The sequence below is a fragment of the Microcaecilia unicolor genome, chromosome 11, assembly GCF_901765095.1.
Source record: "Microcaecilia unicolor chromosome 11, aMicUni1.1, whole genome shotgun sequence".
Lineage (NCBI taxonomy): Eukaryota > Metazoa > Chordata > Amphibia > Gymnophiona > Siphonopidae > Microcaecilia > Microcaecilia unicolor.
Window position 1 is genome coordinate 104,608,681 of NC_044041.1, and position 60,948 is coordinate 104,669,628.

At 45.3% G+C, this 60,948-nt stretch overlaps 1 protein-coding gene across 1 annotated transcript; it reads left to right on the forward strand.

Moving 5' to 3' along the window:
• Positions 1-21,565: 21,565 nt before the first annotated feature.
• Positions 21,566-55,088, forward strand: LOC115480863 (angiopoietin-related protein 4-like). Its single transcript, XM_030219821.1, has 7 exons — positions 21,566-22,198; positions 29,219-29,329; positions 32,905-33,004; positions 49,743-49,856; positions 49,944-50,039; positions 53,782-54,057; positions 54,551-55,088. The coding sequence occupies exons 1-7, from the start codon at positions 21,743-21,745 to the stop codon at positions 54,730-54,732; spliced, it is 1,335 nt and encodes a 444-aa protein (XP_030075681.1). The 5' UTR covers positions 21,566-21,742; the 3' UTR covers positions 54,733-55,088.
• Positions 55,089-60,948: the final 5,860 nt, after the last annotated feature.

Sequence of the window (60,948 nt, forward strand, 5' to 3'; positions counted from 1 at the left end):
GTGGAAAAGCAGTGGGCAAAACTGAAAGGAGGTATTGTAAGAGTAACAAATCTCCTTGTTAGCAAGGGAAAAAGAGGACACTATGGTGCTCATGTTCAAAGCAGATGGACATCTCAAAATGGACAAAAAAAAAACCCACATATCCATCTGCCAAAAATGTCCAAATTGCAATTTTCAAAAGGCAGAATTTGGACATTTTACACTGCAGTTCATCCAAATAGCAAGGGGATGTGTTGGAAGTGTGTTTTGGATGGAACTAAGGCAGGCCCAAAATTAGAACATCTTTTAGTGATAATGGAACAGGAAGGAATGTCCAAGGCAAAAAAGAAAGACATTTCTATCTGAACCTGTTTCAATCACGTTCAGGGTACAAAAAGGTGCCCTGACTGAGCAGCTGACCACTGAAGGGATGAAGGCATGACCCCTCCTTACTCTCCCAGTGGTTACTGACTCCCTCCCACCCCCACCCCCCCTAAGAAGTGAAAGTGACAGGGGATATACCAGGCTCTATGACAACTTCAGCTATTATGGCCATTCCTAATACAGCAGCAAGCAAGTGTAAGGAATATCCTAGTGGTCAGTGCAGTGGACTTAGAACAACGGGACCCAGGTGTAACTCCCACTTTAACTCTTTTATCTCTGTACAAATATATGAGCCTTCCTGGAACACAGAAATACGTACTGTACCTGAATTTATAGGCCTCGGAACAAGGAAAGCCACAGATGCCATAGCACCCCAAAACATTTCTCACCGCTGCACAGTGGCGTAGCCACAGGTGGGCTTGGGTGGGCCAGGGCCCACCCATTTATGGCTCAGGCCCACCCAACAGTAGCACATGTTTAGTGGTAACTGGTGGGAATCCCAAGCTCCACCAACTGAAGATTTCCCCCTGATGGTAACGAAAACACTACTCTCCACAACGCCGGTACCTGCTCATGCTCAGTTTTCAGTGCATTCCTGCTGCCAAGATGGAAAGAAGCGTTTTCCCACCAGCTGAGATTTTTTTGTTTGGGGGGGGGGAGAGCACTTGGTGCCCACCCAATTCTTGCCTAGGCCCACCCAAAATCTGTTGTCTGGCTACACCCCTGCCGCTGCAACAATTGAGCTGTCTTCTTCCCCCAGCTTCAACAATCAGCACAGTTGGGCATCCCCTTCTTGTGGTTTGGAAGCGCCTCCCCTCCCAAGCCCCCACGGTCCAGTAGCTCCCTGCCCCGGTCCTACCTTTAAATAAGCGCCTGTCTTCTCTACCGGTGGCCAGCAGCATTAGCAATGTATTTCCGGCTGTCTACACTATCCTGGAGGAGCTTTCACTTTGCCACGTCACGCACCATCTGATGTAATTTCCTGTTTCCACAGGGATGAACACGGTAAAGTAAAAGCTCCTCTAGGATGGTGCAGGCAGCCTTAAATACATGACTGTGGGGGCTGGGGGGGGGGGGTTGAGAAAGGGGCGTCTGCCAGATCGGGGGTAGAGTGAAGCTGCCAGACCCTGAGGGGGGGTTTAGAGAGGGGGAGATGTTGGATCACAGGGTTGGAGGTGGGATTGAGAAAGAGAACAGCTGCTGGATTGGAGGGGGTGAGAGAGAGGGAAGCTGTTGGATGGGGGGTGTTTGAGATACGGGGAGGTGCTGAATCACAGAGCCTGGGGTGTTTGAGAGAGGGGGAGTGGCTGCATCGCAGGGGCTAGGGGGGTTTAGAAAGAGGAGGAGCTGATGCATTGCAGGTGCTGGGGGGTTGAGAGAGAGGAGAGCTGCCAGACTGGAAGGGGTCATAGAGAGGTAAGCTACCAGATCGGTGTGGGGGTGAGAGAGGGAGAAGCTGCTGGACCTGGGTGGTTGAAAGAGGGGGAGCTACTGAATCATAAGGGCAGGGGGGGGTTGAGAGAGAAGAGTTGCAGAATTGGGGGGGTGCGTGAGAGATGAGAAAAATGCTGGACTTCAGGGGGCTGTTAAAAGAGAGCCCAGCTGCCAGACTGCGGGCCAAGGAGAGGGTTTGAGAGAGGGTGAGCAGCTGGAGAAGGGGGGCTGAGAGAGAAGGGGCAATGCCTGGCCCAGGGGGAAGGAGGGAGGGAAGGAAGGAAGGAAGGAAGGGAGAAGGAGAGATGTTGCACCTGGAGGTGGAGATAGAGGAGAGGGAGGAAGAAAGAGATGTTGGATCTGGGGCAGATAGCAGGAAGAGAGAAGAGTAGATGTTACATCCAAAGGTAGAGGAGAGGGAGGGAGAGGAGAGGAGATGTTGGACCTGGGGTAGAAGGCAGGGGGATCGAGGAAGGAGAGAATGAGAGATATTGGTTTTGGAAGTAGGGAAGAGATGTTGGACCTAGCTGCAGAGGGAGGGAGGGAAGAGTGAGGAGAGATGTTGGACTGGAGGCAGAGGGCAGGGAGAAGGGATGGAAGATGCTGAAACCTGAGGTGAATATAGGGAGACTGATTCACCTCCCCCATCCATATCCAACATCTCCCTTCAAAGATTCATGAAGGTCAAATGTGGTGAGGGGGTGTTCTATAGGTACATGAAGACATAGGGAGGTGGATGGAAGATGTTAAATGTGGAGAGTAAATGGGGAGAAGTTAGACATGAGGAGAGATGGGAAGAGTGCAGATGCTGGATATGGGGAGAGATAAGGAGAGTGCAAATGGACATATGGGAGGTGGGTATTGGGAGACAGGAGATTCTGAACATTGGATGATATAGGGAGATGGAAGATACTGAAATGGGGAGGGGGCATATGAAGATGGAGGGGAAATGCTAGACACGGGGGACATAGGGAGATTTTGAAAACAGGGGCACATAGATAGATGGAGGGGAGATGTTGGACACTGGGAAGCATATGGAGGGGGAGATAGAGTAGATGGGAGATGCTGGTACTTAGTTTTGGTTTTGGATTTAGCTTACACCTTTCTCAGTAGTAGCTCGAGGTGAGATACATTCAGATATATTAGGTACAATTACAATTTATGCACAGTATAAAAAAGTAAACTACTTTTTTTTCTAAGTGATGATAGGATTTTACAAAGAAATGTTGATATCAGCAAAAGAAGTTCATTTAAATATTTTTGTGGACTCTGAAGTGCTGGGCAAAAGAATTATTTTAAAAATCCTTTGCTAATAGGCTTGTCTATTTAAAGAAAGCTTGGGAGGAAGGCTGGAGAGGAAAGAGCACTGGTGGTATTATCTTAGGGCCGGATCTAGGGTGGAGCTGAGGATGCGTTAGGGGTGGAGCTTGGTCCCCCCCCAAACAAAAGTTGTTCCACTGCCCCTGAGACACCTGCAAGCATGATGGCTATTGCAGTGGTGGACCTTTAGGTACAGTAAGCTTTCATCTGTTTCTGGAGGGCTCACAATAACATATAAAGGAATTAAGGTGGGATTAGTACTTGGGTCCCATTGTTTAAAGTCCACTGCACTGACCACTAGGCTGCCCCTCTGCTCTGCAGGGACGTTTGTGTGGCCATTTTGTGCAAATGATGGCAGACAGATGTTTTTGTGCCTGCCTTTTTGGCGTTCATATTTTGGACATTTTTCAGCTCAAGAATGTCCTTCTCAAGCATTTGTGAACAGGAAATCCCGATATTTTTCCTTTTCAAAAATGACTGTGAGATGGATATTCTTTTTGGACATTATAAGCAGGATGTTCCAATTCTGACTTGGACATTCTTTCGAAAATGCCCCTCTTGGTCACCTTTCACTCAAACAGTTTCTAACCCAATCAGTCATTTTAGGGCCCATACCAAGGGCACTCAGTTTATTAGTCGTCTATGCTGAACAGTGTCTAAGGCTTTGCTAAAATCTAAGTACAATGCATTTATCGCTCTCTTTCATTCAACTGTCTGCTCACCCAGTCAAAGAAATTAAACAGATTCATCTGACAAGACCTACCTCTAGTGACACCATGCTGCCTCAGGTTTTGCAATCCTAGCCATACTTCAGTTGAAAGAGAAGTACTTAAGTGCTGCCATACTGGGACAGACCAGAGGTCTATCAAGCCCAGTATCCTGTTTCCAACAGTGGCCAATCCAGGACACAAATACTTGACAAGACCACAAAAAAGTACAATACATTTTATGCTGCTTATTCTAGAAATAACCAGTGGATTTTCCCCAAATCCATCTTAATAATGGCTTATGGACTTTTCTTTTAGGAAGCTACCCAAGCCTTTTTTAAACCCTTCTAAGCTAACTGCTTTCACCACATTCTCTGGCAATGAATTCCAGAGTTTAATTTTACATTGAGTAAAGAAATATTTTCTCTGATTCATTTTAAATTTACTACTTTGTAGCTTCATTGCGTGCCCCCTAGTCCTAGTATTTTTTGGAAAGAGTAAACAAACGATTCACATCTACCCGTTCCACCTCTATCATATCTCCCCTCAGCCATCTTTTCTCCAAGCTGAAGAGCCCAAGCCTTTCCTCATAGGGAAGTTGTCCCATCCCCTTTATCATTTTCGTCACCCTTCTCTGTAGGGCCGTGCCTGGGGTCTCTGGCGCCCCCCTGCAGACTATCAGTTGGCGCGCCCCCCCCCAGACCTGCCTGGCTCCAAGGCGCGTGGAAGAGCTGGGCGGTGCCAAAGAGCTGAGCGCTGCTCCCCCAAGCTGCCGACTGGGGCGCGATGGAGGAAATGGCTGGGTTTGGTCTGCAGAGGAGGCTTTGAGCATACTTCTCATTCAGCCTGAGCCTCCTCCGCTCCATCCCCGATTCCCCGGCGCTTTAAATTTACTTCTCTCCACCTCCGGCTCTGACGTCTGCGTAGTGTCAGTGAAAGCGCTGCCTGTCTGACATCTCTCCACCAGCCTTCCCTTCGCTCATTCGTTCCCTCTGTGTCCCGCCTTCTTATGACACAGAGGGAACGAACGAGCAAAGGGAAGACTGGTGGAGAGATGTCAGACAGGCAGCGCTTTCACTGACACTGCGCAGACGTCGGAGGTGGAGCAAGATAAATTTAAAGCGCCGGGGAATCGTGGATGGAGCGGAGGAGTAAGGTTTTTTTTCTAATACAACTCGACAGCACGGCGCCCTTGAAGGCAGGCGCCCCCCTGCGGTGCTTACCGCGCTTACCGTGTTGGCACAGCCCTGCTTCTCTGTACCTTTTCTAATTCCACTATATCTTTTTTTGAGAATAGAAAAAAGACCTACCAATGTCCCTACCTTCATCTCAACTGTTCTGTAAGTTAAAAGAAGCGGCTAGCTACTTTTCTGTGAGATCTAAACTCCTGTTCTGATTGCCTGTGTGCATTCATTCTTTACAGAAAGGGTGGTGGACGTGTGGAACAGCTTTCCGTTGGAAGTGGTGGAGATGAGGAGATGAGGACTGTATTTGAATTCAAGAAAGCATGTGACAAGCACAGAGGATCTTTGAGGGAGAGGAAGGGATAGCAGAGATTAGGAGTTGATATGGATGGCTAGACTGGATAAACCATATGGGTCCGATATTCAGCCCTTGGTGGTATGTGGCATCTGAGCCACTCACAGCCGCAGGCTGACCCGACCCTGGCATGTACAACTCCCAGCATTGAATATCCAACTATCAGCAGTCACTTGAAAGTTAACCGGGCACCAGCTTCCCTTTAGCTGAGTGAGAGTCCTCCAACTGCATTGCTTCCAGTGGGGGGCACTGCTTCAATATTGTGTTTTCAATCAATAGGGTCATGCAGGTTCCCTAGAGTCCTGCAGCAGTGGCATACCAAGGCGGTGGGGACGGTCCACCCCAGGTGCACGCCACTGGGGGGGTGCCGCGCGTCTGTCAGCAACGCTCGTTCCCTGCTCCCTCTGCCCCGGAACGGGTTACTTCCTGTTCTGGGGCAGAGGGAGCAGGGAACGAGCAAAGCCGACAGGCGCGCGGCACCCCCCCCCCCCCAGAAGGTAAAGATGCTCCCAGAGGGGGGTGTCATTTGGCCAGGGGGGAGGTCGTGTCCGTCGTTTCGCCGCTGGGGGGGGGGTGCTGCGCATCTGTCAGCAACGCTCGTTCCCTGCTCCCTCTGTCCCGGAACAGGAAGTAACCCGGGGGTGTGTTCGTCATTTTGCCGGGGGGGGGGGGGGGTCGCACTGCACCCGGAGGGGGGCGCATCGGCGATCCACCCCGGGTGTCAGCCACCCTAAGAACGCCACTGTCCTGCAGAGCTTCCTGTCCCTCACTATTGAAAATATAATAGTGAAGCTGCACCACCACCACCACCCCCACCCCCTACTACTACTACTACTACTATTTAGCATTTCTATAGCGCTACAAGGCGTACGCAGCGCTGCACAAACATAGAAGAAAGACAGTCCCTGCTCAAAGAGCTTAGAATCTAATAGACAAAAAATAAAGTAATCAAATCAATTAGTGTGTACGGGAAGGAAGAGAGGAGGGTAGGTGGAGGCGAGTGGTTACAAGTGGTTACGAGTCAAAAGCAATGTTAAAGAGGTGGGCTTTCAATCTAGATTTAAAGGTGGCCAAGGATGAGGCAAGACGTAGGGGCTCAGGAAGTTTATTCCAGGCGTAGGGTGCAACGAGACAGAAGGCGCGAAGTCTGGAGTTGGCAGTAGTGGAGAAGGGAACAGATAAGAAGGATTTATCCATGGAGCGGAGTGCACGGGAAGGGGTGTAGGGAAGGACAAGTGTGGAGAGATACTGGGGAGCAGCAGAGTGAGTACATTTATAGGTTAGTAGAAGAAGTTTGAACAGGATGTGAAAACGGATAGGGAGCCAATGAAGCGACTCAGCCAGTTGGTAAGTAGGCATTCCACCTATGTTCCTCCCCTGTGCCAAGTCACTTAGTGGGGTTTAATCTGCCCAGTTAAACCCTTTTGAATATCAGGCGGTCTGTCTTTATTTACCATCAGTTTCTATGGGGTTGATATTCAAACTGATTTGACTGGATAATGCCTCTGGATACCGAAGGGGGTTCTCAAGAAAAGCTAAAATCAATGTGAATTGAAAGTAGGACTTTATGATTTTTAGCAACAGTATAGATAATTTTGTTTACCTGAATGCCTAAACATTTTTGATTTGTATTAAAATGCTTATCAGGGCTGTTGTTGTTATTATGGAAACAGTTTGTTGTGTTCATGAATACAATAAACATAAATTAAAAAAATTATCTGTGCTCAGAGAAATGGGTACTAAGCATTTTTCTCCACAGACACAAAATAGGAGAAATCCTTTAAGCCCCATAGACTGTAAGCTCTTCTGAGAAGGGACACTGCAAACCCATACAATCATCTTGTACAGATGTTTCTCCAAAAGTCATAAACAAGGCCATCCTTGTAGAGAGAGGCAAATCAGGGCAACTGCCTTGGACTCTGTGCTGCTACTTTTAACCCTGCCCCTGAATTCAGTTTCTATTCTGGAGTTACTGTATGTGGCACATCCAGGGTTACCAAGTAATCCCATTCCAAAAGGGAGATTTTAGGTTAGTCCTAGATGTCTGACCGTCCAATCCTGATGCATTACGGGATCTGCTGCCCTGATTTCAGTGGTTAGAATCAGGGATTATGAATACCACACACTGCTTTGAGATATAAATTCAAAACCAAGACTGGCCAAAAAGTCTCCATCCTGAAATTGACTCACTTGATAGCTCTGTGAAAATATCTCCAGTACAACATCTAGAAAGGCTTTGCCTTGTTCACTCTCTAGAAGGGGGTAATGATCCCTCTCCCTCCCCTTCCCCTTTCAATGTTGGGCATGGACTCCATCCAGCAGAATCGCCCCGGTCCCTGCACCCCTCGAAGCTTAACCTCAATAATAAATCATCTTTTGGAATCATGTAGCTATTTGGCTTTCATTTCACAATCACACCTTCTGTTTTTTTGTTTTATTTTTTTTCTGTCTAGTTGGAATTAGGCCCATCTGGAACTGGTTACAGCTCGGATACTGCTGAACTTTTGCACAGTAACCTCGAAGGTCAAAGCGGGAAGGAGCGATATTTATAGAGAAAGCAGGCCTGGGGCTCTTTGGCATAAGTGCACCTGAGTTCCTCATCCTCAGCCAGATGGCTGGCAAGCACAGTTGGGACAGACAGATCCACTGCAAATTGACAGCAGCTGAGCAGCAAAGGCAACAGCTACCTAAACAGGCTTTTCCTAAGGAAGCAGAACAGAGTTAAAGCAAATTAAACCATACTGATTCCATGCTCTACAACAAGTATATCTTTCTTTCATTCCTGTGGAAAAATCAGTACTTTGATGCTTGTAAAAGAACTTTCTGTTTAGCTGTACTGAAAGTTTGTGGTGAGAATAGCTTTTTGTAAGGAAGGAATAAAATTTTAAAGGCTCACAGCTAACTACTTAAAAGTCACTGACAACTGTGAGCATCAGGAAAAAAAAGAACAAAACTCAGAATATCATTACTTCTCTGTCTCGATCCATGGTACAACCACATCTCACGTACTATGTGTAGTTCTGGTTGTCCCATCTTAAAAAAGACGTTGAGGGGCATAATCGAACGCGAACGCCTATCTCCATGAGCGTCTATGTCCAAAAACAGGTACGTGAAGAGGCGGGATAGACCGTATTTTCGAAAAAATGGACGTTTTTCAGCTGGGCGTTTGTTTTTTTTTAGCGATAATGGAAACTAAAAACGCCCAGCTCAAAAACATCCGATAACCACGCCCCAGTTCCGCCTTCACCACGCCTCCAACACGCCCCCATCAACTTTACCTGTTTCCGTGACGGATTGCAGTTGGAACGCCCAAAATCGGCTTTCGATTATACCGATTTGGGCGCCCACGGGAGAAAGACGCCCATCTCCCGATTTGGGTCGCAATATAGGCGTTTTTCTCTTTCGATTATAAGCAGGATAGTGGACCTAGAATAGGTTTAAGAGAGGCAACAAAATGATAAAAGGTACAAAATCACTGCTCTATGAAGAAAAGGGTCTCCAGGACCAATTATTAGCAAGCATAACCTGAACTGACCAAACCTGGCTTGCCTGATTTTAAGCTGAGTCCAGTAACATATGAGGTTTTAGAGAGCATGATAGCTTTACTGCAGCTTTGAGGTGTCTGTGCTACTGCTGCCCAATCCCCTCTCCCTCTGAGTGTTGCTGCCTCTGCTTCACCCCATAAGTAGCATATGCTATTTATTTAGATTTTGCTCACACACCTTTTTCAGTAGTAGCTCAAGGTGAGTTACATTCAGGTACTCTGGATATTTCTCTGTCCCAGGAGGGCTCACAATCTAAGTTTGTATCTGAGGCAATGGAGGGTTAAGTGACTTGCCCAAGATCACAAGGAGCAGCAGTGGGATTTGAGCCAGCCACCTCTGGATTGCAAGACCAGTGCTCTAACCACTAGGCCACTCCTCGTGTCCTCACGATTTCTCTGCCCTCACTCATTAGGAGTATCTTAATGGTTAGAGCAGTGGGCTGACAACCAGGAAAGACGGTTCAAGTCCCACTGCAGTTCCTTGTGACCTTGGGCGAGTCACCTCTATTGCCTCAAGTACAAACTTAGAGGTCCTTTTACTAAGCTGCATTAGGCACTAACATGCTCAGGCATCCTGTGGTAAGTACCAACTCAGCGCATGGTAATCCACACACTAAATTATTTTTTTTTGGAGAGGGCGTGCCTGTGCTAATCAGAGCATATAGCGCAGGATTACCACGCGAGCCCTTACTACCTACAAAATGGGTGGTGGTAAATGTTCATGCGGCCATATTTTTTTTATGGCTGCATGCTAAAGTGGGAACAGAACCAGGCTCTTCAGTGAACAAACCGGAGACGTTCAAAGTTGGAAGTATATTTTAATGACTAGAGATTCAACAAGGTACCCTGTTTCGGCACGGCAAGTGCCTTCCTCAGGAGTCTGTATAAACATGAAGCAGCATGTATAAGACATATATAACAATTTTTTAATAAACAGATAAGAGAAATACAAAAGACATATGAAAACATATGCAATACATATAAAAGAATTTTTAATAACATTAGCATATGGCCATGTACAGAAGAAATGGAAGATCGGCCATTTTATGGTTGCGGCGAAAATGGCCTTAGCGCATAGGAGAAACACTTTATTGCCACAGTTTAGTAAAAGGGACCCTAAAATAGAAAACCCTCCAGCGACAGCAAAATACCTACCATACCTAAATGTACCTCACTTTGATTTACTGAAAAAAGTGTGAGCTAAATGTAAAGGAAACAAAAATAACACTAATAGGACAGGTAATGGATGGATTAATGAGACAAAGCCAACATGGATTTTGTGAAGAGAAATCTTGCCTCACAAATCTGTTACATTTTTTATGAAGGGTTGAACAAACGTGGGTAAAGGTGAGCCAGTCGATATTGTGCATCTGGATTTTCAATACTTAGGTAAACATTTCAATACTTTTACTCATTACTGAATGCATGATAAGACTGAGCACTTTTACTTGTAACAGAGTATTGTCTACACCAGTGGATAAAGGTGAGCTAGTCAATATTGTGTATCTGGATTTTCAAAAGGCGTTTGACAAAGTACCTCATGAAAGACGCCATAGGAAATTGGAAAGTCATGGGTTAGGAGGTAGTGTTCTATTGTGGATTAAAAACTGGTGAAAAGATAGAAAACAGAGAGTAGGGTTAAATGGTCAATGGAGAAGGGTAGATAGTGGGGTTCCCCAGGAGTCTGTTCTGGGACCGCTGCTTTTTAACAAATTTATAATTGATCGAGAAGTGGGAATAACTAGTGAGGTAATTACATTTGTTGACAACACAAAGTTATGCAAAGTTGTTAAATTGCAAGAGGATTGTGAAAAATTACAAGAGGACCTTACGAGACTGAGAGAGGTGTCTAAATGGCAAATGACGATTAATGTGAGCAAGTGTAAAGTGATGCATGTGAGAAAGAGGAACCCGAATTATAGCTAAGTCATGCAAGGTTCCACGTTAGGAGTCACCGACCAGGAAAGGGATCTAGGCATCGTTGTTGATGATATGTTGAAACCCTCTGTTTAGTATGCTGTGGCGGCTAAGAAAGCAAACAGAATGTTAGGTATTATTAGGAAAGGAATGGAAAACAAAAATGAGGATGTTATATAACGCCTTTGTATTGCTCCATGGTGTGACTGCGCCTCGAATATTGTGTTCAATTCTAGTTGCCGCATCTCAAAAAAGATATAGTGGAATTAGAAAAGGTACAGAGAAGGGCAACGAAAATGATAAAGGGGATGGGACGACCTCCCTATGAGGAAAGGCTGAAGCCGCCAAAGCTCTTCAGCTTGGAGAAAAGACGGCTAAGGGGAGATGTGATAGAGGTCTCTAAAATAATGAGTGGAGTGGAGTGGAATGGGTAGACGTGAATCACTTGTTTACTCTTTCCAAAAATACTAGGACTAGAGAGCACGCAAATTTAAAACGAATTGGAGAAACTTTTTCTTTACTCAACATGTAATTAAACTCTGGAATTTGTTGCCAGAGAATGTGGTAGAGGCGGTTAACTTAGCGGGGTTTAAAAAAGGATTGGATGGTTTCCTAAAGGAAAAGTCCATAGACCATTATTAAAATGGACTTGGGGAAAATCCACTGCTTATTTCTAGGATAAGCAGCATAAAATATATTGTGCCTTTTTGGGATCTTGCCAGGTACTTGTGACCTGGATTGGACGCTGTTGGAAACAGGATGCAGGGCTTTATGGACCTTCGGTCTGTCCAGTGGTGTGCTGGTAAATGTTTAACAACAGGCTCTCTCTCCGGTCCACCTCTGTGCCCCCCCCCCCCCGTCCACCTCTGCGCCCCTCCCATCCACCTCTGCGCCTCCCCCCATCCACCTCTGTGCTCACCCCCCAAGTTGCAGAGCTGGCTACAGCCGGGGAGACAGCCTGGGGGGAGCAATGCATTGCTCTCTCCAGGAAAAATAATTTAAATGCTCCCAGGTTCCAATCTAATTCATGTTTAATGTGGGATAAAATGCCATAAATACTTATAAATATAAACTTTTAACGTTGAGCACCTGATTCTCAAAGTGGACATATTCCATTTCTATCTTTGTTGTCTGGTGACTTTGTTTTTCTGATCATGCTGACCCAGTATCTGATTCTGATGCTATCTGTCCTCTTAACTCCATTTCCAGGGCTTCCTTTCCATTTACTTCTTTACTTTCCTCTTTTCTTCTTCATTTCTTGCCCTACATCCATAAGTAAAAGCTGGGTCCTCCGCAGACTTGACTGTCCGGTGGATCCAGCTTCTGCCTATTTTCTCCATCCATGTGCAGTTTTTCTCCTCTCTTCCTTTTCCCTCATCTCATCTCCTTCTTTCCCTCCATCCATGTCCAGCATTTCTTCTCTCTCCCCCCTCCATCCATGTCCAGCATTTTCCTCTCTCCCCTCCATTCATGTTCATCTCACTTCCTCTCTCTTCCCTCCCCTCCATCCATGTCCAGCATTTCTTCTCTTGCCCTTCCCCTCCATCCATGTGCATCTCCTTCCTCTGTCTTCCCTCCCCTCCATGTCCAGAATTTCTTCTCTCCCCTCCATCCATGTGCATCTCCTTCCCTCCCCTCCTTCCATGTCCAGAATTTCTCCTGCCCTCCCCTCCATCCATGTCCTGAAACTCTTCTCTCTCCCCTGCCCTCCCTTCCATGTCCAGCAACCCTCCTCTATCCCCTGCCCTCCCCTCCATCCACCCATGTCCAGCAGCTCTCCTCTCCCTTCCCCTCTAACCACCCATGTCCAGAAACTCTTCTCTCCCCTGCCCTTCCCTCCCTCCATCCACCCACCCATGTCCAGCAATTCTGCACTCCCCTGCCTTCCATCCATCTATCCATCCATATCCAGCAATTCTCCTCTCTCCCTGCCCCCTCCATCCATCCTAACCCTAACCCTCTCCTCTCTCCCCTACCCTCCATGTCCAGTGATTCTCCTTTGCCCCTATCCGCTCCCATCCATGTCCAGCGATTCTCCTCTCTCCCCTCAGCTCAATAGGCAAAAACAAACAATAAAAAAGTTTTATATTTAATGTTGTTGGTGGGCTACTGGGCTTCCCACCAATATTAAATATTCACTCTTTTTTCTTTTTAAGTTGGCAGTGCAGAGCCCACCCCCACCCAGGACAGAAGTCTATTCTGTGTGGGTGTGGGCTGTGCACTGCCCAAGTTAAAAAGAAAAAAGGTTTTTATTTAATATTGGTGGGCTTCTCTTCTGGGTGGGAATGGGCTCTGCACTGCCCAGGTTAAAGAAAAAATGTTATTAATTTAATATTAGTGGGTTTCTGGGTGAGGTGGGCTCTGCAGTGCCCAAATTTAAAAAAAAGTTTTATATTTAATGCTAGTGTGCTTCTGGGTGGGGTTGGGAATGGGGGATTGGGAAGGGCAGGATAGATGCCAAAGCTTGCATGTTACCATATTTTTCCATAAGCATTACAAAACTACTCTATGGGGTCTAACTGTTTATTTTTTATGTTTCAACAATTTTTTATTGATGACAAATATGTTCATATACAGAAACCAAAGAATCCTATTAGCAAAGCATACAAAGTAACACTAGCATGACATAACCATCATCAACCTGTTGTTTTTAACTATTACCCCACTCCCTCCCCCCCAAACTCCCCCTTCTCCCCCCTGTTTATTTTTATTGAAGAGAATATTTTGTTGTTGTTGTTGTTGCCTGGATGTGTGTAGAAAAATATTTTGTTTTGAATTTATGAATTGGAATATGCCGGCCTTTAGAAATGTGTATCTTCCCTACCTCTATTCAACATCTGGTATCTTTAGTTTCTATTTCTCTATTATTGCTGTACATTTACAGTTTGACTGCTCAGGTTTTCTGATTGTTTTTTTTTTTGCATAATCTCTATATATCTCTCTTTGAATCCTTCCTCCCGCAGGTTAATAATGAGTGATTCAAAGTAATTTGAAAATATGGGACATCCATGGCCATATTTGACATCAGTGTTTAAGCTGAAAAGTATAGATGGAAATACTGTCATCCTTGTATGATTATTATGCACACCAAAATACATGGAATATCGAGCATTTGCTAATTCACCATCAAATTTGAAAAAAACATGTACACAGAGTGCATCCTAACCAAGTGGGAACATATGAAAAATGAACATTGAATGTGAGAAAGTGGAAGCAAGAAATAAAGAATGATTCGGTAAACCGAATGAAGCAGCAAAAACTGGAACAGTTTTTGCTAATGCAAACCTCATCACACAAACAACAATGGATCATCTTGTCTTAAATTGTGCTGTCCAGGGAACACAGCCTGCATTTGTTGAACTGGTTACTGGTCTTCAGCCAAACAGAACAGTGATGAGTCGGCCGGGTCATGTTGAAGCAGAAATTCTGTGCTTCTGCAGCGGAGATGAAGCTGAAGCTGCTTGCGATTCTTCATGAACAGACATATGTTTCTACCATAACAGACTGCTGGTCATCCCATGGAAAATCTTACATTGGAGTAACTGTCCACCGAATTGGTAAAGAGTCTTTAGAGAGACGGTCTGCTTTTCTGACCTTAAGAAGATTGAAGGGTTCATACACGTTTGACATTCTGGCATTAGTTTTAGAAGACATTCATATAGAGTTTGCCATTAGACAGAAAATTGTTAGAACGACAACAGACAATGGCTCCAACTTCGTGAGAGCCTTCTCTGTATTTGGACAGTCTAACGATGATAATGAAGATGATGATGCAAGTGATGAATTAGATGGCAAAGAAGTTGGGGCATTGGATGTCTAGTGGAAATAATGTCTACGAGCTTCTTTGTTATCAGCGATGTGCCTGCCATACATTAAACGTGGTGTCGAAAAAACAAGATGGCGTCCGGAAGGGAACGCTAGCCAGACGGCTCGTTACCCGTTTCCCCTCAATCCTTTGAAAAAAAATTCTTTTTTACCTTGTTTGCGATGCCGAAACGGAGGGGCAGGCAGCGGGTGATTCCCTCCACAGCTGCCGTGATTTCGGGACCGATGGACCGTTTCGCGCTGCCGGTGAGAATGCCGGGGCAAGATTCCTCGCTGCAGGAGGGAGCAATGGGAGGTTCTTTGCTCCCTCAGCTTGAGGCCGACATCACCTTTAGCCCCGAGCAGCGGAGTCCTCCGATGATGCCGGCAAGGGGTCTACAGCAGGGGCAGGAAGCACCCAGTGTCTCTGACCTGGAAGTGCATTCAGCTGAGGGAACTTGCAGGTAACGAGTTGATTTGGAGCATCTACCTGGTCTGTAGGGGCCAGATCTCTTACTGGTTGGTGGGGGATCAAATACTTATTTCCCTCTGCAGAATGCAAATAAATTCATATACTTTCCACAATGTGATTTTCCGGATTTAATTTGTGATGTGCTATCTCTCACTGTTACCAATAACCTACCCTTCAATTATGGGCTGCTCATGTCTTTGTCAGTGGGCAAACTTACAAAATCAGCAAGGGATCAAATACTTATTTCCACCACTGTATCTATTGTTCCCAATCCAGAGCTTCAAAAATGTTTGTGGGAGTCCAAATAGAAAAGGCGCTATGGAACCGTAAGTCAGCCACAAGCCAAATAATAGAACAGATCCCAAGATGGAGGTCACACAGCAAATATTATATTATTAAGAGAAACCTGCCTGCTTTTTTGTGGTGTGTAGATGCTGTTACTCTGCTTTGCTGTGCACTTTTTATTTAGGCAATAAGGGAGAGTTCACCGCTCTAGCCCCTTGTTAATGTGTCAATAATCCCCTGATGCAGCCTCTTTACCAAAACATAGCATGTCGGGCCTATTTCAATAAAGGTTTCTCTGGACTCCTGGTCTGCTCTGGTTTCTGTATCAAATTTAATAAATATACAAACAAACATAAATATTTATAGTTGCAGTACTTTTTCTTCAGGCTTTTGGTTCCTTTGATGTATGATATTATTTTAATACCATGTACATTTAATTTGCTGTATGTTTTATTGTAAGAGTGATATAGTAATTTTTGTATAGTTTGTTGAGCAAAGAAATAACTTTTACTGTTTTGTCCTTTTATATTTTATGTGACTTGTTCGCCGCTTAGACTTTTAAAGATATAGGGGGTTATAAATAAAGTTTTTTTATTATTATTACTATTATCAGTGCTTTTTTTGTAGGAAAAAAGGTACTGGTACTCATTATGGGTGGGGCCACCACCTATGGCTCCGTCCCTATGATAGCCACACCCATGTTAGCCACACCCCTTATACCAAACATGGTGCATATAAACAGGCATCATTGAAAATATTATACCAGTATAGGAGAAAAAAATAACTTGATTTTTTTCATTATAAATAATTTCTGTAAGATGTTACAGCGCCAGTATACCCAGTGTAAAATAAGATAGCGGATGTAAATTCTCAAATTGGACATATTCCAAACACTAAAATGAAATAAAATGATTTTTTCTACCTTTGTTGTCTGGTGACTTTGTTTTTCGGATCATGTCGGTCCCAGTCTCTGATTATGCTGCTCTCTATCTGTTCCCTTAACTCCGTTTCCAGGGATTCCTTTCCATTTATTTCTTTACTTTCCTCCTTTCTTCTTCATTTTTTGCTCTACATCTATAGGTAAAAGCTGGGTCCTCCACAGACTTGACTGGAGGAGGTATAGAGTGGATGCAGTTTTTGCCTATTTTTTCCATCCATGTGCAGTTTTTCTTCTCTTCTCCCTTTCCCTCATCTCTGTCAGTATGCATCTCCTTCCTATTCTTCCCTCCCCTCCATCCATATGCATCTCCTTTCCTTCCTCTCTCTTCCACCCATGTCCAGCATTTCTCCTCTCTCCTCCCCTCCATCCATGTTCATCTCACTTCCTCTCTCTTCCCTCCCCTCCATCCATGTGTAGCATTTCAACTCTCTCCCCTCCATCTGTGTCCAGAATTTCTCATCTCCCCTAAATGGACTTGCGGCAAAATTAAAACCAGTGCATGTCTATTTATGACCTGAGCCCTTAAAGCCACCTATTGACTTAGTGGTAAGGGCTCACACGTTACCTGCGCTGTAACCGTCCAGCGTGTGTTAACTGCTGATTACCGCCGGGAATGCCCCCGCAGTAGAAAATAGAAAATTATTTTCTACCGTGGGTTTTTGGCGCGTGCCAAACTTGGAATTACTGCCAGGCGCACACGCTAGCTGGGTGGTAGTGCCGATTTGATGCACACTGCACCTGCGTAGGCCCTCATGCACCTTTGTAGAAAGTCCCTGTAGCTTCCCAATATGCCTTATAGGTGGAAAGTATCATCCAAAAATCTTGCTGCTCTCGGTGCAGAACATTGTGCTGATATGTCCAGCAGGCTTACCCCAGTTAGCACACAAGTTCTGCGTGCTTCAAATTTGCATACGGTTAGCTTACTACATCAGCACTATGTTCACGTCAGAAATTGTGTGCTCCATCATCAGCACACAGCTCTAATGTGCAGCCTTCTGCATCAGCTCTTAGGTCCCTTAGGCAGAGAAATATCTACTGTACCTGAATACATAACTCATCTTGAGATTTGGAAAAGGCAATTCATATCCTTAAAATCCCTCTTCCTCTTTGCAAGAAGATCAGACCCAGGAATTTCTGCACAGGCAGGTAAGTTACTAACTTTTGTCATGAGGTATTTTGCCCAGTATTATTATTATTAGGATTTATTTACCGCCTTTTTGAAGGAATTCTGTAGCAGAAAATAATGCACTTCAATACACTGCATTGCGCTACAAATAATTCGCTGTGTACATCTAGTAGTGCTATAGAAATGATAAGTAGTAGTAGTAGGAGAAGGAGTAGTAGTGTTTATACTGCCAAGGAATCTAAAAATAGTCACACTGCTTCTTTTTGCTGTCCATTTTTTTTTTTTTTGCAGAGTTCTGACAACTTCTTTTGGAACCTGTATCCAGAGCAAAACCACCACTGAAGTAATGACTTATGTTTGCCCTAATGGAATCAGCAGAGGCAGCCCAATCATTAGGCCACCGGATGCCTCAGGTGGCACTCTTCGGGGAGCGGGGTTGGTGGTGTTTACTGGTTTCGTCAGTCACGTTCCAAACCCGGCAGCGGCAGAGATTCCCATACGCTGCCCTGTCACCAGCATCCGCCTCTTCCTTTTACAGTGGCCGCCTCTCTGATGTAACTTCCTGTTTTGTTAGAGGCTAAGGCAGCTGCAGTAAAGGGAAGAGGCGGGTGCCGGCAGCAGGGCAGCGTATGGGAATCGCTGCCAAATTTGGAATGTAGCGAAACAGGTAAATGCATCTCGGCCTGCGGGGGGGGGGGGGGGGGGGGGCATCTTGCCTTGGGCTGACACTAGGAATCAGAATTAATTTTGGTAATGTTCAGAAGGAGAGAGGCCAAACACAGGGGTCCTTTTACTAAGCCACAGCAAAAAGTGGCCTGCAGTAGGGTGGGCGCATATTTTTGGCGCAAGCCGGTCCAGTTTTTACCGTGTTTGGGAAAAAGGGCTTTGTTTCAATGGGCCAGGAAAAGGGCCTGCAGTAAAATTGAAACCAGCTTGTGCCTATTTATGGCCTGAGTCCTTAACGCCACCCATTGATCTAGCGGTAAGGGCGCACACATTACACACACGGTGACCGGTTGGCATGTGCCAACTGCTGATTAACGCCAGAAACGTTTAAATAAAAATGTTTTAAAAATCTTCCCGGTGGTATGGGCACGCGCCAAATCTGAAATTACCGCCAGGGGGCGCACTAGCCTGGCAGTAGTCTCATTTTGGCGCATGCTGCATGCGCGTACAGACTGCTGTACTTTGTAAAAGGGTCCCACAGTGTGTTACCAGACTAACAATAAAATTAGTTGAAGGAAAGTCAGTACAATAGCCAACTAGGGCCAAGTTGTTATCATAGACAGCGCAATGAGGTGGTCCATGGCCTGACCAATATTTTGCACAACACAGCATCAGTGACCAGAAAGCTTTGGGTTTGGCGCCTCCAACCAAAATGGTGTTCCTCTGCCCCTGAGTTGTTTTATGAGATTAACACATTTACAAAGCTCTCTAGACTGATAAAAGGATTATGTGTACAACAGAAACATTGAATTTGATGGCAGATAAAGACGTAAAGTCTATCTAATCTTCCCAGATTGGTTCCTAATACAACCTCACAAATGCATATGGAGAGACTGCCCCCTCCCCTCACCAAGCGAAAGATTTCTCTTGTGTTGCAACTATGGCTTCTCTGTGCTCCTCCCAGACTTCCCTAGGAGGTCCATGAATCCACTACCCTTTTGATAAATATTTTCTCACTTGCTGACACCCACAAAAACATTTAAAGGAGCCTTTGTAGTCAAATGCCCCCTCCTCTTTATCCCCCTTCTCCCTCTGCCTAGTATCACTCCCCATCTGACTTTTCATCCCTGTTCCCCTGCCCCCACACAATTTATTTATTTAGATTTTGCTCACACCTTTTTCAGTACTAGCTCAAGGTGAGTTACATTCAGGTACACTGGATATTTCTCTGTCCCAGGAGGGCTCACAGTCTAAGTTTGTACCTGAGGCAATGGAGGGTTAAGTCAAGTGAGCAAGTGATTAAGTTAACATTCACCTATCTCTCCCCTTACCCATTTCTTCCATTGGTCACTTTATCTGTATGGCTGACTACTCCTCTCTCTCTCTCAAGTATTTTCCCCTGCCCCTTCTCTCCCTTTCATGACCATATTTCCCTCCCTGAATCCTTTTCCTCCTCCCTCACCTCTCATGGACTCCCTAACCCCAGTCTTTGCCCCTACAGTCTGACCCCAGGACCTGTGCACAATCTGTTTTGCAAGATGTTGATTTCCACATGTGGAGGAGTGGCCTAGTGGTTAGGGTGGTGGACTTTGGTCCTAAGGAACTGAGTTTGATTCTCGGCACAGGCAGCTCCTTGTGACTCTGGGCAAGACACTTAACCCTCCATTGCCCACTGCATTGAGCCTGCCATGAGTGGGAAAGTGTGGGGTACAAATGTAACAAAAAAAAATAGTTCATCAAGTTCACCAATCTTTGCCAACAAGGGAAAGCCATCTAAGGTCATTATAGATATTAAGAGAGAGAGAGAGTCAGTCTATATATAACACACCTAGGCTTAGACAGGGTTCCTCTGGAGGAACCTCTCCTCTTCCCCCTTTCTCTATTTCTGTGGATGGCACTCTCATTCTCCCTATCTCATCAGCTCGTAACCTTGGGGTCATCTTCGACTCCTCTCTCTCCTTCTCTGCTCACATTCAGCAGATTGCCAAAACCTGTCGTTTCTTTCTCTATAACATCAGCAAAATCCTTCTCTTCCTCTATTGTAACCTGCTTCTCACCGGTCTCCCACTTAGCCATCTCTTCAATCAGTCCAAAACTCTGCTGCACGACTCATTTTCCGCCAGAGTTGCCATGCTCACATTAGCCCTCTCTTCAAGTCACTTCACTGGCTCTCTATCCATTTCCGCATTCAATTCAAACTTCTCTTACTGACATACAAATGCATTCACTCTACCGCTCCCCAGTACCTCTCCACTCTTGTCTCTCCCTACTCCCCCCCCCCCCCCCCCTCAGGTACTCTGTTCTGTGGATAAATCTCTCTTATCTGTCCCCTTTTCCTCTACTGCTAATTCTAGGCTCCGTTCATTTTATCTCGCTGCACCTCACGCCTGGAATAGACTTCCCAAGCTTGTACGTCTAGCCCCGTCTTTGGCTGTTTTCAAATCCAGACTAAAAGCCCACCTCTTTAACGTTGTTTTTGACTCCTAACCACTACTCACTTGCCCTGTCCCTTTATCCCCATCTCTCTTTAATTCCCTTACCTCTTAGTTGTTCTGTGTGTTTGTCATATTTAGATTGTGAGCTCTTTGAGCAGGGACTGTCTTTTTTCATGTATGGTGTACAGCGCTGCATATGCCTTGTAGCGCTAAAGAAGTGATAAGTAGTAGTAGTAAGAAAAGATCATTCCCGAGTCTATGTCCTCTGGTCTTTTTATTATGACCTCTCTTGCTGTAGAGAACATCCTTTCGGGGGGGGGGGGGGGGGTGACACATCCCAGCTTATACTGTAACAGGACTTCCTTGTGCACTAACTCCAACTGAGCTAATTTTCACATAGCTTTTCTGACTCCGCATGCAATTGTTCCTTAAATCACCCTTATTTCTATCCTATCTATATTTAACGTCCCTTACACTGTTTTACAGTGTATTGTGTTGGCATTTCAGTAGCATACTATTGCATAGTGTACTGTTATTTGAATGTTTTGTTTTTGTTATAATTGTGTATTGCTTATGTCCGGCTTATTCTTGCTGAACACTAGGTTGAGAGAATTTCTTTAAAAAAAAGCGATAAATTAATTCTAATAAATAAAATATCCCACCACCCCACCTCTCCTCTCCCCTACTGGAGTCCTTAAGTCCCAAGTTTTAGTCTACTCGCTAGGGAAGGGAACAGCTCCAGGCGTATGAAGTCATTCTGGCCAGCTGCATTTGCAACTGCAGAAGCATGGAAGGGAAGCCAGAGCTTGTGTTCTGACTGGAAATAGCTTCCTCGTTTTACTGTAAAGGACGAAACTGGCAACGACTCAGCCCCCCCCCCTCCCCCCACCTGAATCCCATTGAGTACAGTCACTATGTAAAGGCAGGGGCGGGGGCAGAGGGCACGTGCGATTGCCTGATACGCTATATAAAAGGAGCTTCGGCAGCAGCACTACTAGGTCGTCGGACTCGGTCGGTGCTTGTTGCAGGGAAGCTTGTTGGGAGTCTGAAGAATAGTGAGTGAGATTTCCTAGCCAAGCTCCCGGGAACGATCAAAACTTTTCACTGAAGCTCCTCCGAGCAATCGGACCTCCTGAGAGCGATCAGAGCTTGCAGAGGAGAGCTGCTCGAGCTTTTTTTTGCAAGGAAAGATGCAATGGTCCTATGTGGTAGTGGTGCTGTGCAGTTCCCTGCTGGCCGGGCAGGTGGGCGCCTTCCTGTCGGAGAGGAGAAACGGGGGCGCCAGCCCTCTAGGCAAAGAGAAAAAAGTGCAGTTTGCTTCGTGGGACGAAGTGAATGTAATCGCCCACGGGCTGCTGCAGCTCGGTCACGGGCTGAAGGAGCACGTGGACAAGACAAAGGGGCAGTTGCGGGAGATCGCGGGGCAGCTGGGCCGGCACAACGCATCCCTGGGCGAGCTGCAGCAGGAGGACCGGGAACTGCGGGGCAAAGTGGAGGGCAGCCACGATCGGCTCCATAACCTGTCGCAGGAACTGCAGGAGGCGGCCCGGGGCAGGGAGAGCCTGGAACGGCGGCTGCAGAGCATCGAGGGTCGGATCGGGAAAGCTTTGCACCCTCCTCCTGCCGAGGAGTGGGGCAGGATGCAGGTAAGGCGGGTAGCGGGGCAGATCTCACAGCCAGCTATGTGGGTGCTGCGCATGTTCAGCAGGGACCCCCCTCCCCTCCCTCCCCTCCAGTTAAGCAGGTTCCTTTTTTTTTGTGTGTGTGTGTGTGTGTCCAGTGAACTATGTTGTAGCATCTCTAATTTTTTTTTTAAGTAGGCGGTACAAGGAGTTGGGTCTTAGGGTCCTTTTACTAAGCTGCGGTAAAAAGTGGACGGTGAAATTGGCTTGTGCTGGGCCATTTTTTTTTTACTCCGGCAGGGAAAAAAAGGTTTGTTTAAGGGGGCAGTAAATGGGTGTATATTTATATTCCTATGGGTGTCTCTAGCGTTAGCGCACACTTAAAAACGTCAGTGCGCCTATAGCTTAGTAAACAGGGCCCTAAAAAAAGTAGAGCATGGCTATTCACTGCCTGAGCCCTTACCGCCACCCATTGACCTAGCAGTAAGGGCTCACGCGCTATTCATGCGGTAATCGGGTAGAATGTGGCGATGTGACCGCGCTGGGAATGCCGCCACAGTAGAAGGGAAAAAATATTTTCTACTGTGGCAAACAGTGTGCGGTAACTTCAGAATTAGCACTGGGCGCCCGCGCTTCACCAGTGGTGGTGCAGATTTGGCGGACTCAACCCGCACATTAGCCCTACCGCTGTGTAGTAAAAGGGCCCCTTAAAGCCCTAGGTACCCACTGTATGTGGGTGCTTGAGTACTCCAGAATTGGACAAGTAACTCTGCTGTGTCCAGGGAGAGGCCATTTGCATTAAGGTTAGAACCCCCAATTTTGAAAAGTCGGCTGCTGTGCTTAGAGCAGAGTAAGTACTCTACGAGGATGACTGCAGGAGGAAAAAAAAGACATTTCCAGCATAGGAACCAGCTCTATGGGTGCTGCAATATTGAGCAAACTCTTTGACTGTGTCTAGGGAGGGGCTTCCATTGTGTTTAGCACCCCCAATCATTTTGGAAGTAAGGAGGGATCGCTGTATACTGAGAGGAATCTCTCATTATGCATTTCAATTCCCATTTATTTCTACTTGTCACTGGGGAGCAGCAGCTGGAAGGGAATATGCCTCTGAGTGCTTCTATCACACTAGTAAAAAAAGGCCCGTTTCAGAAAGCAATGAAACGGGCGCTAGCAAGGTTTTGAGCCGGTATGCGAGCCCTGCTCCCCGCCCCCATGTGCTGCAGCGCGCGCGCCTACCTGCACCATGATGGGCAGTCACAGCAAGTCCTTGGCGATGCTGTGCCCGCATTTCTTGTACGAACCTCGACCGCTCTTGGCGTACTCGGCCCGGTAGAGCTTCTCGTCTGCCTGACAGTCCTCCATGGTAACGGCTGCAGGAGACAGCGGAGCAGGAGAGGAGGACGCAGACCATTGCCCCTCGCTGGCGCAGAGCCACCCTCACCGCTGCAGGCCGCCGAGCAACGGGTTGGCGAGGCGATGCCATTCGTTCAGTGTCAGTGCTCCGGCCTCGACGTCATCACGTTGTGACGCGAGGGCGGGGCAGACATTAAACCGGATATCTATGCCATCTCAAGTTTCTGGCTGAGGCTTCATTAGAACGTTGGAGGTGCGTTTTATATATAGAGAGATTAGGTCAAAATTTGTTTAAAAAAAAAAAAGTCCGGAGATGTCCAGGTATATGTATAGTTCTATGTAAATCTGTATGTCTATATTTAGCAACCACGCGACATATAAAGTAGGAAACATGGAATAGTAGCTCTGGCTGGTATAGTCTGTATGTTATATACTTTGTACGTCCAGCACCACTGGACTAGACCGTCATCAGTACCTATATGATGCAACCTTTGTATCTAAAAATTATACATATATTGGTCGATATTTAAAACGATTTAACCAGCCAGAAACAGGTGCTGACAGGTTAAATTGCTTGTTCAGGGCTATCCGCTAATTTTCAGCAGCACTTGAGCAGTTATTTCTGCTGAAAATTAGTGGTTAGCGCCTAAGTGAAAACCTGTTTTGGGGGGCAGAGTTGGCACGTGGCTGGTTAAGTGCCAATATTGTTTACTGTATCCTGAGCAGTTCCACTGCAAGTTATTACTAATTAATGTTAGTTAATCTTTTGATAACATACTGTTAAATGTAAACCGCTTAGAATTTGTTGGTTAAGCGGGTTATAAATGCCAAATTAAATTAAAGTGGCCAGAGCAGCTTCATAAATGGGATCCCATAAAACACAGCAACTCATGGGCAGTTAAGTTCTGAAGATCGGCTTAACCAGCTATGTGTTAGCTGGCACTGCATAAACCGGATATTCAGTGCTAAAGTCCAGGCATGACCCAGCAATGATATCTGGGATTAACGCCAGCAGCGGTAGACGTGAATCGCATGTTTACTCTCTCCAAAAATACTAGGTCAAGGGGGCACGCAGTGAAGCTACAAAGTAGTAAATATAAAACGAATCAGAGAAAATATTTCTTCACTCAACGTATAATTAAACTCTGTTCGTTGCCAGAGAATGTGGTAAAAGCAGTTATCGGGTTTTAAAAAAGGTTTGGATAGTTTTCTAAAAGAAAAGTCCGTAAGCCATTATTAAGATGGGAAAATCCACTGCTTATTTGTAGGATAAGCAGCATAAAATGTATTGTACTGTTTTGGGATCTTGCCAGGTACTTGTGACCTGGATTGGCCAGTGTTGGAAACAGGATACTGATCTCTTCCCCCCCCCCCCCCCCCCCCCCCCCCCCTGATATTCAAAACTATGTAAACCCTAGCTGCAGATATTAAGCTGCAGGTAACCGGTTATGTCCAGCTGAGCCACTAACCAGCTATATTGTGTGACATAGCTGGTTGGGCGGGGTATTCAGCACCAAACTGGCTATGCTGAGCAGTCAAAATAAGCTGCTTAAACAGCAGGCCTATCCTTGACCGTTAAAATGTTAACCCGGTTAGCGCTGAATATCGGCATAGCTGGTTAACATTTTAGTGGCCAAAATAAACTCAGATATTGAACACCGGTCACCGGATACGACCCAGCATTGAATATTCAGCTTTGATGCCAGCTGCAGACAGCGAATGCAGTGTGCCTGCCACCAGCTGAATATCAGGCCCTATCCCCCATATTCTATATAACACGACTAGAGATCTGTCCTGAAATCCAGTCGTATTCTGTAATAACATGCATAATGTAATTGGCTTAAGAAGCCAATTAGTGTTGTTAACAAGCAATAATGAGCACTAATTAGCAAATAATTAGAATTTATACGCACAATTCCCTAAGCACATTCTATAACGCACTGTGCCTAGATTTTAATGCATGCAGGCAAAAAGGGGCATGGAAATGGGCGTTTTGTGGGTGTTCCAAAATTTACACGCGTTGTTATAGAATATGGTCCTCTGCATGCCGGAATTGACACCACGTTTTCATTGGTGTAAATGGAGACGCGTAGTTTTAGGTGCTGGGATATCAGCTAAGCGTATTCTATATAACGTGCCTAAATCTAGGCGCCGCTTATGGAATACCCTTAGGCAGATTTTCTAGGCGCACAGCATCAAGGAGGGCATCCAGAATATTTGCATAAACCGCTATCAGTGCATCTTACATGTATGCACCTTCAGCCATAGAGCTGGTGTGACTGCTGGTGCATGTAACTGGCATGCACTACTACTACTATTTAACATTTCTAAAGCGCTACTAGGGTTACGCAGCGCTGTACAATTAACAAAGAAGGGCAGTCCCTGCTCAAAGGAGCTTTCAATCTAAAGGACAAAAAGTGCAGTCAATCAAGATTGAGGCAGTCTAGATTTCCTGGATAGAGATACAATGGTTAGGTGCTGAAAGCGACATTGAAGAGGTGGGCTTTGAGCAAGAATTTGAAGATGGGTAGGGAGAGGGCTTGGTGTGTGGGCTTAGGGAGTTTATTCCAAGCATAGGGTGAGGCGAGGCAGACAGGGCGGAGTCTGGAGTTGGCGGTGGTGGAGAAGGGTACTGAGAGAAGGGATTTGTCCTGTGAGCGGGAGGTTACGGGTAGGAGCGTAAGGGGAGATGAGGGTAGAGAGGTATTGAGGGGCTGCAGATTGAGTGCATTTGTAAATGCAAAAGTGGAAGATGCACCTGTGTCCTGCCCGTATTCGCCCACGTGTGTTCCCCTTGTATTTATGCACTATGCCACGTTCGGACATTACAGAATAGCTTTTAAGCACCTTGCTGGCACATTCGCAGGTAAGGTACGCCAACACGTGTGTGCTACTATTCGGTAAATTTACACACACAAGGGGCAGGTAAATGCAGGCACCCAGTCATGGAAATGCCCTCTAACCCCTGGATTCTGTATAGCATGATTTAAGTTTTGCACTCAAATCCAGCTGTATTCTGGATTTGCGTGCACAACTTAATTAGTTAACAAGCCAGTCAACGCTGATAATTGCCACTTAACAAGCAATTATTGACACCAATTGGCTTTAATTAGAATTTATGCGCACAACTATGTATATTCTGTAACGTAATGTGTGTAAATTCTAGGTCGCATAGTTGAAAAGGGGCGTGGAATAGGCGGTTTGTGGGTGTTTCTAAAATCTATGTGCACTGTTATAGAATACACCTAAGTTTTACTTGGTGTAACTGCCCGCGACTACATTTAGTCACATGGACAGCTGCTCAGCGCATTCTATAAACCGAATGGAAATGTAGGTGTATTCTATAAACGACGCCCAAATGTAGGTGTATTTTTTTCAGCACCGATTTTTTTTAGGCATAATATATAGAATCTAGCCCCAAGTATCTCAAGTACTTTCTGAACTGCAGATGTTGTTAATATAGCTCCTGTCCAAAAGTATCCGGAGTAGTGGGAGTTACAGTTTCGTAAATCTGGCAACTTTTTTTGCATTGGATGAAGCCTTGTAAAAACCATAGGAAGCTATAATAAATTCAGGGGAGCCTGTGATAAATCTTGGTATGTTGGAAACTTTCCAGATGAGCCTTAGAGAGGTGGAGTCTTGGTGCTTGGTTGTCCCATTAGTAGGTCTTTCTTCTTTTCCTCATTGGATCTTTAATTATATGAGGCCCTTAAGTAACTGGAGCCTCTCAGTCCCTTGAGACTTGGCTTTATAACAGGGGCTATGTGTCCACCTGGAGGAGCTCTAGACTCCAAGCTCGTTGTCCTGAGAAGATTCTTGGCCAAGGAGGTAGGAAGAGAGTCAGGTTTGGAGAATACTGGCTACAGGGGTGAAGAGAATCAGTGTGCCTCCTCTCACCTGTTGATCCTATGTAAGGATCATAGCAGAAGGGGATAGGTCACTGGGGCCTTCCCAATATTTCACTCAACACAGCATCAGCAAATAGATTGGAGGCGGAGCCAGAGATTGGTTTGTTTAGCGCCTCCATCCAAAACGGGGTTCCCCAGCCCCTGGTAAGGAAAAGTGGAAGTCAGAGGCTATAATGCTGCTGCAGATACCTGTAGTGGGAGTGAGGCTATTGCATTGCCACAGGTATGCATCTGCCCGCAACCTCGGAGTCATCTTTGACTCCTCTCTTTCCTTCTCTGCGCATATCCAGCAGATAGCCAAGACCTGTCGCTTCTTCCTCTTTAACATCAGCAAAATTCGCCCTTTCCTCTCTGAACACACCACCCGAACTCTCGTCTACGCTCTCATTACCTCTCGCCTGGACTACTGCAACTTACTCCTCACCGGCCTCCCACTTAGCCATCTATCCCCCCTTCAGTCTGTTCAAAACTCTGCTGCACGTCTCATATTCCGCCAGAACCGATATACTCATATCACCCCTCTCCTCAGGTCACTTCACTGGCTTCCGATCAGATACCGCATTCAATTCAAGCTTCTCCTTCTTACCTACAATTGCACTCAGTCTGCTGCCCCTCACTACCTCTCTACCCTCATCTCCCCTTACGTTCCCGCCCGTAACCTCCGTTCACAGGATAAATCCCTCCTCTCAGTACCCTCTCCACCACCGCCAACTCCAGGCTCCGCTCATTCTGCCTCGCCTCACCCTATGCTTGGAACAACCTTCCTGAACCCTTACGCCAAGCCCCCTCCTGCCCATCTTCAAGTCTTTGCTTAAAGCCCACCTCTTCAATGCTGCGTTCGGCACCTAACCCTTACCGTTCAGTGAATCCAGACTGCCCCAATTTGACTGCCCCGATCGGACCGACCGTTCACTTGTCTATTAGATTGTAAGCTCTTTGAGCAGGGACTGTCTCTCTTTGTTAAATTGTACAGCGCTGCGTAACCCTAGTAGCGCTCTAGAAATGTTAAGTAGTAGTAGTAGTATGTGTAATGGGAGTGTGTGTAGTGGAAGTGGGGCTATAGTGCTTTTGTAGGTACATATAATGGGAATGGGGCTATAGTGCTGTTGTGGGTATGTGTAGTGGGAGAGGGGCTATAGCTCTTCCACTTTGTATAAGAAGGTATGGAAGTGAGCTGTGCAAGGACTTTGTTTTATGTAAGGGTGAGTGAGTCTGTATTTCAGGTTGGAGTTCTGGGTGCTAGTTCTAGCTGCAGCTAATTGAAGCTTTAAAGTGCCACTAACACCCCTCCCCCCCCCCATGGTGGGTGTAAACTCCTAGACGCAGGATGAGAACAGAAGCCAGAGCATATGTCTAGTCCATCCACTCAGTATTGAGGATGTGTGAGAGGGGATTGGGAGTTAGGTGCACATGTCTGATCCAGTCTCTTTAGGCTTGGACCAAGGGTCGAGGGTGTCTGATTTATCCCATCATGTTCTAAGGGCTTGAGCATTGCCTCTTCAGATGCATTACACTTATATAGACACATCTGACTAACAGAGGACTCTAGACGGGAATGTTCAGTGTTAGTTTAAATGAGCCCTCTGGTGGGGATGGGGTAGGGATCTTTTACTATTGTGTTAGAGGAGTTTGTTTGTGAAAGATGGGCTGAAATAGAGTGTGTGAGGAATCTTCATCCTTCACCACTAGTTTGTCATGGGTGGGGAAGCAATCACTGTCCAACCTAACAGAGTTGGGGGATGAAAATATCTCATCTTGTGCCTTTCTGCTTTGTTTTTCCCAGTCCTTTATAGATGCTCAGAACAAAAGAATTGATGAGCTTCTGGGTCAGGTTAAGCTGCAGCAGTACAGTCTGGACAAGCAGAACCTGCAGATTAAAAGCCTACAAAGCAAAGTAAGTTCATCGTCTGGATCCTTTGGTGGGGGAGGGGGAGCATGGGGCTTCCCACTTCTGATGCCTACGAATCTGGGATTGGGGGCAAAGGGAAGGGTTGCCCACAGTTCACTGCTTCTCAGAGGTGACTTTCCAGAACGTCCCACTTGAGAATCGGGGTGGGAGGGGGTATGGCTGGAGCCCATCGGGTCTGGAAGTCTATCAGAATTCTGTCCTCTGTAGCCCTCTAAGGCTTCTGCCCCCACCCCATCTCTCCCTTTTTCCTGTGCCTTCATGTCCTTTCTCCCTTTCAGTTTCTCCCTATATTCTACAAACATTGCCTGAGAGTTCAAATGATACTGGGGTTTTGGGATTATGTAAGTGAGAGAACCCTATTTAGAAAGTCAGACTGGTCTTGGATAGCACCTCATCTTTTAATCTGTCTGTGCACACCTTTTCCAAAGGCATAGATTATCCAAGATTCCTTCTGTCATAGATTTATGGTCAGTCCAGAAGGTGGGGGGGGGGAGGAGAGGCTTTTTGCCTCTGATCTGCTCAATGTCTAAAGATTTTTATCTGTCTTCTTGAACTTGTTATCACAGGAGGTGGAAGAATGGATGGGATTAAAATCTTTGTCTTTTCTTTGTGTGCTCCTTAGATTTGTGTTTGGGTGATAACTAGTGTTTAGGATCTCAATGACCCTATCATTTGGTAGTTGAGGTAGAAGGTATTAACAATGATTTTGAGTTATAGTGAAGAACTTTATGTCAGTGCCTAGGACTAACTGGAAAGACTGGAGGGGGAGAGGAGGAATGCAAAAAGCTTTGCAGTATAGCCTACACTAGCGCAAAATACCAGAAAAAAATACCAAGGCATGCTATAATGAATGAGCATGTAAATTACTTCCATGTTAAAATCATGTCAGTAATCTGACACTCATTGATAAATGTTATCTTTCCTGTCAGTGCCTGAGCCGTGGCAACATAACAGGCCACCATCCCTGGTATCTAGTGGCACTGCTTCCTCCCTCCCCCCAACCCAACTAATAAGAAAAGGCCCTAGTGGGTGCCCCCCCTTGCCAAGGCAGAAATGAAGCCCACTTGCGCCTGCTAAGTGGGAACTGGCATCTGCAAAGTGGCAGCGCCCTGCCCCGTGTGGTGTATCTTAAAATGCACTGCACGGGACAGGGCTGCGCAATTTTGAGAATTGAGAGTGCCAGAGGCAGGAGCAAGTGGGCATCTTGCCGCATGTAGAGGTATGAAGTCTGGAGGGGCCCGGGTGAAGGTCGGTTGGGGAGGTCCCCACAAGGCACCAGGGACTTTTATTTTTCAAAGGGTGGGCAGGGGTGGGTGGGTAGAGTGGGAGGTAAGGGTGCCACTAGACACCAGGGAATATATTTTTAGTCAGGGGAGGGAGGGGTAATGGGTGAGGGGTGCCCTAGACCAGGGTTCAACAAATTCCAGGCACCAGATCGCCGTAGTGCCTAGAAATTTTATCCTGGCACCCGGGATTTCATACCCTCGATATTTTTTTTCATACCACAGTGTCGCCTGTAACGGCTTCTCTACACCCTGCACAGCAATCAGGGACCTGCATACTGCTGTCAGGGAGCTAGGTATGACATTTGAGGCTGGCATAGAGGCTGGGAAAAAATATTTAAAAAGTTTTTTTTGAGGGTGGGAGGGGGTTAGTGACCACTGGGGGGGTAAGGGGAGGTCATCCCCGATTCCCTCCGGTGGTCATCTGGTCAATTTGGGCACCTTTTTGAGGCTTGGATGTAAGAAAAAATGGACCAAGAAACGCCCCCGTTCGTCAGGGACACCCTTCTTTTTTTCATTATCAGTCGAGAACGCCAATGTGTTAGGCACGCCTCAGTCCCGCCTTCACTTTGCTTCCAACACGCCCCCGTGAACTTTGGTCGTCCCCGCGACGGAAAGCAGTTGAGGACACCCAAAATCGGCTTTCAATTTTGCCGATTTGGGTGACCCTGTGAGAAGGACGCCCCTCTCACGATTTGTGTCGAAAGATGGTGCCCTTGTCTTTCGAAAATAAGCCTGATAGTCTGACAAAAATGCATTAATTTGTCTCTCAAAGGACAAATTAGAGTCCAGATTGATCCCAAGAACTTAGAATGATTGATTACATCAAACGCTGCAGAAATATCAACCTGGAGCAGAGTGACTTGTTCCTCTCTACTCAGATTTAAATTTTGAAGTGAGAACCAGAAGCATTGTTTCAGTACTATGTCTAGATCTGAAACCATACTGTGTATAATGTAAAGCATTAAAATATTCTAGAAAGGATTATAATAGTTCATTTATCAGAAATTCCATCAATTTGGCCATCCAGAAAGCTTGCAGTAGCTTTGTTCATCAGCCCCTGGACCAGTTGGCCTTCTTATGTCATTATCTACTGCGTTATTGAGTTGCGACATGTTTGGTGCTGGGGAGCACCATGAGAGAAACCGGCACTGCTTGGTCATCAGTCAGATGAGGTATTGAAATTATTAGTCTATTTAGGGGTCCTTTTATGAAGCTGCGGCAAAAGGGGACCTGTGCTGGCATCAGCACGTGTTTTTGACGCGTGCCAAGGCCCCGTTTTACTGCAGCGGGTAAAAGGCAAGTTTTCTTTTTTTAAAAGAAATGGCCGTGCAGCCGTTTCGGGGTGGGGGGACGACTTACCGCTACCCATTGAGGTGGCGGTAAGAGCTCCCGTGCTAACCCAGCGGTAACCATGCAGCACATGGCCCGATTACTGTCAGGTACACACCAGCGCTACAAAAATTGAAATATTTTTGCAGTGCCACAAATGGCACACACTGGGGGAGGGAACTACCACAGAGCTGCTGCGGTAGCCCAGCGGTACTTCCCTTTTAGCAAGCGGTAAGCGTTGCTTCGTAAAAAAGGGGCTCTTAGGGAATAAGGAATCCCTCATCAAAAAAACTTCAAACTACCCTAAATACTGCTGCTAGACTCATATGCAAAGCTTCAAAATTCGATGGGGCATCCCCGCTATTATCTACAATACATTGGCTACCAATCAAAGCCAGAATCATCTTTAAAACTTGTACATTCATCTACAAAATTATCTATGGCATGAGCTCAGATTACATGATAAACTGATAGATTTACCTACCTTCAATTTGTCTATTAGATCAAGAAACTGTCTCATACTACATTTTCTTAGCTATAAAAACATCAGATATATAACCATATTAAACAGAGATTTCTCACAAACAGGTTCAAAATGGTGGAACTCCATCCCTAGTGAGATAAAAAGGATTACCAACTATCTAATATTTCCCAAATTTCTCAAGGCATTCCTTTTTAGCAAATTTTTGTATTGTTGGGCAATGAACTAAACAGCATATGTTATGATATCTTTAGTTGTTTGCTCTTTTCAAAATCTCACTGTTTGTTTTCTTCATACTTGTAAAAATATATTGCATGCATTTCTAGTCTTAATTATTATAAGCCACATAGAACTGAATAATTAACATTTTGGATTATGTGGGATGTAAGCACCAATAAAAATTAGACGCTCCTAAAATTCTGCTGCCTCTCTGCCAGGGCCACTTACCATCCTTTCTGTTTCAGATTCAGGACAAGACACAGGGCCAGGCCTGGCATGCAGTGTTGAAAAAACAAAGTAAAGGCATCTCTGAAAACCAGAGCGTCAGCACTGTGCCTACACACGGTGAGTACTGCGGCTTATTCTATGTTCTGCATGACTTTACCCAGAGAGTGAGTGCTGCATGGTATTGGACACACTACAGCAGGGGTTTTCAGCTCATACCCAGTCAGTCAGGATATCCACAATGAATATGCATGAGGAAAATTTACTGCACTACCTCCATTGTACAGGTATGTAGCTCTATCTCATGCATATTCATTGTGGGAATCCTGAAGACCTGATTTATTAATATCTGATTGTTGTGTTATTTTATGACTAGTTTATACTGACTGTACTTAGATTATACACTGTTTTATGCCAGCATTTCCTTGTTTTGCTTTATTCTCTACCATGTAAGATGCTTTCTTTTACTATGTAAGCAGAACTGAACCTGCTGTATGTGGGGAAAAAGCAGGGTAGAAATGTAATAAATAAATAAACATGAAATAGTAGTATATTAAATTCAGATAAATACATTTATCTATGTGTGCCAGTGTAAGAAGTAGTGTCATAGCCACTGGGGAGGGGGGGTCTGGGCCTGTTTGGGCTTCCACAATACGAAGTACCTGTTGAATGACTGGCGGGGGTGCCCAATCCCTGCCAACCGATAACATCCGCTGCTCACAATTGCCCCAGTGCTGCCTCAGCAGCGAAGAAGTCAGCTGCCGACACTGGTACTCCTCGCGCATGCTCAGTTTGTTCATGAACTGAGCATGTGCAAGGTGTGCCAGCATCAGCGGCTGGAAAGGAGACCGCCGACTTCTTCGCTGCTGAGGCAGCACTGGGGCAATTGTGACCAGCGGATCTTATCGATTGGCAGGGATTGGGCACCCCCGCCAGTCATTCAACAGGTACTTCGTATTGTGGAGGGGGGCTTGAGCCCAAACTTGGGGGAGGGCCCAGTCATTAGCTGACAGGGATTGGACATCCCTGCTAGCAAATGTAAAATTATTAACGTGACAAGGGGGTGGGAGGGGAAGTAGTGATAAAATGCATTGCCCCCACTCCCAAGTCCACCCCCAAAAATTGAATCCTGGCTACACCCCTGGTAAGAAGAGACCTGGTAGCCATAAGTCCTCTCTTTTGCAGTGCTGTGTACACTGAGAACCAGCTAAAGTTTATGTGGGAATAACAACACTATCAACCTGATTCTGGGCCACTAGGACAGCACCATAGCCAGTTTGCTTAAAAGATAAGCAGAGGTCCCTTGAAGCTGGTCTTCTCACGGAGTGGTCCAGAGGGAACTGAAAACCCTGCCACCTGCATAACCAGCTCTGTTGTAATGTGAAACATTTCTGCCTAGCCCCAAATTTGGCATCAGTTGAGTCCCTGGATCTATCCTTTTCCCTGACTTTTCAGCCTGGGACCGATCACCTGTATGGTCAGGAGCGGGGTTCCACCATGCCACCTGGCCACCACTGAGGAAATTAGGACCAGAGCAGAGGGATTGGTTTGAATTGAGAACGGAATCCTCTGACTTGGGGCTTCTTTAGATTACCAAGTCTTTATTTAAAGATGGAGCTTTGTGGTCCCTTCCCTAGGTAGTGTCTCTGCTTTCTGTTAACCCAGAATAAGGTTGAGAAGGGAAGTAGACGAGAGCAGTGGCGTACTGAGGGCGGGGCGGTGGGGACGGTCTACCCTGGGTGCACGCTGCAGGAGGGGTGCAGAGAGCAGCCGCGCAGCTGTCGGCTCCGCTGGTTCCCTGCTCCCTCTGCTGTTACTTCCTGTTCCAGAGCAGAGGGAGCAGGGAACCAGCAACGGACCCCAGCAGGTAAGAAGAATGCACCCGGGTCGGGGGCTTGGAGGTGATGCGCCGGGAGGGACGGATGGCGATGTACCGGGGGGGGGGGGGGGGGCGTGTGCAGTGGCAATCTGCCTCTGGTGGCAGCCGACCAAGGAACGCCACTGCTAGAGAGTAATCTAAGGTGATAGAGAGAAGGGCAGTATCTGAATTCAAGAAAGCATGGGACAAGCACAGAGGATGTCTAAGGGAGAAGAAGGGGATGTAGAGCCCGGTAGTTGATATGGATCCACCATAAGGTCTTTGCCATCATTTTTCTATGTTTCTGATAAAAATCAACATTGATCTGGGGGTAAAGGTGCTGAAGTGCATTCTGTGCCAGTCTGGTGTAGATGCATCCCAAGGTAACTGGTGGTGGAGGGCAGTGCTTTCCAGACAATAGCCTCCTTTACAACCAGGGAGCAGACATCAGAGGCTGCTGGCAGCTGGCCAAGTGTGTGAGAGGCAAAGACCTTCCCCAGCTGCTGTTGAGGCCAAAGGTCCAATCACTTACAAAGTATAGAGGAGGTCTGAGGCGTGCAGGCCCTCAGGAGTCTGGCTTGCTGCCAAGTAGAGGAAAGTTCAGCCCTTGGAGGTGGGAATTCCATGCGCTGGCGTTTTGTTTGTGTGGGAAGAGAAGCAAGAAGTCTGTTTCCTGTTCCAGGCATTAGGAGTGAGGACTGAAAAGGAGGGAGCAGGAGAGATTGTAACTGCCAGGGGGTTTTGTGTATTTATTCAGACTGAAAGCTGAGAACAGACCAGTAGCAAACTTTGGGGGAAGGGAAAAGCTGAGCAGAAATGCTAAAACCCCAGCTCGACTAGCAGCTAAAAGAATCATTTTCAGGGCCATTGTTGCACATAAACGTTTGTTATAAGCCATTCGAGGGCTAATTCTCTACAGATCGTCCAGAGTTAGGCGTCGGGACAATGTGTGCTAAGTGTGAATTCTGTATCGGCAATTATGCGTTTAATTGACGCTATAGAATACCAGCGTAAGTCTGGTGTTACGTGCCTAACTTAGGTGCGAGCACTTACACAAGCGCCGTGGCATAGCTATCATCAGTGAGGCGCGTATCTGACCCATCTAACTGTCTGGCGAATCTCAATAACTCTCTGGATTCCTGACCCCTTATGTTTCTACAAGATCCCTACGATTGACAACTCAGTCTCCTTTGACAGTTCCATCTTTCCGAGAAATCTTCCATGAACATACTTTATCGACTACCTTTTCAGTCCAAGGCCCAAACAACTGGAATAAACTCTCACAAATCTGAAAATGTTCCTTTTCCAGGATGCTAAGCCAGGTTGTCAGTGAGCTAACTTAGAGTTAGTATCAGGGACCAAGTTGGGACAGAGAGGTTCAAAAGGATGTAGGAGTTGAATATCGTCTTGTGTAGACGAATGTTGTAAAACCTAAAGATTGAGTCTGAGTCAGAAAAGGTGCCATAAAGATATTGATTAACATGGGGGATAGGATAGAGCCCTGTGGAACTCCTGAATGTGTCGGATAAGGTCGTGATGTGAAAACAAACAATGCAAAGTCTGTTCAAGAGGTATGAATGAAACCAATCAAAAACTGTATCATTGAATCCTAGATGAAATAGTCTATCTAGAAGAATGTCATGATTAACTAGGTCGAACGCCGTGTTACCCACATCACAATAGAAGACAGGAGATGCCAGTGGGACCTGACTGGGTAAATGCCACTGGGTTGCAGCAGAAATAAAAAAAGGTTATGTCACTTTACTGTCTGGCTATAGGTGCAGAGAGGCAGCTTGGGACTTGGAAGCCTGTCTCCCTGAGCCTCATACCTCTTAGTGAATGAACCCCACACTCCTCTCCCAATCCAGAGCCACTGCTCCTAGAAATATGTGTACCATCACAGCTGTTAATATGTCAGCTGAAAATGTTTATTTTAACATTTACAGGGGTCATTATATTTTTGGCTCAGGGAACAAAAGCCCAAATAATATAAAGTTAAACTTGACAAAGAAGCATGTACAGTATCCCAGAGAGGAGACTGAATTCTCTCAGCCAGTTGGGTGAAAGCCAAGTGGGTGAAAGGCAACATTTCTTAAATAAAACAATATTACCTCTTGTAATTTCAAGGCTATGATGAATCTGCTCTGGAAGGCTGTCAGAGCCCCCGCGTTCAGGTTCTCAGGCTGCTGAATTTTAACCTTTACCCTACTTAGGAGAGTCATTGTTAAATAGCATCAGACCAGGCAGGGACTCTAGGAAGGACAGCCCAGCAGGTTCAATTTTCCAGGAACCAAAACTGAAGCCCATTTAGAGAAATTTAGAACTTTGATGGTTGAAATTTGGTCCAAAATTACAGAGCCTTAAGCTTAGCCCAGCAACAGTGAGGCTGCCAGCCTGCAACACTTTGAGTTAAGGCAGGCAAGCAAGTCACTCCCCTCCTGAGGTCTCCCTTCAGCTGTTTGTGCTGTATTTATACACTAGCAGGGCTAGCCCAAGGGTCTCTGACATCCTATGCAAACCTTCAGTTGTGTGCCTGCACCCTCCCCTACTACTACTACTACTATAAATCATTTCTATTGCGCTACCAGTCGTACGCAGCGCTTTACAATTGAACATGAAGACAGTCCCTGCTCAAAAGAGCTTACAATCAAGGCTCTTCCCCCACGTTTAGGATATCCACTACCCTTCAGTAGCCAGCATCTCTCTCCTTCCCTACTCCTCCCCCACCCCTGGAGTCTCCAGCACCTCTCCTCTCCCCCATGACCAGCGGACCTGCCGCTGAACTTTCTGTTTCAGAGGGGGCAAGAACCGGTAGGCCTTGAGCATGCACAAATGCTAAAGGCCCTGTGCTGGCCCCAATTACTGTTTTGTAGACACTATGACCACTGTCCCCCTTGCCCCCCCCCCCAGCTTAAATTGTGTCACCCTGGACCAATGCATAGTTTGCCTGGTGGTGGAGCTGGCCCTGTACATTGACCTGACCTAAGGTCTAATTTTAGCTGTATATGTGATGCCTACACTGTGCTCTCATAAGGACTAGTGCAGCAGCAACCTTAATTAAGACTAGGTGACCCTTTCCTTTATGGATTTTTAAACACCAACAGAAGCTTTTCAGAAAATTTGCTCTTAGCAGCGTAGCTAGGACTGAAAGGGCTCCAGGCAGAAAAATGTAGATGGGTCCCCAATATAACACCATTGCTCCCAAGGGAGTGGGGGCTGGGACATGCATATTTCCCATAGCTGACATATTACAATTAATAAATTCATTTAAAAATATACTTTTTTTTCTACCTTTGTTGTCTGAGCATTGCTTTGGTCCTACTGTCTCTTCTGCTTTTCTCTGATTTTTTTCTTAACTCTCTCTAGGGTCTTCTCAATTTTTGACATTTCTTCTCTCTCTGTGTCCACCATCTATCATTCCTGTGTGTCCCTATGCATCCTGTCCAGTATCTCCCCCCGTGTCCCTGTCCTCCTTGCATATTCTGCATCTCTCCTCTGTGTCCCTATACTTCCCCTTGTGTCCAGTATTGGCTCTCTGTGGCCCTGTCCCCATGTTCCCTCCAGAGCCAGCATCTCTTGAGTTCCTGTTCCGTGTCCCTGTTTCTCCCCATATCCAGCTTCTTTCCTCTTTCTTCCCTTCTTCCTGTGCCCCCCCCCCCCCCCCCCCCCCCCCCCCCCGTGGTCTGACATCTCTCTCTGCTTCTCTCCATTGGTCCAGGGTCTGTGCCCCCCCCAATCCAGCCTCTCTTTCCTCCATCCCCCCCCCCAGTCCAGCATCTGCCCCTTCTCTTCCCCCTCCCCTTTAGTTCAGATCTCCTTTCTCTCTCTTCTGCTCCCTCCCCCATGAGTCCATCATCTCTCTGTATTCTCCACAGGTGTGGCATCTCATCCCATTTCTTCCTGTGGAGATTCAGCACTGCCTCTTCCCTGAAATGCTGGCAGAGGCAGTGGTGAAAACTGGCCAGCGGAGCCTTTCCTCTGTTGTGTCTTTCCCACAAGAAGTGCAGGAGGCAGCAGAGCAAAGGCTCCATTGTCCAGAGAGAGCCAGTGTTCACTGCTCCCTTGGCCAGCAACTTGCTGCAGGGTTTTGAGGAGTGGGGGGGGGGGGGGGGGAGGGGAGGAGCTAGAAAGATGCTAGGGGTTGGAGTTGATGAAGAGATGCCAAACCCAGGCACAGGGAGAGAAAGGGGCAGCCCCTATCATTGGATCCCTGGGCATTTTTCCAGGCTCGCTCAATGGTGGCTTTGCCACTGTTTAGCAGTGGCCCATAAGTCATGAGCTTTTTAAAATGTAAACCAAGTTTTCAAGAGATGTATTTTGTATACAGTTATCTCATTCATATTCATTAGGTGATATCTTGAAATCTAGACTGGTTTGCAGCCCTCCAGTAGGGTTTGCTGATGGCAGAAAAAAATGCACCCATGGTCCCCAAAATCCGTTCTAGCAACCCTCACTTTATATGTGTGAATGGACAGAAGACAGCCCTACCCTATACTGTGGTGTTTCTTTATTATATATAGATTTCTATAGAATAAACTGTATACAGCACACCAGATATTATATATTTGGATTCACTCACATGTTTTTCAGTAGTAGCTCAAGATGAGTTACATTCAGGTACACTAGATATCAACCTGTCCCCAGAGAGCTTTCAATCTAAATTTGTACCTAAGGCAATGGATGGCTAAGTGACTTGCCCAAGATCACAAGGAGCAACAGTGGGATTTGAGCCAGGCTTCCCTGGTTATGATTGATAATACAGCAGGCAGGAGGCCGTGTGTAGGCCTCACATGTTGCAACTTCTGCATTAACTTGCTCCATGTGAAGGATGAGGTTTCTTGGCTTGAGTATCACAATGCAGGGGAGGTGTCGAGCATTCCTTTGAGCCTGGTATGCAGCAGCCAGCCCAAGGGAGTAGGGCATAGTTCATGTTTACATCCAAGTGTGCAGTCAGCTTATGCTGAAGGACTGTATACAGCCTCAGGATAGAGCCCCAGAATCCATCCTGCTGTGGGGTATTGCAGACCTGGGAAACAAAGGAAGCATGTCACAGGAGTTTCCATTAATGAATTTAATTCCATTTTATAATACCACACACAATCATGTAAAAAATGTATTTATTTCCTTCCTTCCTTCCTGTATGAAGAGGGTCACCTAAGGTGGTGTACAGCAGTTGCAGCTTGACATAAAACTTACAGTTTTAGCAGCATAATAATAGTAAAATGACCAAATATAAGCATAAGAATACAGTAACCCCCCCCCCCCAATAATTTCCCAATAAAATAACACCGTCTAATCTTACAATACCCGATACTTCGATGTTACTCATCATTATACACGATGAAAACACAAGCTTAGAGAAATGCAGCAAGTCCTTCTGACCCTTAACTTTAAAGTAAGGATTTCAAATAGTTGAGGCAGTGAGTGAAAATGCCTTCCGCATCTTAAACTTTCCTTGAAATACAATAGGCAGCTGGTTTCTGCCAGGTACTTGTGACCTGGCTTCGCTACTGTTTGGAAAACAGGATACTGGACTAGATGGACCATTGGTCTGACCCAGTATGGCTACTCTTACGTTCTTATGAGAGGCATTGAGGGGTATTTTCAAAAGAAACATCTAAGTTAGAATTTGGACGTTTTACAAAGATGTCCAATTCTGAGGTGGGGAGAAGGTCATTTTCGAAAAAGATGGAAGTCCATCTTTTGTGTTCGAAAATACCATGGGCATCCTTGAATTTGGATGTTTTGCGATGTGGATGTCTTTGATTTTCGGCCATTTTTGAAACAAAGACGTCCATGTCTAAAACGTCCAAAGTCAAGCCATTTGGACGTGGGAGGATCCAGCATTATTAGTAGACTGGTCCCCCTGATGTGCCAGGACAGCAGTCGGGCACCTTAGGGGGCACTGCATTGAACTTCATAAAATGCTCCCAGGTACACAGCTCCCTTACCTTGTGTGCTGAGCCCCCCAACCCCCCCCCCCCCCCAAACCCACTACCCCCAACTGTACACCACTACCATAGCCCTTACGGATGAAGGGGCCACCTATATGTGGGTTTCTGGTGGGTTTTGGAGGGCTCACAGTTTCCTGCACAAGTGTAATAGGGACCTGAATACTGCTGTCATGGACCTGAATATGACATTAGAGGCTGGCAAGTAATGTTCTTCACCACACTTTTTGGAGGTGGGAGGGGGTTAGTGACCACTGGGGGAGTAAGGGGAGGTCATCCCTGGTTCCCTCCAGTGGTCATCTGGTCATTTGGTGCACATTTTTGTGCCTTATTCATAACAAAAACAGGTCCAGCTCAAAACATCCAAGTTTTAGTGCTGGACGTTTGTGCTTTGTTCTGTTACGACTGAATGACGTCCAAGTCTTAGGAACGCCCAAGTCCCGCCTTGAACAAGCCTCCAGTGTACCCCCTTGAGATTTGGATGTCCTTCTGACAGACTTCTGAGAAAGACGTCCAAAATGCAATTTCGATTATACCGATTTGGACGTTTCTGTGAGATTGATGTCCAAGTGCAGATTTATGTCACTTTTTGGACGTCCATCTCTTTCAAAAATGAGCCTGATTGTCTCTCATAACCAAGCTCCCTATAATCTGGAACAAGCAATGTTGTGCCATACCAGGAAGTCTCGACATACAGTGTGTTAGAATAATTGAGATGCGTCGAGATCAAAGTCTACACCCCTGTATTTCATTTCTCCAAATTCAGGCTGTCAATTGCCGTTCCATCTATACAGGGCCAGTGTACCCTACGCAAACTTTTAACCTTATGCTCCCCCCTCCCCCTCCTCCAACACACAGAATTAAATTTCTGGCCCCTAATTTGTCTCATGAAATGAAAGCAAAAGAGCAGAAGGCATCAAGATAGTGTGTCAGGATGGCCAAAAAGGCTCAGTTTTTTTCAAATAAAAACTTCAATCTTAAGTATATACAAATATCACCAAAGGAAAATTTCTAAAGCAATATAGAGAAGGTACATCAGGGGTCCTCATAGAAGTATATCAAAAGCTTACTGTACTGCAGTGGGATATATAAACTCATTTCTCTCTCACCTCTGTTACTGGAGGATGCTGTCTGTTGTTATGAAGCATTCACGCTGCTTGTTATTGCAATTTACAGAGTTCAGAGAGAAATGAGTTTATATATCCCACTGCAGTACAGTAAGGTTTTGATATACTTCTATAAAGACCCCTGATGAAGGCAATTCTTCCTGCCAAAACACTGCAGTGTTGGGTTTCCTTTATTTGAAGTACCTTCTGTATACTGCTTTAGTGGTATTTTGCATATACTTTTCTCTGGAAGACTGGAGTTTTTATTTGAATAAACTGAGCCTTTTTCGGCAATCCTGACAAGTTTTCTTGGTGCCTTCTATTCTCTTGCTCTCAGTCTTAAAACCAGTGGTGTTCCTAGGTTGGCTGCTACCCAGGGCGGATCGCCGCTGTGCCCCCCCGGAGAATCACGACCTCCACCCTCCAAGTGCATCGCTGTTACCTCCTGGGGGTACAGGGAGCAGTTGTGCAGCTGTCGGCGCAGTCGGCTCCGCCAGATCCCTGCCCAGGAACAGGAAGTAATATCAGAGGGAGCAGGTAATCGGCAGAGCTGACAGCCACACGGCTGCTCCCTGCACCCCCTTGCAGCGTGCACCTGGGGCGGACCACGCCCACCGCCCTGCCCTTGGTACACCTCTGCATAAAACATATAGGGATAGGCTTATGAATCTCAACATATATACACTAGAAAAGAGGCGGGAGAGAAGGAATATAATAGAGATGCTTAAATTCCTCAGTGGCATTAATATGCAGGAGCGGAGCCTTTTGTCAAATGAAAGAAAACTCTGGAATAAGAGGGCATAAGATGAAATTTAGAGGAAATACACTTATAAGGAATCTCAGAAAGGGTGGTGGATGCGTGGAATGGCCTCCCAGTGGATGTCGTGGAGACGAGGGCTGTGTCAGGATTTAAGAAAGCATGGGACAGGCACGTGGGATCCCTTAGGAAAAGGAGGGGTTAGTGGTTACTGAGGATGGGCAGACTGGATGGCCATGTCTGCCGTCATGTTTCTGTATTATTTTATCCATGGAAGGTTTGATTTCCTTTTTTTGTTTATTACCCTAATTTGTCTCACAGTGCATGAGGGCCAAACTTAGGGACCCTTTTACAAAGTTGCGGTAAGCACTAGCATTTGGTTCCCACAGTAAAAAAAATGGCTTACCGCATGGCATGCTAAGGCATCCCACGGTACTGTACACCGCCTTGAGTGAATTCCTTCAAAAAGGCGGTAAATAAATCCTAATAAAGAAATAATTTTGAGATGTGCACATGCTACCCATGCACTAAAAATAAAATTTATTTTTTTAGCTCTGGAGTGTGTGGCCACTAGTACGAAAAACTGGAAAACTGGCCATTTTACCCCAGCGGAAAAAACGGCCTTAGCAAGCAGGAATGACCCACTTAAGGGTGCACTAAAGCCACTTTTTACCAACGTTTGGTAAAGGGCCACTTAGATTATGAGTCGTCCAGGGACAGAAAAATGCCTGCTGCACCTGAATGTTCATCCCTTCGATAGCTTTTAGGCTTGCAGGCAGTATATAAGTAAATCTAATTAAATATTGAACTGTGTATATGTGTGTGCAGGGCTGGTCTTAGCAATTGCGGCGCCCTGTGCAGACCAGTTCGCTGGGGCCCCCCAGTCCCGCCCCCCACCCAGCCCCTTGTTGACAAGATATGTTTTAAACATGTTCTTTTATTTCAAATAAAGACAAATCAAGCTAAACTTGTATACAAAAACTAATTCAAACATGAACAATGCTATACTAGGAAACCTTTGGGTTTAAAAAGCAAAACCATGTGCACGTAAGGACTAGATAAATGAATTAAAACGAATCCCCTTAATATGTAATACTTGGTAGCAACAATGAAACAGTGATTGAATATTCAGATAGCAAGCAGCCTGAGACAACAGATTTATTTTCCACTGAACATAATTAACTTTGTATGAACTTGGCTGCTAATAGTGTGCTGAACTGGACAATGCTGGCACATTTAGCCACACCTTTTTACCAGCCATGGCGCATATAAACAGTTATCATTGAAAATATTACACCAGTACAGGAGAAGAAAAATAACTTGTTTTTTCATTATAAACCAAATTAGCATACAGATTCTGCATTCAGCACAATACCAGAAAAACAGAACATTGCAAAATAAGACAGCAGATGTTAATTCTCAAATTGGGCATATTCCAAACACTAAAATGAAAATAAAATGATTTTTCTACCTTTGTTGTTTTGACTTTGTTTTTCTGATCACGTTGGTCCCAATCTCTGATTCTGCTGCTCTCTATCTGCGCCCTTAACTCCACTTCCAGGCCTTCCTTTCCATTTATTTCTTTACTTTCCTACTTTCTTCTTCATTTCTTGCCCTACATCCATAGGTAAAACCTGAGTCCTCCGTGGACTTGACTGGAGGAGGTATAGAGTGGATCCAGTTTTGCCCATTTTCTCCATCCATGTGCAGTTTTTCTCCTCTTTTCCCTTTCCCTCATCTCCATCAGTATGCATCTCCTTCCTCTTTCTTCCCTCCCCTCCATCCATATGCATCTCCTTCCTCTATCTTCCCTCTCCTCCATCCATGTCCAGCATTTCTCCTCTCTCTCCTCCCCTTCATCTCACGTCCTCTCTCTTCCCTCCCCTTCATCCATGTCCAGCATTTCAACTCTCCCCTCTCCTCCATCCATGCCCAGAAATTCCCCTCTCCCCTTCATCCATGTGCATCTCCTTCCTCTATCTTCCCTCCCCTCCATCCATGTCCAGCATTTCAACTCTCCCCTCTCCTCCATCCATGCCCAGAAATTCCCCTCTCCCCTTCATCCATGTGCATCTCCTTCCTGTCTTCCCTCACCTCCATCCATGTTCAGCATTTCTCCTGCCCTCCCCTCCATCCATCTATAGCAACTCTTCCCTGCCCTCCCCACCCATCCATGTCCAGCAATTCTCCTCTGCCCTCCCATCTATGTCCAGCGATTCTCCTTTGCCCCCTGTCCTCCCCTCTCATCCACATCCAGTGATTTTCCTCTGTCCCCTGCCCTCCCCTCCCATCCATGTCCAGCATTTCTTCCTTCTCCTCCATCCATGTGCATCTCCTTCCTGTCTTCCCTCACCTCCATCCATGTCCAGCATTTATCCTGCCCTCCCCTCCATCCATCCATGTCCAGTAAGCAACTCTCCTCTCACCCCTGCCCTCTCCATCCATCCATGTCCAGCAATTTTCATCTGCCCTCCCCTCCCATCCATGTCCAGCAATTCTCCTTTGCCCCCTATCCTCTCCTCTCATCCACATCCAGTGATTCTCCTCAGTCCCCTGCCCTCCCATCCCATCCATGTCCATCGATTCTCCTCTGCCCTCCCCTCCTCTCCATGTCCAGTGACTCGCCCCAGCCCCAAAGTACCCCCCTTTTCAGTCCCCAGCCCCACCTGTGCCCTCAGTTTTCCACAGCCCTCCTTTCCTTCCAGCCGCCCTGCGTTTAAAAAATCGCAGCGGCGCCAGGTGCAGCGTCTGCAAAAAAGCAGGCTCACCTCTAGCCTTTAAGCCTTCCCCTTCTCTCTCAGCGTGCACTGTGCCGCCTTTCTCTGATGCAATTTCCATTTTCCGCGAAGGCGGCACAGTGCACGCTGAGAGAGAAAGGGAAGGCTTAAAGGCTAGAGGCGAGCCTGCTTTTTCGTTGCCACCACTGCGACTTTTTAAACGCAGGGCAGCTGAAAGGGAAGCAGCTGAGGATCAATGGCAGGGAGCGACAGGAAGCGCCACGAGGCCCCTGGAGGCGCAAGGCCCTCTACGACCGCTCCTGTCGCCCCTGCCTAAGACCGGCCTTGTGTGTGTGATGCACATACACACAACATAACACACACATTTCTTACTGTACACTGCCTTGAGTGAATTCCTTCAAAAAGGCAGTAAATAAATCCTAATAAATAAATAGGAAATAAATATATAATGAGGGCAGTTTCCAAGAGTTGTTTACCCAGATATATTGGCTATTTGAAACATTTTCTACTCTTCATGCTGGCAAAAGTAAGTATTGGTCATTCTTTTAATTTATGTGGCTGTCAGGATCTATTGTTTTCCTTTGACTGCAGCTGCTGCCCTAGGCAACTGCCCAGTCATGCCTAATGGCTGGGCCAGCCCCAAGCAAACATTCTCTTAACCAACGTAGCATTCTTGACTGTCAAAAGATAATGAGAAATCCATCAGCCCCAAATTCCTCACTATCCCACGATGATGTTTGAATTCAGATTCGCCTTTAAAAAAAAGAGAGAAGCTATATTTAGGCAGAAAAGGGACTTTAACAAACCTATGGCTGTTTTTAATTAGACTGGGAATTTGCAGGTACGTTCAACGAATGCTCCCTGCAGTATAAACATCTTAGGATTACAAGAGTGGTGGTAAGAAAGTAGGATTTGCAGAAATATTGCTTGGGCGTACAGAACTGAGGGTAGTGAGCTTGGAGCACGGTACCCCAAATCATTCTCCTAGGCAGAGTTCAAGGTGCCACTTCTCTGCATAGGAGAATACAGAAGAAGAATCTCAGCTAGAGAATGGCATGTGGGCAAAGTTTGTCCCTGTCTCCATCCCCCTGGCTCTTTGCTCATCTGCAGAAGCCTTGAACACTTACGATTTTATATTTAAATCTTTTTATTAAGGTATAAAAAGGAACAATATGCTGTGCAACTGTTATTTCTAAATCACAAATGGAAAACTACAATAAAAAAAGAGCAACTTTGTCTTCTTAGAAGATGTGCTGATATCAGTAATGTACAGGATTCCCCATGCAAATTTTGCTAATTGTGGCCAGCATGTTTGCTTGTTTTTCCAAAAAATTAAAATATCTTTGTCTGCATCACTCAAATATAAATAACAGTCCAGTTCATTAATAGGCTTCAAAGTAGAAAATGACACTGGAACGAACTTTGTCACTGTCCCCATATTCTCAAATCTCAACATACTGGAAGCCCTCTGTTCTCTGAGGATGTCCCCTGATGGATTCATAAAACCAGGGACTCACAAGAGTCTGAGGCATAGCTGCGAGAGTGTAGTTTCATTGTTGTCATTTCCTGAATGGACTTTAGCTGGCCTGTGCAAATGCTGCCATGCTGGCAAGCAAAGGCAGGACAAGGTTCAAAGAGCAGACAGATTGACCTTTTTTTTTTTTTTTTAAACCTATGACAAGATATGAAAAATAGCTCCATGAACTGCTTGGGATGCTGGCTGGCCACAGAGTGAAGGGAGCTGGGTGGGAAGGGCCGAACACCTTATCCCTGTGGAGGTGAAAATTAAGGGTGGATTAATGTAGATAATGCAGGGAGTTGCAGGTATGCAGTACTTAAGGGAAGATTTAGCAAAGGCTTCTGGTTTTAAGATAGCTGTATCCTGTTAACAGCACACAAGCAGATACCTCTGAGGTAGGTGGAGAAAGAATTGGAACAGTTTTTTCTGTTGCTGGTGGTAGAATTATTGTAGCTATTTCTTATTTGCAATACCTGTGGAAGTAATTTTAAAGGAAAAATTAAACAAAAGGAAGTATACAGCTATAGTGCACACAGTGGCCACTGGTTGACAGTATCTCTGTCAGTGCAGCAGAGGTGAACCAGTGATGTGACCTTTCTATAAGGTAGCAGAGCTTCCCAAATAGAGAGTTGCATGAGGACAGAAATTTAACCCGTCCTCACCCGTCCCTTCTGGAATCTCACCCATTCCCACCCGTCCCCGCTGGAATCTTACCCATCCCCATCTGTCCCTGCATGAATTTAACTTGTCCCCACCCACTCCCGCAAAAATGTAATGGTACATATTCAAAAATTCTGGTCGCCTCTCCTGGTCTTTCTCTGGATTCGAGCCGCAGCACTGCAGGCAAGGAAGGAACGGAACTTGGAACACTCTGGTGCGCACATGTAAGACTTGTCTCTGATTCAGTTACTTCTGATGCTCATGCCTGCATCAGAGCTGAGGTCTGCGCATCAGCCCGAGAGCAGAGCGGATTAATAGTAACATAGTAAGTGACGGCAGATAAAGACCTGAATGGGCCATCCAGTTTGCCCAATTATCACACTCCTTATCAATCAATGAACATTGATATTATATACTTGATTATGGTCTTTCTTTGGCATTTCTGTGGCATAGACCATAGAAGTCCGCCCAGCCCTGGCCTTACGTTCCAACTGCTAGATCTGTCATCGAAGCTCACTCCAGCCTATCTGTCTTGTCATTTGTGGGACACAAATGTAAAAGCCTGCCTAGCATTGTCCTCAGGTTCCAGCCACTGACGTTGCTGTCAAAGCCCTTTCCAGTCCATCCGAAACTAGATTGCCATATATGAGACATAGACCGTACAAGTCTACCCAGTATTGGCCCTAGTTGATCACAGCCGGAGTCACCATCTGCCATCATTGACACACATACAGCCATTTAAGTTTAGATTTTGTATAACTTCCATTTTCTAATTATACTCATAATAACAACTACGATTAATTGTAAATCTTTATTATATCAAAACATCCTTCACAAAATGAATAAAACCTAGAAACCTTCTACACACTGGTGCTCATAATTCAAACATATATTCACACAGCATCACTCATACTGTCATTAAAACAACAAACACACAAATCCTCTTCCTCAATGTGGAACCAGTACTGGAGTGTAGAAATCTCTGTACTTATCTTGAGCATCGTCCATCTCACTGTCAAATATGTAGCCATATTATTTTATCACCAAGATCTTCAAATCATACTCTTCCACGAGGCGCAAACCCAGTCAGTGGAGCAGCGTGAAAGTCAATCCTCAGGAATTGCTGTTAGAAGCACACACTCTCCCAAGGCGTTCCACTAGTGCTTCCCACCACACGCAATGAACTGTTGTTTAAATGAATCCAGAACCATCAGTACTATCAATCCATTTAGGACATGACCCTACACAGTCCGTATTTCGCTCGCCAGAGCATCATCAGGGTTAAAAACATCGGCTATATCGAGCCGCAGAGACCTCAATCGTGCTGCCATATCGCAGTGGGTAAGTTAAAAATACGCCCGCGTATGCGTATCTAATTAGAGATCCTCTGTGTTCATACCACTCCTTTTTGAATTCCGACACCATTTGTGTTTCTACCACCTCCTTAATGGAAGACTTTCCACATCTGTGCTGTAAAAGCAAAGAAGAGGAGGTGGCATTCAAAGAACTTGGTACTTAGTAGGTGAGAGGCTGGCGCAGGTGCAGCTTACACTTCCACGGGAACCCAGCAGGAACTATTTCCATCCCGCAGGAACTCAGCCCCAGAGGGGATTCCCACGAACCCTGTTCCCGTACAGGTCTCTATTCACAAACTTGTGTGGGCTTTCCATACATGCATCATTATTCTGCACCTCCGGGGGATCACACAGTTTTATTTGTTTGCAGTCATGGGCCACAGAAAATTAATAAAGCATTGCTATAAGGGTACCATCTTAGCAGTAATGAACAAAAAGTTACCTGTCTCTGAATTATTTAGATTGATGGTCACTGTTTTGGTGGCACATAGATCATTGGGTGACAGTTTCCCTCTGCAGTAAAATAGACTGACCATCTCTTCTTTCTGTAGGTGACTCTCTTCTGTACATATGAACTGTCTATTTTGATTGTCTGTGTGATATAGGTGAGCTGTCCCTTCTGGTGACTTTCTGTGAGAGAGGAAGTGACCTACTTTTTAGAGCAGTGTCCTAAAGGAAGCCAGGGTTCAAATCCTGCTTCTGCCTCTAACAGTCCTGGTAACCTTGAGCAAATCACTTTATCTCCCGTTACCTCAGGTAGCCACTTAGATTTTAAGCACTTTGGGACAGGAACATAGTTGAACCTCAATACTTATCACCACTGTACAGTACTGCATAATAAGTATTATGTCAATAGCTAAATAGTTGACCTTTCTGCCGTATCAGTGACGGGTCATGTCACTCCTCTTTTGCAGCACTCTCAGCAGACTGTCACCAGCTCTTTCTGGCAGGGCAAAGAAGCAGCGGTGTATCCTGGGTGCAGCCTGCCAGGTCGCCTCCCCTGGAAGTGTTCTGTGACATGGCAGCAGGTAAAACCCTCTCCAGCTGTGCCTGAGCATCTGAAGCCTATTTCCTGTGAGGATGAGAACTCATCCCTGTTCCTTTTTCTTCTACAGATGGTGGGTGGACAGTGATCCAGAGGCGGATGAATGGCTCAGTCGATTTTGACCAGCTGTGGGAGGCATACAGGAAGGGAATTGGGAATCTTAATGGTTAGTATTAGTTCTATGCTCTCTCTCTTTTCATATGTAATTTTTTTTCCTTCCTTGGTTCGGCTCCACTTGATGGATCTAAGTGTTTGGCTAGACCAGGAGAAAGGAGGGTCTTAGTCTTCACTTACAATCCTCGAGGGCTGCCAGCAAGGTCAGGTTTTCAGGATATCCCTATTTAAATATGACTGAGAGAGATTTGCATGCTTACTGCCTCCATTTTGTGCAGATATGTCTCATGCATATTTAACAGAGGTATCCTGAAAAGCTGATCTGTTGGTGGTCCTCAAGGACAGGGAGCAAAGATCAAGGGAGTAGGACAACAGCATCTGTGCCAGGTTTCTAAAATAGTCTTTGGCAGATTGTGCTCGGTTAAAAAAACCCTTCCAAGATTTCTGAACGGTCAAGCAGGCGATGGTGCAAAGCGTATTGGATTATTACAACATGCTTTACTTGGCTTGTGTCAGATAAACAGTTGCTACAGCAGCAGTTCCTAAATTTGTCCCAGGAAACCCCAGCCAGTCAGGTTTTCAGGATATCCACAATGAATATACATGAGATAGGTTGGCATCCCAAGGAGGATATCCTGAAAACCTATGCTCATTATTATAGAATACACCCGCTTTGTGCCTAATTTAGGCGTCAGGATTTATTCCAAGTAAAATATGGCCTAAACAGATAACCAAATTTAGTTGTGTGGAGAGGCGCTCAGCGTATTCTATATACCACATGGGAAATTTAAGACTACTACTACTTATCACTTCTGTGTGGCCATGGGTGGGTCAGGGGTGTGAACATGGGCAGGTCAGGGGCATGAGCAGGTCAGGCGTGTGGCCATGGGAGGGGCATGAGTAGGTCATGGGCATGGCCATTGGGGGGGCAGGTCAGGGGCCTTCCCAGGATTTAGGCACACTTTTAGAAGAATGTCATCTACCCGCCCAACTGCCATTAGTTAGGCACCAGCTTTTGGCAGGTGTATGTGCCCAATGTTAGGCATGAGATACGTGCTAAGCAGGTATTCTATAAAGGTCATTCTCGCACAGCGCCCTTTGCAAAATACTGGCTTCCTAGTACTTAACTTTGGGTACAAAACAAAATGGTAGCAAAACCTCAAACACTAAATATCAAAAAAATAATTGCTACAAAGTGCCTATGGATGTTAGTACCCTGTAAAAAACTAGCAGAATTAAATAAATAAAACCTCAACTGCCCCAAGGCTGCTATTACAGGTTTCAGTTGGTGTTAATAGAAAAAAAGAACAGAGAAAAAACTGTGTTTCCAAAAAACCAAACAGCCAACCACATATTAATACAGGTGAATTAACATATCGACAAGCACTACCCACATACAAAAACGCAATACCAAAAACAGTTTAAAAAACTCCATGTGCTCAATACACTTATCTTCACAACTGTAGGACCACTTGAAAGCACCCAAATAACCACAAGCAATTCTTTATACAGTCATCTTTCAGCTCGGACAGGGATCCCCCCTGTTTTGTATTCTTCTTCAGGAGGTGAGGTCGAGCATTTTCACAGAAAGACAAGTGTGAGGCCATTCACTTCCCTAACCCACATTCCCCCACTCCTTCTTTTCCCGTTCTTGACCAAAGGCCCTCTTGTCTTTCAAGAATCAGTCACGGTCTTTGGGGTAGTCTTCGCCAATCAACTCACCTTCAGAAACTAGATAACGCTGTGGTTAAATCCTCATTCTTTGCACTGTATCGCATACACGCTGTTCATTCTCTCTTTCCTCTTGCCACGATTTGATCTCTCCTGCTGTCTTTAGTAATCACTCACCTTGATTACTGTAACTCATTAAATGCCGGGCTTCCACTTTGTTCATTAAAAAGACTTCAGTTAGTTCAATCCACTGCAGTTTGCCCTCTCCACTACGCTAAGGCTAAGCCGTTTGATCATATCACTCCTCTGCTGTATCAAGAATACTGGTTGCCCTTGTCAGCACGGATTCAGTTCAGACTCCTAGTTCTAGTCTTCAAATCTTGGCTCCAGATTATCTCTCCTGTTTGCTCATATCCTACACCTCCCCCTCGCTCACTCCATTCTACAAACACTAGACTTCTACAACTTCCTCCTCTCTGTCATCTGGCTACAATCAACACAGGCCTTACTTAGCACTTGGCGGTATATCAAGCAAGCCCTGTGAAATAAATAAGTGTTACATTTGTTAAAAGTTTTTATATACTGTAAACTGCTGTGAATGACTTTTAGAGGAGTAGCCTAGTGGTTAGAGCACCAGAGTGACAACCAGCAAAGCCCGTTTCGAATCCCCCTGCTGCTTCTTGTGATCTTGGGCAAGTCACTTAACCCCTCATTGCCTCAGGTACAAACTTAGGGGCTTTTTTTACAAAACCTTAGGTCGGACTAAGCTTTAGAAAAAGGGCCCCTTAAATTGTAAGCCTTCCAGGGACAGGGAAGTACCTCCTGTACCTAAATGCAACTCACCTTAAGCTACTACTGAGAAAGGTGTTGCTCTAAAGTCAAGTAAAGAACAACAAAATAAATATGTTTTTAATAAATGAAATAGATAAAGCGATGTGGTAGACTTTTGAAGATAATAAATAGAAATAAAACAAAACAAAGAAGATGATACCTTTTTTATTGGGCTAACTCAGGGGTTTGTTTGTTTATTTATTTAAAAATTTCTATTCCGCTTATAATTAGGCGGATTACAAATCAACATACACAGTAAACATAGAATAGAAAGCTGACACATCAAACAGATCAACAGTCATTGCTCTCAGCACAGGTGCTGAAAGGGTAAAAACACAAATTCAGCTCCAGGCATGTTCGAACAACTATGTCTTCAAATTGATTCCTGTTTCTACACAATCTCAAATAACCTGGCAAATTATTCCAAATTTGTTGACCTGCTATTGAAAAGGTATGCCCCTTTTTGTCTCAAGAATTACTGAGTCTTCACCCCTTCCGCCAAGATCTCTTGAGACATAAAGGGGCATACCTTGATAAAGCAGTAGCGAAACACGTGTTGGTATGCAGCCCCGAAATCTAGCCTTGCAAGATTTAAAGGAGGTTTAAATAACCCATTAGAAGATAAGTACACAGTAGTTCTGACTTTAAATTCTATGGTGCTATTCAAGGAAAAATATTACAAAAATAGTTTTGAAAGGAATTTCTTATCATGACCGATGACGAGAAAGGTGGAAATTACTGCCGCATGACAAATTGATAGCGGTGTACCGCCAATAGAAGGTCTGAAGATACCTTTAGATTTGTTATAACAGTAATCGAATATATATCGTTTGTGCATGACTATACACACTCCCTTTTGAGCCACATGCGTCTCTTTTTAGAATATGCCTAAAAAGAAGCACACATATATTTCAATCATTGCCAATTAGAGGTGATAATTGCTTGTTATTAGCCAGTTATCATCCCTAATTGGCTCGTTACTCAATTGAGTAGTGCGCATAAATTGGCCACGCCACAGTGTAACACACACTACTCGCTATGCCTTATATCGAATCCAGCCCTTATTGGCTGCTTTTGAAGACTGACTTTAACTAGAGCAAAACACAGGCAATATTTGGTAATGTTACTGTAGACCTGCATGGCTCTGTCACTTTGAGCCCTTGTGATTCTGTACTTTGGTGTTCCTGCATGGCCTTGTCACTCTGGGCCACTGTGTGAGTGTCTCACTAAGCCCTGTGTGTTTTGTGGGTGATAATTCTTGCACACATTAAGCAGTGTCACTGTTCTTTCAGGGGAATTCTGGCTGGGCCTAGAGAAGATGTTTCATCTTGCACAGCAGAGACCAGGTCTCCTTCGCATTGAACTGCAAGACTGGGAAGGGCAGTCTCGGTATATTGAGTTTCTCTTCAGCCTGGGAGGGCAGGACACAGGCTACACCCTATATCTCCATGGGAGAGTCTCTGGAAATCTGGATAATGCTATGAGAGAGGTTGAACCTCTCCGATTCTCCACCCGGGACCGGGACCAGGACCTGAAACCTGACATCAACTGTGCCAAGCACCTCTCAGGTAGAGTTCCAGTTGACCTTCCACACACAGCTCATGATCCCCATTGTCACAACACTTATATTCGCAGAACCTTCTCTTTGTAGTTTGTGATAAAATACAAACCAGCCACATTCAGCTCACAGTCCATAAGAACTTTTCTGCTAGGCCTCACTGTCTCTGAGTAACAGCCAACTGTTTAATCTTGAGAATGACAGCATTCTCTCTCTCCTCTCTCTGCTTCCAGTGATTGCAGCTGTCTCTTCTCTGTAGTTTTCCCTCTTTGTACCCACCAAAGATGGCCAAAATTTTCTCTCCTCACTACTCTAGTGTTCTCGCTCTTTGAAATTAGAGCAGTGTCTGTTCCCTTTTTGCTCTGTGAAATAGTGTGGCTGCCTCTCCTCCCTCCTTAATGATGACAACTGTTTCTCTCTTTGTTTTTCCTGCTCCTGATAAGGGCAGTACAGTCTCTTCTCTCTCAAGCTTCCACTAATAGCCGAGCTCTCTTTCTCTGCAGGTGGCTGGTGGTTCAGTTCCTGCGGTCACACCAATTTGAATGGAAGGTATTTTCACTCCATCCCACGACAGCGGCATGAGAGGAAGCAGGGAATCTTCTGGAAGACCTGGAAAGGAAGATACTACCCTCTGAAGGCTACCGTCATCAAGATGCGGACCATGGAGCCTGGGTCTGATTCCTAATCCTGGTGCCCAGCCCGCTGGGCTGCTCCTGGCAGAGACTTCTGTTGGCACGATGGAGGACTCCAGTGGGCTCCAGGACTGTACTGTTTACACAGCAAGAAGGAATGCAAGAATTAATGTTCTAAATAGAACAAGAAAACCACAAAGGAAGCTCCTGAAGGTGGAAATCAGAGAGACTTGTACAGCCTTTGAGCAGTGTCTCCATTCCATGACACCACTGTCCTACATGAAGGGTATCACATATAGCAGGCTGTGAAATCACAGCAGAGAGCTGTTCCCACAGACATGTAGCAGAACCTTTTGTTACTATATATAGTACATTCTTGGGTACTGGAACAGTGCCCAGTTTTACTCCGGGTCAGCCCACACGGGCTTCAGTCCTGGGTGTTCTAAATCCCATCTTGATGTATCCCAGGTACAACATTGAACCAAAGAACTAAGGCTGCACCCAGTTAAGTTATACAGGGATGCCATTGGGCCTTGTATTTTTTTTTTTTCCTTCTTTCAACTCCAAACCGTGAAGGGTACGAAGTTAAGTCTGGATTTTTAATTTCTTAGTAAACTAGGACTGAAGGAGTCTTGGGTATTGTTAATTAGTGATGCATACCTAATGGGGTGAAAATACTCTCGTGTCATTGTTCCTACGTAAAATGTAACCGTTTTCCTCAGCCTGTGGTAGGGATCACTGGGAGAAATACCCCAGACAATGCTGCCAAGTTATCCACCAGTTCATGGGGCAAGATATCAGTGAGTCCTGGTTTTGAACTTAACTTTTAAAAGAGGCAATTCCAGACACAAATCGACGACTGCAACAAAGATCAGAACTAGTAGGTGGTTTAAAACATTTATTTATTAAAATTATAAAAATCATCCAAGGTGGTCCAGGAGACTAGTAGTACAAAACAAGCCCAACATTTTGGCATGACCGCCTGCGTCAGGAGCACATAGATAGCTCTGGAAAATTAGTCCAATACCATCTTAAAGGAGAGTCTTATATACACATACAAGCAGGTCTGCCAAGTTACCCAATTCCAGGAGAGGGAGACTTTTAGTCCAGTTGCTTTTGGATTTGTAGTCCTTGATTCTAGTCATTGAAATCAGTTCTGCAGGGCCCATAATGCTTCAGGATAAGTTTGTCAGACATGCAGGACTGGCCTAAAATCTCCTTCCTGAAACAAGATTACTTGGAAGCTCTGATACAAGTACAGTATCAACCAATGGAACCATGTGAAACATTTTGTACAAAAATGCTAAACAAGCAAGTGAAACTGATCCCAAGGCTTACCACAGCTTGCTGCACACATCCCAAAACAGTATGATATCCAATAGTCCCTAATTGTACCCCTTCAAATTATAAGTACATAAGTATTGCCGACAGACCAAAGGTCCATCAAGCCCAGCATCCTGTTTCCAACAGTGGCCAATCCAGGTCACAAATACCTGGCAAGATCCCCAAAAAGTACAAAACATTTTATACTGTTTATCCCAGAAATAGTGGATTTTCACCAAGTTCAATTTAATAATGGTCTATGGACTTTTCCTTTAGGAAGCCGTCCAAACCTTTTTTAAACGCCGCTAATCTAACTGCCTTTACCACATTCTCTGGCAACAAATTCCAGAGTTTAATTACACGTTGAGTGAAGAAAAAGTTTCTCCGATTAATTTTAAATTTACTATTTTGTAAAGAGTAAACAGACGCTTCACGTCTACCCGCTCCACTCATATCTCCCCTCAGCCGTCTTTTCTCCAAGCTGAAGAGCCCTAGCCACTTTAGCCTTTCCTCATAGGGAAGTCGAAGTCGTCCCATCCCCTTTATCATTTTTGTCGCCCTTCTCTGCACCTTTTCTAATTCCACTATATCTTTTTTGAGATGCGGTCGCACCATGAAGCGGTACAAAGGCATTATAATGTCCTCATTTTTGTTTTCCATTCCTTTCCTAATAATACCTAACATTCTATTTGCTTTCTTAGCCGCCGCTGCACACTGAGCAGAAGGTTTCAACATATCAACGACGACACCTAGATCCCTTTCTTGGTCGTGACTGCTAACATGGAACCTTGCATTATGTAGCTATAATTCAGGTTCCTCTCTCCCATATGCATCACTTTGCACTTGCTCACATTAAGCGTCATCTGCCATTTAGACACCCAGTCTCAGAAGGTCCTCTTGTAATTTTTCACAATCCTCTTGCGATTTAACAGATTCCATACAGAATCAGGATGGGGTTGTCAGACATCCAGGACTATACTAAAATCTCATTCCTGGAACTGGATAACATGGCAGTTTTGCAGACAGGTGTGAATGAAGCTCCCTGGCTTTGCTAAGCACACCAGATAGGGCTGGGCAGTTTCTATGGATTCTGCCAGCTGGAACTCACCCACCCCCTGGCTCTGTCAGAAAGAACAACTGAGCCAGTCTTGGTATCTTCTCCCCCCCCCCCCCCCACCAACCTGTTTTATATTAGTCAAGTAGTTTCTGTGTGAGTAAAATGTCAAAACTGGAAACCAGGGCTGGCTGACTTGTCCCTAAATGACTAGAAGCCTTGCAAACAGCCAGGACCAAAGCAGTGGCCTGGAATCTGTTTCACAGTGCTTCTGGGACAGCAGGGCTATTCACTGGGGAGAGCTCTGGGTTTGTGATCTCAGGGTTTTGTTTTGTTTTTCCTTTACAGCAATTTTTTCAGCCTATCCCTTTTTCTTTTTTTTGTGTGTGTGTGATTTAGGTGCTCATTTTGATAAATGCACTGAAGTTGGGAGGGGGATCAAGCCACTTCCCTGGGCTTTCTCTGTATCATCATTACTAGACTTGACCACTCTTCTGGCTTTTATAGGGGGAGAGTAAGAGAGCAGAGCAGAAGGGATAGTGGTACAGTCCACTAAGAGAGCAAGGCAGTGAAACCCCCCATGAATCCAGCAGTCTAATTGGCTGGATGGCCCAGGTTCTTACAGCAGACTTGATTGGCTGTTTGCTTTGTGGCTTTAAAGTACGCTTTAAGGTTGTTTTAAATGCCTCAGTTTTTAAACTGGTGTGGTTTACTGACACCGTTGACATTTCTTTGTTGAAAGACTTTTAAAACCGCATCCCAGTTTACTGGCTGGATCCCTTCTTCCCCAAGACCAACTCATAAAGTGGGTCCTTGGGAGACTCGGCAATGACAACGCTGCCAAGCCAACCCCATCCTGCTTCAGCCCTAAGGTTGCCAACTGGATTCAGATTTGCCTGACAGGGATGATCCAGTCCTGGGTTTACCCCACTGCATGCAGGCACTTGTAGTCTTGCTTTTCTTAGGAATGCAATGGGGAAATCAGAACTAAATGTCCCTGTATTCAGTGGTGTAAACTCAGGATTGAATCAACCCTATCAGACAAATCTGGATCCACTTGACAACCCTATTCAGCCTTAGTTTCCACTTTCCAACTAATCTTGCCAGGACTTTAGGGTCCTGCTGGGCTGTGGGAGTTGAAACCCAAGACCAAATTAGAAGCTTCTGGTAACATGGGAGTCAGGTTGGCAAAGCTGTTAATATTAATTACTGTGACCACTGCAAATATTTTCCTAAAGGTCGAGTATTAAAATTATCCACACTGCCTTGACAGTCTGGTTTCCCATGGATTTCATTAATGTGTGCTCTATGTAAGAAGCAAAGCAAACAAAAATAATGTTTTTCAATGACCAAAAGTAGGGTTACATATGGCTCCAGAAAAAGGAGGACAGATTGAGCCAGTCTACAGTTTGTTTCCATTGCTTTCAATGGAAGCAAAACCCGGACTGGATCAATGTGTCCTCCTTTTTCTGGAGCCATATGGTAACGCTAACCAAAAGCTGCTTTAAATTGGTTCAGTTCCTGTAAAATGGTGAGAGAAGCATTCAGCACATACGCTGCTCACGCGTATAAAAAATGTAAAAAGTAGAACACGGAAATCTAATGCTCACGCTTGCCTCTTTTTTTCTGAAAGGTATAGAATGGAAAGCCACATGGCTGTGCTAAATTGCCATTAAACTTTGGGCTTCTTTTATCACATGGCAATGCCGACAAAGCCCATTCAAAGTGAATAGGCTTTGTCGGCATTACCACACTGGGAGAGGCCCTTTTGAGAAGCCAAGGCAATCCCAAGTGGATTTATAACCTTGTGCCAACTGTGCACTCTGGGCTTTGAAGTACTGCCTGGCAGATACAGGGTGAATCCCAGCACCTTCTAGATAAAACACAGGACTGGCAAACATCCTTGCTGGGCTGGAGCCTTTCGGCAGGTCAGAACCTAGAGCTAGTCCTAGTTTGTCCATTTAGGAGTTGAAAACCAGGGCCGGATTCTTATGAGAACTTAATAGGAGGAGTGGGATTTAAAGCACCAAAGGTACCAGCTGGCTCCATCTGTGCTTTGTTTTCTAATAATTCACTTTTGATTTTACCTCTTGGCATGCATAGCTACGCTTTTCTTGGGGAAATGAGAACCATATCTCCATGCTCACTGGTGGGATAAAACCATGACCAGCTACCCCGGGTGGGTACAGTTGGAGTGAGCTAGGGTATCCTGCCAATACTTGAGTCACATTGACTTAACCTGCAATAACTCATTAACTACTTAATTCTGCACATACTAATCTTCTGGTGCGATTTGTTTTGGTATTTAAGTATATTATTGTAATTTATGGATGTTGTCTGTGGCAGCGTCAGCTGGTTGTGGTTTTTTATGGATTTTGTTTTTATACCACTAAAGGCTGAGTGTTCTTGTAAAAGATGTCTTTCAATAAAAGCTGAATTATCTTTTACATATATATATATATATATATATATATATATATATATAGTGTCAACTTCTTTATTACTAGGTGTCCAATAAGAGCACAAAAGAATTTCCAAGCAACATGAGTATGATTGAACTGTTTGTTTATTTATTTATTGGACTTTATTATCTTCCCTTTATGAAGAAATTGCACCCAATCTGTGTACAGCAGGTATAGCTTGACATTAACATTTACAATTTTATTAATAGCATTACAGTAGTAAAATGATCAAATACAAGCATAAATACAATCTGTGAGGTAAACTTAGAAAAGGCAAATTGAAGCCTAGTATACGACTAATATAATACGGTATCAGAAATATAAACATTTTTAAAACACTGTAAGGGGTCACGTGATGCTCTGAAGAGAGGAAGACATGGTCCCGCGATCTCCTGGGCCCTGGCTCCTTAATTTGCTTTTAAACTGGGATTATCAGCCTACAACTTCCCCCAAAACAGCATAGGACAGAGTCCAGCACTTCATGGACAAATATCTGAGTTCGCCAACACGTAATAAGTGGGCAGATTTTCAATCCAATAATGTGCAGCACGTGGGCAATGCAGGCCTTTTTTGGTCTACTGCAAAAGTAGTAATGCGGGGGGAAGTGATAGCATACATCAGCAGGAGGAATCGGCAAATTGCGCAGAGGGTGGTACAGATGGAGAGGAGGGTAAAACAGGCCAGGCGGAGGTACGTTGCCCACCCCACTCAGGACTTGTTCGAGTCCTTGATCGCAGTACGGACAGAACTGGGGATTCATGCCTTTACCTCCAGTGGTCATTTGGGGCACCTTTTTATGACAGTCATTATTAAAGCAGGTCTAGCCCAAAGCATCTAGGTTTTAGCCCTGGATGTTTTTGTTTTGTTCCATTAGGGCAGAAAAATGTCCAAGTATTAGGAATGCCCAAATCCCGCCCCAACATGCCCCCTTAAAATATGTTTCAAAACTAGTAATTTGGACATTGTGTGAAAAATAAAATGGCCAAATCTAGTTTTGTGCTGCTTTTTGGATGTTTTTCTGTTTTGAAAATGAGCCCCATAGACAGGTCAAGATGGTTAGTACAAAATCATTGGGATAAATGGATGGCTAAACTGATGATAAATTATATGTACACTTGAATTAAGCTATAATGTATGACAGTAAAGGAACATGTAGACATAACAAGCATCTCAGAGGCTCAATGGAAGGAAGGTAATCAATGGGATGCTGTGATACTGGGATTACATGAAATTGCTGATCTGCTGTTAGTAATATGTAACCTGTCATTAAAAACTAACCTGTTCAAAAAGGCATACCCTACCGACCCAACTTAAATGCCTGTTCCCTGCAACACAACGAAACCAAAGCTCACAGTGGACATATAATAACTCTTCCTCTCTACGATTCCCTAATGTGTCTGTTACACATGAACCTTATTCTACCATAACAT

Coding starts and splice junctions, on each gene's coding strand:
- LOC115480863 (XM_030219821.1), top strand. CDS start 21,743: ATGCAATGGTCCTATGTGGTAGTGGTGCTGTGCAGTTCCCTGCTGGCC. Junction 22,199..29,218: donor AGGAGTGGGGCAGGATGCAG/GTAAGGCGGGTA, acceptor TGTTTTTCCCAG/TCCTTTATAGATGCTCAGAA. Junction 54,058..54,550: donor CTGTGCCAAGCACCTCTCAG/GTAGAGTTCCAG, acceptor CTTTCTCTGCAG/GTGGCTGGTGGTTCAGTTCC.